The sequence below is a fragment of the Eucyclogobius newberryi genome, unplaced genomic scaffold, assembly GCF_026437365.1.
Source record: "Eucyclogobius newberryi isolate DKJ021-1_F unplaced genomic scaffold, fEucNew1.0.hap1 SCAF_6, whole genome shotgun sequence".
NCBI classification, from domain to species: domain Eukaryota; kingdom Metazoa; phylum Chordata; class Actinopteri; order Gobiiformes; family Gobiidae; genus Eucyclogobius; species Eucyclogobius newberryi.
The window spans coordinates 9,933,627-9,984,132 of record NW_027316278.1 but is presented as its reverse complement, the minus strand read 5'-3'; the positions used below and the strand labels follow the sequence as shown (position 1 = coordinate 9,984,132).

The following is a 50,506-nucleotide window of genomic DNA, read 5'->3' as shown; positions in this document are numbered from 1 at the left end:
CTTGATATCTCGTGCTCCTCTCAAGTCATTTAGAGAGCAGTTGGGATAAAAGTATGAGATCTGCAACATGTCGTACCCTGAGGACGGAGGATGACCACAGCCCTTTAAATATCACATGCAGCGCTTCATAGTCCGATCATCTTCCATTTCTCATTTGTGACTCTGGAGCCGCACCAGGTGAGGTCAGTTCTCTCGTGTGACTCGGCCGAACGTTTGGCCCGGGACCGGTTTGTCCTCACAGTTTCAGAACTTAAGAAGACCCACCTCTGCTGAAGCCCTCAACGTGTGCCCTCCAGGTCAGCAGGCTGTCCAAACACACTCTCAGACACTTGTACGAGACGACCTGAGTGACCGCTCGGTTCTAATAGATCTCAGTCCGGTTTTACGTAAAGAACTTAAGAGAAAACCCGTCTGGAGACACTTATACTGGGCTTAAAAACATCCAACATGTCCGACTCTCCCTTCGTTTCGCAGGCCGGTATGGGACAAAGAGCTGTGAATCCTGAAGTGCCTGGCCGTGTAGCACATAATGAAAGACAAACAGTGGAAAGATATCAAGCGCAGTCGTTGTGGAGCGGGGGCTTTAGGCGGGCGGCCCACCTGGCTAAATGAACAGGCGCTGTTGTCGGGGGGTTTAGAGGAGTCAGTCGGCTGTGAACCGGCAGCGCACATAATACCGAGCCTGTCAGCGCTCCACTCTCAGACACACACACCTCTAATCTCCCCCCCCCACCACCCACCACCCAGCACCCACCACCCAGCACCCAGCACCTCCCTCTGCGTCTCTTCTCCCCCTCAACCACCAAAAATGACACCGCGCACAAATATTAAACATCTTCCAAAGCCTATCTCTACATCTTCTTTTTTGGCTTGCACTGTTTGGCCCTCCTCCTCCTCCTCCTCCTCATCCTCCTCTCTCCTCTCCTCTTCCTCCCCCCCACACTTTCTCGGGCCTCCTCGCACGCCTCGCCTCGCGCATCCCCTTCCCTCCGCCGTCTTGTCTTGTCCTTGTCTCCTCAGAAGCCCTGGCAGCCGGATCATCTCCGTCTCTTAGTGTCAATTAAAAGTGAAATATCTGCATTTGTCAACATATCATTTGCGCGGGGCCCTTCCGTGACGCACCGCTGATTTGTCGGGGGCCCCCGCGCCTGACACGGAGGAGGGAATGGCGCGGCAGCTAGTCTCCCTCATTAGACCTGGAGTTGGCGCGCTGACGGCTGACACGGCAGACACCGCACTAACCCGGAGAACAGGGCTCGTCTGTCAGCGCTGTCACCGGAGCCAGCCATCCAGGGCCGAGGAGGGAGGTGTGTGCGGCGGGGCCCGTGTGCGGCGGGGGGGGGGGGCATACAGGGGTGTTAGGGTGTTGGGGGGGTGCTCATAAAAGTTTATTGTGTCAATGCGTGTCAGTGTGTCGCGGGGACGCCCGGACTGTGGCTGATGTTTTAATGTAGTGATGGAAAACTAGAAATTTCTCTAATAAGGGTTTAGGAGGAGCTGGTGGGGGCGGGGCATTCCTGTGGGGGGTGGGGGGGTGGGGGGGTGGTACTGCACGCCTCACCGGACCTGAAGTGCGTTGCCCAAGGACTCGTATGCTTTGTCGGTCGTGAGGATTGAACCGTCACCCATCGGGATAAAGGAGTCTATAAACTGAACACTGCTGATTTTCTTCCATACATTATTGAAGATTACAATAATTAGTGCCACTTTATAATAACTGCACCTTAATTAGCCTTAACAAAGCAAGAGTTAATTCATAATGAACGTATAGTTTATTAAGCATGAGTCAGGCTTAGTAACTGCTTGATTAGGTTTGGAATAAGAGTCACTGTAGAAGACAGGCACAGTCGGCCGCTCTGCTGGACCTCGGGAAACCAAGGCACCTGATTGGTTAGTTATTATCGTTCATAAGTTTAAAGAAAGATCATGTAAAGCTGTTTAATACAAAGCTTTTAAGACCAGAATGACAAATAATGTGAGTGTAAAACATTGTATAAACAGTCACATGTGTATATCATGTTCTCTCTCCCTGACATTAGACAAATTAATTGCCTTTTGACTTTTAAGAAGCGTTTGAAAACATGTCTATTTAAAAAAGAAAAGAAAAATGCGTCTAACAATAGTTTGTCCATCTGATTTTTCTAACCTGTGTTGTGTGCAGCGCTTTGGAACTTGTTCAGAAAAGCACTGTACAAATAAAGATGTGTTGTTGTTGTTGTCGTGGTCAGTGTTGTTGTTGTTGTTGTTGTTGTTGTTGTTGTTGTTGACATACCAGTGTGCGCAGACACTGGGGGTGAGGGAGGTTAAGTGGGCCAGTGGATCTGAGCGCTCAACCAATGATGTTTTATGCCTGGAGCGGGATTCGAACCACCAACCAAAGGACGAACACTCGGCTGAACGACTGTGTCCACTCTGTGATGTGCACTGTGTGAAGAGACTCAGCTACACTCAAAGAACATAAGAAAATAAAAAAAAATACTTCATGAATGTAAATAAATTGTAGTTAAATTTGAAGCTTTATACATAGACAAATGTTCCACGATGTCAATACTTAAAAATAAACCTATATCAATTTACAATCAAATAATGTCCAAATAATTTAATTCCATCTGTGTGACAGTGTCACAGACAGAAAAGTACCGTATTTTCCGGACTATAAGTTGCACCAGCCAAAAAAGGAAAACACATATATAAGTCTCACTGGAGTATAAGTCACATTTTTGGGGGAAAATGTATTTCTTAAAATCCAAGACCAAGAACAAATATCTACACACAGCTACATGACGTATGCTAACGCTAACACCTTCAGCTACATGACGTATCCTAACGCTAACACCTTCAGCTACATGACGTATGCTAACGCTAACACTTTCAGCTACATGACGTATGCTAACGCTAACACCTTCAGCTACATGACGTATGCTAACGCTAACATCTTCAGCTACATGACGTATGCTAACGCTAACACCTTCAGCTACATGACGTATGCTAACGCTAACACCTTCAGCTACATGACGTATGCTAACGCTAACACCTTCAGCTACATGACGTATGCTAACGCTAACACCTTCAGCTACATGAGGCACAGACAGAACTGTGGTAAGTGTCTGGTATGTTAACGTAACATATGAACAGTTATTCAGATATAACTATAGCATAAAGAACATGCTAACAAGTTTACCAAAGCATCAGTTTTACCCCAAATCACTAAATCCACTGAATTCTTCTTCCTCTGTGTCACTTCTAAACAACTCTACAAACTCCAGAGGAAGAGGAAGTGCAGATTCTTCTTCTGCGTCGCTTAGAGCCTAGAGCGCCCTCTTGTGGTTGTCAGTGTGAAAATAGCGGATGATATCACATACTCCAGAACGACTTATATTGTAAGTCGTTCTGGAGTACAAGTCGCACCTCGGCCAAAACTATGAAAAAAATATGCGAAAATACGGTAGATTTAAGAAAGAGATAAATGTTGACTTTTTGAGTAAAAGTAGAAATGAAAAGAAACACACCTGGACTTACCTCATTTTTAACAGTTTCCCCATGGTCCAGTTTTTTATCATCTCATACTTTTTTTTAGAAATAATTCATAACATTTTTGCTGAAACAGTAATGACAATAACAACGAGTACTTTGTCCGGCTTTTTTATTGTTTTATGAAAACAAATCCAGTGACGCTCAAAACCTGCTAAAACTATTTACAAAACATACAGAGAATTTACAACCTTCAAAAACCTCAGAAATACTTTTTACAGGAACCAAAAGTAAATAAAAAAACAACACTTGCAAACTAAAAAAACGCACTAATCTAAGTAAAGCGAGCTCTGAGCTGTGCACGGCACAGCTGAATAAACCACTCCAGTGTCACGTCGCTACCCGTCTGCGCACAGCTTTATCTGTGCACAAAAACAACAGTCATAAATTACAAGAACAGGGAAACGGCAAAAGCACATTCGAAAGGCACAGGAACAATTCAGTGGAAGCATTTTTTTACAGGGACGATTCAACATTTCTGAAAGCACTTCCTTATATATAATCCAAATATCACAATTATACATGACATTTTCACACGTGCAGTTTGCAGTGATTGTTGCTCCAGCTGTGAGTCACATGAAGAGGCTTCGACATTAGTTTAAATCTAAATATAACTTACAACGCCAAATTGCACACACTTTTTTTTTTAAATGTTGACCTGAACTTATACGTTTATTCAACATAGAAAACGATAGCATAATGTACTGTATTTATGTATTTAAGTATTTAACATTCCATTTTTGCAGTTGTCATGAGCATCAATTTAGATTTTCAGTACAATTTAGTAGCAAAATAATGATATAATAATTTTTTGTTGTTGTATTTATTAAAAGAAAAGCAATTATTCAATTTTTTGGGGCTATTGCGTATTCAGCTATAACAAATGTATAGATTATTACTGCGCATTTTATTCACTGTTTGTTCACTTTCTGCACTATTTCTGACCATCTGTAAATTTGTCTGTAAATGTTTGTGTGCATACTGAGACTGAATTTATTTCACTTTATTTTATTAGACAATTCTGAATTCATGCATGCCATATTTGATTTTATATACGTTGCTATTAATATTTATTTTATTAATCATTATTTTATGTTGCACCTTAACGCCGAAACAAGTTCCTATTTTTGCAAACTTTGTTCAATAACCATAAACCTTTTTCTGATTCGGTAAAGCACAATATCCATCTAAAATGGCTTAAATATTAGAAATAGAATAAAAACATGAACTGAGAAGCTCCGCCCCTTCATGATCACATTACACCGAAGCTCGCTGCAGATTTGTACATTTACGTGACAATTTTGAACTTGACAAATCTGAACCGGAGTTTTTTTTTGTTTTTTTTCCCCTTTTTTAAAATATATATATATATAAAAAAGTAATTACAGCATTATTGGGGGCGGAGAGAACATACATTCGGAGCAGGACTGTACAGGATTTACTCAAACATGCCAGAAATAATGAAAATACGATGACATAGACGTTGATTTTACACGATTCTGTTGGTGTTAAAATGGCTTAACTGCGATGCATTTTCTGTTTTAAGGGTTTAAACAAGACCACAGCCAAAGCACCAGTGGAAAAAGTGAAAGTACTTCACGTTGGCGGCTGCGTGTCTTAAGCACAGATGACACAAAATGGCGACCGTCAGTAGCACCTTTAAGTCCAGTGGCATTCGTGAGATAGAGTTAAATACTACTTCATAAAGAGGGACAATGTAAAAAAACAACAACAACAAAAAACATGTAAAGCCTTCAAATAAATAGATAAGAAATGAGAAAATACAGTAACTTCAACTTTGTACTGAAAGTATTTACATGTCTTTAGTATTACTTCATAATACAAGTGTTCAGTGAGTTCCAGTGTAAACTCGAGAGATCGTCGGCCTCTTCCTTTAGTTTTCCTTTAGTTTTCTTCAGTTTGTACATGTTTTATGTACATGTGTATCTGTCCCATTGATGACTCGCGTCGTCCGGCGTTCCGTGTTCAGAGCCTCGAGCGTACCTCCTCTTGTTTGTCCCACTGAGGCTGCCGTAGTTGAGTTTCTGTGTTCAATACGCAGCAGCGTGAGTCCAGAGTCGCACGGTACGTTTGAAATAATGCGGTCCACCATGTTAAAGTCCTGGTTTGGACCTGGTTTAGTCCTGGTTTGAACCCTTTTTATACTTGGACTTTATTTTGTGCCGGTTCAGTCCTCCCTTAAGACTTAGTTTAGTCCTAGTTTCATCCTTTTTAAACTTAAGACTTGGTTTAGTCCTGGTTTGAACCCTTTTTTAGACTTAAGACTTAGTTTAGTCCTGGTTTAGATCCAGTTTAGTCCATCTCAAGCTTGCTCTGATTGTTGAAGTCCTGTTTTGTGCTGGTTCAGTCCTAACTTAAGACTTGGTTCAGTCCTGGTTTAGATCCTTTTTAGACTTAAGACTTGGTTTAGTCCTGGTTTGAACCCTTTTTTAGACTTAAGACTTGGTTTAGTCCTGGTTTAGATCCGGTTTAGTCCATTTCAAACTGGCTCTGATTGTTGAAGTCCTGTTTTGTGCCAGGTTTAGTCCTCACATGGACCTTCTGAACTCCAGGCCGACAGACGCCCGCGCTCGGGTCCTTTTCTTGTCCCGGGACACATCCCGCACAGGCGAGCCGGTGTGGGGTTATATCAGCCGCTCTTCGGGGGGGACCTTGAGCACGCTGCCCATCTCGAGTCGGGCCCCGGCCACCTCCTGGGAGCTGGGGCTGTAGGTGCCCTCGGATTGGCGCTTCTTCCGGGCCGTCATCACCAGGAAGAAGGCGGCTAAAATGGCCAGGAGCGCGCAGAGGGTGGTGAGCGGGATGGTCACCGCCAGCCACGGGATCCGCTCCTTCTGCTCCTCTTTCTGTCACACAGGAAACGGTTCAAGTTAAAACGATTAAAAAGTAAGAAACCAAAGCAGAAAAGAACTCATTTACCCATCTCGACCTAAAGATAAAGCTCAGAAAAGACGAACTGACCCTAAACATCGACTGTTCGATGAGTTAGAGCCACTTCCCTCGGACTGTTTAGTCTGTTTACTCTTTTGTTTCTTCTTTTTTCATAGTTTTACCCGTTTGGATGTCGTTCACATTGTGTTTCACCCTCTTGTGTTTCCTCATGAGGACTTTAAATGACCTTCAACTGAAATGAAGCACGACGTACGGCCAAAGAAGAAGAAAACTGAATTCTGTCGACGGGACGAAGGTTTTAAGAGGAGACCAAGTTGACCAGGTTTAAAAGGTGATTTTTCTGCTATAAAGTGAATTTAATTGCAAAAAACAGTGCATACAGCGTCTTTATAAACCACTCTGGACAACTTAAACCAGAGGTATTTACTGTAGTATAAATTAAGGACACATTTCATGCATTATTTATACTTTTACTGAACTTTAAACATGCTCTGCTTTGATTTCTCATGCTTTAGAACTAAGAATAATTATAGTTTTTGCTGGATTTGCCAACAGCGGGGATTAACAAGCGGAAAAAAGCTAGCCATTTAGCAACGTGCCCTGGCAATACGAGCAGTTGTAATATTGATTCGTGATGATTTATGGACTCTACCTTTGACATAAGAATCAGTGGAAAAGTGAGGCTCAGTGAAAGAGAACCTCATAAACAGGATGAATGAGACAAACATGAATGAAGAGAATTAAACCTCAGGTAAGTTTTTGCTGTTCGGGTTTTAAATCTCTTTCTTGCAAAGTGAATATATTTGTCTTATTTCTCCACACACTCTGCAGAGGTAAAAGAACCAAATTTGAACCCCATAACGTGCTTCTCGTAGAATAAGACAAAGCTTTTAGCAAAATTGTGCCATTAAAAGGAAACAATCTATCTTTTGATCCACATCTTTCATTTGCTACGACATAAAATTACCGTTTGTTTTAATCGTGGACGAAACAAGCTGACGAAACGGCCCGGTTTGGAGTGACCGTGAGGATAAGGTTGATGGATGCCACAGACAAAAATAATCTGTTTTAGTTGGCATCCTTCCTTTACTGCGGCTTTGAAGCGCTGCCAGTGCGTGAGGGGGAAAAATGTCAGTTTGACAGAAAAGCAGGTCTGCTCTGCTCTCCTTCTCTGTGTCTGACTCAAAGTTTAGGATTCGTAGTTGAAATATATCGTCATCTGTTTACTCGGGACGTACGACTTTAAAGCAGAAGTAATAGACGCAGCGCAGAGTCGTCGGATATAGGTTTTATGTTCATTTTTATTTGCAGAGGACAGAGAGACGCACCAGATGTAACCAAAAAGCTGTTTTCTAAGTTTTCATTGGTTAAACTTTAGTGCCGTTACTTTTCAGAGTTTCATAGACGCAGCGTTTTCAATCAAGCAAGTCTACAATAATAATAATAATGATAATAATGATGAAACGGAAGTCTGGTATTTATTTCTATAACTATATAACCTTGGTCAAAAATCGTTACTGTTGGAAAGAAGACACGATACTGAGCTTCAAAATATATGATTCCATCGATCGAATATTGAACAAAGTCGAGTTATTTGGGCCGAAAACACATAAAATAACAAAGAGCTGCTCCTAAAAGTTATGAATGTCAAATGTGAAGGTATCTGGGTTTCAATATGACATCAAACAACCTCATGACCAATAATAATATTTAAGTAGTTTAGTCGATTAATCTGTCGGTCAACCACATGTTGTATTAGTCGACTGCTTATCTCAATTAGATTAAACGATGTGGATGGACAACCGCCAAAAAAAGAGTTGAGTTAGCTGAAGATTTTGCAGTGAATCATGAGTTTAATCTAGTTTAATCTAGTTGAATCTAGTTGAATCTAGTTGCTTTAGAATGGATGCATTGTGAATATGTCTATGTGAAATGCTATTGTCTGATTACTGAGGACTCATGGCAATAGCTGTCTGCTGTAATGGGAAAGATTGATTTCAAGAAAAATGTAAAAACAATGCAAGAAGTGTGGTGTAGTTTTTAATCCCGTAATAAATGGAAATCATGTTAGCGTAAAACCAGCGACTCTTCAAATGCGTAAACAGGAGGAGTTCTGTGCTTTGCAGCGGTGAACGAGTCTAACTAGCTTTATGCTCACACTTGCACAAACACCACATTCAAATTGAGACTAAAATAGGACCGAACCCGGGACTAAACATGGACACAGCCGGGACTAAACCAGCATTAAAACACTGGTCTTCACCCAGATTAAAATGGGCAGGACCAAAGTACAAGTGCGAATAACCGGAAGTCATTGTTCAAGCAAAGAAACAAAAGATATGTTTAAAAATGACGCGTGTTTGGTAAGGAAACTGCCCGTAATCCGGCTGCTCTGATTGGCTGTTGAAAGCGGTCAGCAGCATGGCACACTTGTCCTGATTTAAGACGGTTTAACACAGGTTCACACACACATACATATGCATTTTACACTACTGTAGCCAGAGCGTTCTACTCCAGCTTCAGACTAAAACGTTTCCTCCGTAAGAATAAGAACCAGGAACAGTCCCACGTGTCCGGGCTTATTATTCCCTGACAAAAGGCACGCGTAGGAACCGATAAAGGCCTAAAGCAGGCATGTCCAAACTAGGGCCCGGGGGCCAAATGCGGCCCTCAGACCAATTTTTGTTGGCCCTCCAGCTTCCTGCTATGTTGGCCCAAACAACAACAACTAGTACTTTTTACTGTGAAATTGGGAAAATTCAGGCATATTGATGTTATACCAACCTAATATTAATGTTCTAGGTATAATTAAAGGTGTGGACGCTCATCGCAATGACATCAAATGCAAAATTTTGAATGATTCACTTTGTCATCCAACAAATTCAACATTGTCAAGTTGTTTGTGGCCCTCTGCCCCGTTTAAGTTTCAAAATGCAGCCCTTGGTGAAAAAAGTTGGGACACCCCTGGCCTAAAGGGAGCACGATATGTCCACTTAAACGGTGACCACGCGGCTGGTAAAGAGGAAAAACCACTCACGGTGCTGTCACAGAGCTTGCCGCTGAAGCCCGGGGCGCAGAGGCACTGGAAGCGGCCCAGTCGGTCCAGACAGGTGGCGCTGTTCAGACACGGGCTCGACGCACACTCGTCTATTTCTGTCTCGCACCTGCAACACAAACCGCAAAAACCGTCACTCCCGGCTGACAGGAAGTGCTCGCCGTGACCTCTGACCTCTGCTCACAGGTCGCAGACAGTTCACACCGGAGGGAGAGACGAAATGTTGAAAACTGTAAGATGCAGTAAATTGTATTGGTATAAAGGAAATAGGTGCCACTTTATAATAGCTACACCTTAAGTAGCCTCAACGTAGCATGAACTAAGTAATTCATAAATAACAAATAGTTTATTAAACATGGTTCAGGCTTGGAAAATACTTATCATATTTTATTTTATTTTATTTTTTCATAGTTTTGGCCGGGGTGCAACTTATACTTATACTTGTACTCCGGAGCGACTTATATGTGATATCAATTGTTATTTTCACACTTGCAACTGCATTTCATACTCCAGTGCGACTTATATATGTTTTTTTCTTCTCTATTTTGCATTATTTGGCTGGTGCCACTTATACTCCGGTGCGACTTATAGTCCAGAAAATACGATAATTACACCAGAGCCTTGTTTGAGATTGTTACCGCTATTGGGTTGCGCCGAAATTAGCATAGATGTTAAAGGTGGTATGGACAATTTTTTTTTCAGCAAATTTTTTATCATATTTCCTCGTGGCGTGGATAAATCATTTGTCCCGCCATGTATCAATTATAAAACGCACCTACCGCTCACCTGCAGCCGCGTCAGGCTCATCCCCACGTTTCCGCGTGCCTAAGCGCATGGATCTATCATAATATAGTTCCCTCAGTGTACGGGGCAAAATGAAGACGGAGAAAGACAGTTCGAGCTGACTCAGAAGTGGACAGAAATCTACGGGAGACGAGAGATGCGATGCGCTCCGTTGCGCTAATAAACAAACACACGTGTGTGTTGTATCAGTCCACACGGGGGAGTGCGCATGCGCACTTCCACCTGCGTTCTCTAATCGCCGAAAAATCGTCCATACCGCCTTTAACAAACAATACGAGTGTTTTGTTTACTTACCATTAGTATTAGTATTATTTAGTCTTATGCTAGCTATTTTTACTTTACTTTATTTTATTGTTATTATTTTATTTTTGTTTTACTTTATTTTTATCTTTATCTTTTTATTTTATTATTATTATTTTTTCCCTCCATTCCCTATTAAGATATGAGAGGAGTTTTGTTAATAAAAGTTTTTTTGTTTTATTTATAAGAGTTCTTCTATTAAGAGTGTTTTTTTGAAACTTCCTATAAGTTATCTGTCCTTCCCCCTGTATCTACTCCGTTGTAACAACGAAATTTCCCCATGTGTGGACAATAAAGAAATATCTTATTTTAACAACCTCATAATAACGTTATTCTGAACAATAATGAACTTTAGAAACTAGAGGTGGAAGTTGGATATTGACAGTTTTCACTCAAATGTAACAACATGTGAAGATTCTATACGGAGCAAACACAGTGGAATAAGTCATTGTGCTGCCCGAGGACACGACGGCATCATGCTCATGTCCTAGTCGGGTTTTTAACGTCATGACTTCTCAAGGGTTAGTTCATGTCGCACTTAGTTTGCATTTTGTGTCGTGTGGAAAGCACAGTCCAAACATGGCCTCCTCTCCGTAACTCTAAACTGAACTATTCCTTCTCCCACGTCATCTACTTCCTCTTTTCTTCACACGCGTTTACAGTCATGTATCAATCTGATTACCGTATGTTCCGGACTATAAGGCACACCATTTTTCATAGTTTTGGACGACTTATACTTATATTTATACTTATACTTATACTCCGGAGCGACTTATATGTGATATTATTTGTTATTTTCACACTTGCGACCGCATTTCATACTCCAGTGCGACTTATATATGTTTTTTTCTTCTTTATTATGCATTTTTTGGCTGGTGCGACTTATAGTCCGGAAAAAACTGTATTTATTTATTCATTTATTTTCACCCAAATGTGACCTAGATCTGCCCTTTTTTTCATGACCGTGTGAACATCCCCGATCTGATTTTTTTTCACCTTTGTGGTGCAAAATCCTGACTCAAATCTAATCGTTTACATAGGTCACGTCTATCTTGACTTCTGATATCGGAAAAGATGGGAATTAAACGGATATAAAGTTGACTATAGGCTGACTAAATGGTGCTTCCTCATGATGTGACAACGTGAACCGTCTTAGACCTGCGGCGTGAGCGTCCAGCCTCGTCCTCACCTGGAGCCAGCGTAGCCAGGTTTACAGGTGCAGTTCCCTCCGGCGTCCTCCCCGACACACACCCCGCCGTTCTCACAAGGGGTGTTTACGTCGCACGAGACCGGAGGAAAGCGCCACCTAATGGAGGCAAGCAAGCAGTGTTCAAACATTTGGCATTTGGTTTAGAATTCACAGTGTTCACAGTAAAGGTTAAGGGTCAATTCTTGTATTTATAGGCGGCGTATTGGAGTATTTTGTTACTGGTTTTCTGCCTATTCCACATTCAAATTCAATGTTAATTTCAAGGGATTCTAAATTGACAAGTTGGTATTGAAACTGAGAATAATCTGCCAGACTGTATTATTGTCTGTAGATAATTTTTGGGTTTTTGGCCCAGTCAGGATTTATCAATTGTAGAAGTATCAAGACTAATTTCAGTTCTACCAGATCGATTAAATTAAACTGAAATGCAATAAACACTCAGTTAACAAAATTTTGGGTTGAGCGCAAATTATTATTGTGTTTGGGATGAGAAAAGTTTGGGAATGTATTCTGTCAGCCCTTTCCAAACGATTGTAATCATTTTATACAGATAATCTTAAAATCTGAATTATTTGCCTTGGATCAACATGAAATAAAATAAAAAATGCAAAGTAAATAAGTAAGTTTATTTTTATTTGAGTACCTCCTTATTTGTATGCATATCTTATTCTATCATAGTTTATATTTAGCATTTTTTTCATGTTCATGCAAGTTCCTAGTTTGTTGAATTTCCCAGACAAAAGCAATAAACCGCATCTGTTTCTGATTCTTCCGTACCACGCCAGTTACGTCAGATCGTTCGGCTTCAAATTCAAAACCACGTCCCTCAGGAGTGCAAAGTCCCATCACTCACTGGCAGCGTTTCCCGACGTAGCCCTGTGGACACGAGCAGGTGTGCGTCCCCACCGTCTCCACACACGTCCCTCCGTTCACGCACTCGTACGCCGCGCAGTCGTCCACTTCTTCTTCACAGCTCTTGCCCGTGTAGCCGGGCTCACAATCGCACCGGAAGTCCGCCATCAGGTCCGCGCACGTCCCATAGAGGCAGGGCTCGTACTCGCACTCGTTTATCTCCCTTTCGCACAGGACGCCCTCCCACCCTGGACTGCAACTGCAATTGAACTCGTTGAATTGATCCTGGCAAACTCCAGCGTTCAAACAAGGCTGGGAGTCGCAGATGGGCGAGCCTTTGCACCCCACGTCCGGCTCGTGTCCGCCTAAACGCACAAAACGACTCGCCTGAGGGACCTCGGCGACTTTTGTCAGCGGCAGATAGACTCCGCCCACTCTGACGTCTCCCAGGCAACCCGTGTACTTCTCCGCCAACCAGATTTGAGTGTCGTTCAGGAAGTCGAGGTTGCCGGCGTTTCCGAAGCTGGTGCCGGCTCGGTTTCCGTCCACCGTGAGGCGCCAGCGGGACACGGGCATTTCCGGGTCGGCCATGGCGAGCTGGACGTTGTGCCAGGCGCCGTCCGAAACGACTCGCTCGCTGGTGAAGGCTAAAAGCTCGGACCCAGCGCCACTGTCCATTTTGACTAGCAGGGTGGAGTTGAGCAGACCCACGCAGAAGACTTGGGTTTTGCCGTTGGCGCGGAGTAAGACGCCGTTTTCGTCCCGCGTTCGTAGGTTGAGGGTGATGCTGGTGATGGGGCCGAGCAGAGAGGCGTTGGCCGCGTACTGGAGAGAGTTGTCCTGGAAGATGGCGTCAGTCAAACCTGTGACATAAATACGTGTTACCGTCATTGCAGAAGTCATAATTGTAGTGTTACCTTGTTCCATAATCAGTCATATTCATTCTTTTGTACGCCTGACTGTTAGATTTGCGTTGTATTCACATTTGAATTACACTGTGTGCTACTTTTTCAACCTTCTTTATCATACTTTGGCCAAGTTCACACTGCAGGGTATGAGGCCCAATTTGGATTTTTTAGTTTGAGTCGAAAAAAAATGTGTACGTGGTCGTTGACATTACAAAAAAATGTGACTGCTGTTTGTGTCTGGTGTGAACAGAATATATCTAGATGTGGCTCGCATGCAAAAGCACATGACGTCTCATGCAGTGCACTTTACCCGTCCGCTCCTTTTATTCAGTCTGTTAGTTTCTTTTTTCAGCCAGGAGCACTTAATTCCTTGGCCAACTCCTTTGTGATCTCCTCAAATACCGCCTGATTACAGTACGGAGCCTCTATTTTTGCCTGAATTGATTTGTCACCACGTGTATTGATCAGTTCACAAACGTCTTTCTTCTTCCACAGTTTTCGGCTGCGGTTTCTCTCCACTTTGACTCAGAATTGTGACGTTTATCATGGAAATGTTGCCTATTGATGACGTTCAGGGGACGTAAGCGTTCAGACTGCAGTTGCATTCTAAAAGTGCATATCAGATTCATTTCCACATATGAAAGTGGCCTGGATCAGATTTGAACAAATCCGATGTAGGTCACATATGGGCAAAAAAAAATCTGAATTTTACTGCAGTGTGAACGTTTCCTTTGGGCATTCTGGATTTCGCTACAGGGTAGAAATACAATAATGATTTCCTGATTTTTCTTGCTCAATTGCAAATTTGAGATTGCATAATAACTACTTCAATAAGCCTCAATAAAGCATGAACAAACGCTTAATTTGTAATGAACAAAGTTTATTAAGAAGGTGTCACCCTTAGTATGTTGTTGGGTTTGGATGTTAGGGTTTCTAAGCCTGAATTATTCTTGACAAACTATTTGTTATTTCTGAATTAAGTATTGTGCATGCTTTATTAAGGCCTTAAAAAAAAAAAAGTTATTAAACAATGTTAGAAATGTTTGCTATTCACTAACTAACTGCCTTGGGCTGGTGTATTGTCCCTGCCACTGGCCGTGTTGTGCTCTAGAGGCTCATAGATTGCATAACAAGAGGCCATAGCCACAGAGTGATCTTCCACTGGGCAACTGTGGCTTTAGAAAACCATAATAACCACAAAGTGTGACTAACAACCACAAAGTGTGACTGAAGAGCAGGATGAGCACTGTTAGCATGCTAATGTTGGTTCGATTTTCCATGGCGGTAAAGCTCACTGGCCTCAAGAGTTGTGAAAAGCACTTCTAAACTCCTCGTGGGGATCATTTCGGATGCTCAGAATGCATTAGGTAAGTGAGCATTACATTTGGACTGCTGCGGAGTCTGTCGATGTGTCCAGGAGCAAGACATCTTACCTCCACTGATATGCTGTGTGTTTGACGGGTTCTTTGACGTAAACCACCTTGTACTGGAGAAAGCACTTTATAAATATGACCTGCTTTTCAAGTTCACCTCACATGTTGCACTAAATATCTCTCCCGGGGCTAATATTGGCATGTGGGCTTACCTCAGGAAGCCTGCATTAAACGTGTTTGTCTGCGGCGCTAATTAAAAGCCGTCCAAACAAACTCGCGCCTTCACCTGACAAGACTTGACCCCTCCATGGAGTGCACTCTGGATTACAACTGCACTCACACTCATATCCGTCCTGCAGGTCCACGCAGCGCCCTCCTTCCACGCAGGGGTTGTCCATGCACCACAGGCGGGTCTGGCAGACGCGCCCCGAGAAGTTACTGGGACACTTGCATCTGAAGTCGTTCCAGGTGACCTCGCAGTGTCCACCGTTGAGGCAGGGTGCATCCTGGACGCACGGGAAACACAGATGGGCGTGGATTAGGCTCATGTAGCGATCGCTTGTGACGGTCCGATGCTAGCGCGGTGGTTAGCTGCCGAGAGGATTGAGCGCTAACTCAGAGATCAAAGGATTCACCGCCGGATCAATGGTAATGGGTTTTAGGCAATGCAGACGCCGGCATGATTTCACAGCAGCAAGACATATTTGACATTGATTTTAACTTTTCATTTGAAAGAAGAAGAAAGGAAGACTTAATTTCCTTGCGTGCTGCGAATAAGCCAGGTTTTTTGATCCGATCTTTGATTGATTGATGGCGGCATGTGGCAGGTGTACATTCTGTCCACTCTGTTGGCCGTAATCCCATTTGGGAGAATCTTAACCGTGAACTTGAACTTTACAACTGTTACAGAAAAAAACGGCCTGCTACTGTTTCTACTACTAACACCTTTAATACAGTTTTATTTCTAAACCCCATGTTTATTTCAATTTGTGAATCATCTGTGGTGTGTTATGAATCCATTACACCATGACTTATTGTCTATTGCTGCGTGGCCTGCAGTTTGGAATGAACCCAGAGGAATTAAATAGCTTTTGAAATGCTAAAATGAAAAGAAGACATAATCCAAAAGCAATTAATGATGAATGTTTTTAGTTGTCTTAAGCCATGGATAAATGTTTATTTTCACTGTTAAACCACCTGACTTTAAAGTGCATTATTTACGTATATATGAACACACTATGAACCATGGACCCACACAAAAGCCCATTAACCCTGTCTTTTGAACCTTTAGAAACATTGACTTTTCTCACAAATGTTAAATTGTCTGGACATCTTTAAAATGTGCACAGAGAACTGAATCTACTCCTTTTTTACAGTTAGCAAATTAAGTAGCAATTTATACATTTTTTTCCCAAAATGGTTGAGCCGCCTAAGATATTGTATTGCTGTCTGTAGACCGCTGAAATACAACTGACCTTTTGCAGTAATTACGTCAGAAGACCATCTATGAAGAAATACTTGTCCTGAGGGCGGTTACTCTCCTCAAACTGCCCTGACACACTATCTGCTGACCTTACCTGTCAAATGCTCCTGTTAAACTACTCACGCAGGAAGAATGACCATCTAGAATAAGATAATAATGTTTAAAATAAGTAGTAATTGAATTGTTTTGAGTGTATTTTGACTACGTTAAAGAACAAGCCAATGGAACAAGCGTTGAAATGAGAAAAAAATGCAACTACAATCGAAGTAGCAACAGAACATACTTGTTCTATTGGCAAACTAATTTTAAAACACAATAAAAACGACTTAAATCATTCATTTTTCCATTCACTGTGACAGGAAAGCGCAGTGAAAAGGTTTCTGCTGCTGTGCTTCGAGATCAATAAACCCATAATCCATCCATCCATTACCTTGCACGTGTCATCGCTGTGGCATCCCTTCAGCACGTTCTCTCTGAGCTGAACCTGGTAGTCGTCCTCGTCCTCCGAACCCTCCGCGGTGGTGAAGTGCTTGTCGTCGATCCTCACGTCTTGCAGACACCCTTTGAAATGTCCTCCCCAGGGCTTCATGTTCTTCTCGGGCGGCAGACCTCCGAGATACGCCACGTCCCCGGCCTCCACCGTCACGTTCCCCAAGGCGCGATGGTTCCCCGCCATCGGAAACACCACGTGACCGTATTGCACCTTCAACGTCACAAGAGTGTTGTTGCCGTCGGTGACAAATTTGGCTTCGGAGAGTAAGGTGGTGTGCGGGCTGTAGATGGCCACGGTCCCGTCTTTGAGATAGATGGTCAGGTAAGGCTTCTCCTGGCGCCGGAGTTGGAGCAGGAGGCCGTTGTGTTTGAGCGAGCGCATGAGGAACGACACGGTGAAGTTTTCCCCGTGGCTCTCGGCGACGGCGAAGGCGGCGTAGCTGGTGGAGTTCTCCTGACCAAATGTCCAAGATGGGTATTCTGCAAAAAAAAGGAGACGCACACAGATAAATTCCAATGCGATTTTGTGAGCAGGAATCCAAAACTGAATTGTTTCATTGTTTCGTCAAAGAAATAGCAACCAGTGTTTACATAGTTACCATGTGTGTTTCTGAAGGGTAGTTGGAGCGAGCATTCCAGATAGCGAGTGCTTTTTTTTGCCAACTTTTAAGAATATATTTCTTTCTCTTAAAGGAAAAGAACGAAATGTTTGACGAAAAAGTAAAACCATGCAACATCTGAGTAAGGGATGAAGATCAGATGTCAATATTTTGTGGATCTTAGCAATTTTATAGTGTTTTTTAAAGTAATTACTGATACAAATGGGTAACTGCCCAGACCGTGTATACGTGTAAGACTTGGAAAAAGGAGGAAAGCAATTTCACAAGCAAAACACTAAGCAGACACGGCGACGTGAACTTTGCTTTAACTGAATCACAGCTAAACCTGCTCCCACGTCCTCAGGGTTTGCAAAGGTCAATGTGTGGGAGCGGTCGACTCGGCCGGCTGAAGTCATGCTACCGATCTGATAGAATGTGTCCAAATGTTACTCAGAACAATAGTCTAGAACAATTATAAAAACATATACTGAGTAACAACATTTTACCCCAATAACACTGAATATAATAGCATTAAATGAACATGTTATGGTAAAAACATGGTGAATTTCATTAATGGAGTACTGATGTGTTTTTGAATGCAACTTTTTAGTGTTTTTTTGTTTTTTTGTGTTCATTTTGATAGTTTTATTGCAGAAAAAAATTATAAAAATGCTGCACTTACTGTAAGTGGCCTTGCATTGCCACAACATTGACTCCGACACCTGCTTGTTTGTATGAAATTGATGTTCCTTTAGCTATCATATTCCACAGTATGGCATAAAGTGTATCCATCTGCATGTTCCAAAGTATAGTTTTAACTTTCTATTTCCTATTTAACATTGAATCGTGCAGGCGACTTTCCACCTCCTGCAAATACTTTAGCTTAAAACACGTATCGCGCCTGTTCTTACCTTGCTGACATCCCTCTCCGTGGTAGGGCCGTTGGCACTGGCAGCTGGCCCTCACCCACAGGTCCACGCACTCCCCTCTCCCCTCGCACGGGTCCTCCCCACACCACTCCTGCTTGGCGCACCCCAGCTCCATACCCCTGCTCTCCTCCCGCAGGAGATCCTGGGGCAGCAGCGGCTTGTGGTCCACCTGCAGGTCCTCCATGCACCCTATGAACCCTTTTCTGCTCGACGTCCTGGCTAAGAACTCCGGCGGGGCTCCCCCTACGTACATCTGTTTGAAAAGACCGAGCTGGAGGAACAGTAAGTGATTGTAGCCGTCGTTTTTGACTTTGCATCCTTCCAGGCAATTGGGCCCCTTCAAAGTCATGACCAGCATCTCGTCCATGGTCATCGTGACTTCTCTCCACTCCCCGTCGTTGACTGGTACGGGGTGGGACGCGTGCAGCACCTTGCCGGATTTCACTTTAGCTCGCAGCACGCCTCCCGCCACTTCCAAGTACATGTAGTTTTCCATCGTCCCTCGAAAGTACAAAACCATATCGGGCAGCGTGGACCTGAACCGGAGCTGTAGGTGCATTTCATTGCGGACGTCTGCTTGTTTAGATTTGTTGCTGAATTCCGGCATTCCCATGTGGACATAGCCTTCGGAGTTGAATGAGAACGTCGTGGATGTGTTGCAAAGCTTGCCACTCCACCCGGGTTGGCACAGGCAGGTGTAGGTGTGGCCTCCGTCGGGGGCTAAGGTGGGTGCGCAGGAGGCGTGGTGTTGGCACAGGTGGGAATGGCAGCCGGTCAGTCGCACGTCACAGTCCGGCCCTCCCCACGGATCCTGCCCCGGGGCGGCCGGAGCGGGGCAGTGGCACCTGTAGGAGTTGATGTCGTCCTCGCACGCGGCGTCGTTCTGGCAGGGGGCGCTGTCACACTCGTTTATGTCCACCTCGCAGTGAACGCCTGGAGAGGGAAGAGTGTGAGGAAGAGATTTGAAGTTAATTACATATGTTTTTTAAATACAATGTATTTCAGACCAGCGTCCCCTCTTTGTCCTTTTTGCAAAGTGAATAATACATTTAAAAAGTGCTTGTTGGCTTATTTTGCTCTGACAGAACAATTATTTATTACTTATCCAGATGTCACCTGTAAATATTATTTATTAATACTTTTTTTAAATGTTGCCAGTTGATTACAGTAAAATCCTATCAATCTCTACTAATCATTTTTCATAATTTGTTAGTATTATGGGGCTACTATAAAACAATACTTCCACTACAGCAAACACTGTTGTTTGTACTTTTTGTGCAACTGCACAAGTCAAATGTGTTGACTTGACTAAAGTAAGTAAATGTCACATTTTCAAATGTTTGATATTTTGATACATCTACTTCTACTAATACTGATGTATCTACTTAATATATATATATATATATATATATATATATATATATATATATATATATATATATATATATATATATATATATATTTATTTACTTTTTAAACATAAAAAGCACAATAGGAACACAGAACAAGACACAGAGAGACAGCATATACACAACCTAAACAGTCCTAAACCTGTAGGGTTAGGTCCGCTGTAATTGTCCCGTGTTAACAAATGTGTGATTTTTCAAATTTAGTCACATTGTAATCTTCTTAATTTTACGAATGTCAGTTATAATGTCGGTCCAGGTCTTGATTGTTGGTTGAATTTGTTTCATACATTTCTTAGTGACGGCCTTTTCCCCTGTAGTTTTTTTTTTTTTTTTTGCGGTGATAGAAACTCAGATGTAATCAAAATCTATGTCACAATAAAACCTATCAATATCCTGCAACATTACAGCCAGATGCACAAAATCCAATCACTATTCAAATCCACAGCGCGCCAAGGAACCGCATTACGCCACAAATGCAAACTAAATGTAATAAGTGTATCCTGCATTGCCTTCAGACAAATCTGCCGTTTCCTATTGTCATTTGCAGATGGGACGCTCTAGGAAACGGCCTGTCATTGCACGGAGATGAATACAATTTGTGCTCCAATGTAACATGATAAAACCGCATTCGTTTAGCGAGAAGACAGAGAAACGTTGCAGGATTTCTCGCCACAAACGTTGCGAGGAATCAACCCCATCAAGCCACGGTGCGTCTTAAATCCTGACAGCAGCAGTCAACTTGCATTAAAATACTCCCAAAGCTGCCCAGGTTTAGCCAAGTGGAAGACAACACCCTTTGGAGAATATAAACTTATATAAATTGCTGATAATACTGTACCTGCCATCCAGAAAGCTCCAGCGCACCAACAAAGCAACGACATCCACCTTCCCCCCAACATGGTGCGTATAGTCCACAGAAAAGACAACTGCACAGCTAAATTCCTTTTGCATTTGGGCTTACGAGGCAGTGGTGGTGGTGGTGGTGGTGGTGCGCTCCTCTGCACAGGAGTGATCGCACGCCGCCCGGCTCTGCCCACCTTTTTCATTTTCCCTCCCTCGCTCCCATCTCCACAGGCCCAGCCCATCCTGTCCCGTCCCGTCCCAAGCGGAGCAATAAGTAGAAGTAAGCTCTAAAGTATAAGGAGCCAGCTGGCCAAAGTCACTGTCCGAGTGAGGAATGCGCTGCAGTAAACGGCTCCACCACCGCCGCCGCCGCACCAGCCTCCACCCACGTCTGAGGCAGTGCAGGGAGGGGAGCTGCCAGTGCCAGTAGGAGGCGCAAGAGGTTTAGGTACACGGGAATGGCATGGGTTCGTTCCTCTTGCTTGGATTAACATGTTTGTCAGAAATTGCCTTCACAGCTGTGACATTGAGCTTGAAATCAACTTGAACTGTGTTAAATGCAATATCATACGACCCGTAGACAACTCTCCTGAGAAACCCTGGCTATGTTTCTTTATATTTGGCAACTTTCAATGGTTTTGTATGCGGTCACGCTCTCTTATTATGTTCTGACCATGTATTTTCACAAGGGAGCTGCAAGGGGAGCTCTACCGCCAGAGTTACTTAGTTATGCTTATGTGCTTATGACAGATTCTCGTGTTTGTCTAATTATGACTTATTTTGGTGGCATAGAACCTGTGGTGAATATTGATAGTTTACCACGGGTAGTTTTACATTGGTCAAGTTAGTAAAGAAAGTTTTTAAAAATGAAAGCTGAAAATTACAGGAAGTAGAGCTCATTTCTAAAACAGAATCTCTCCGTCTAAAGCCCCATTCCCCGTTCCCAGCTAATTACCATGTGCAGATTGCAGTCAGCTTGTGTGAATGGGGCTCTCTACAGGCCGCTGGGCATTACTGCGTGGGAAGCTTGGTTCTTCTTCTCCCACAGCTGCTCGGTCTGTGGTCGTGTTCAGAGGCCGCTCCGCTCTCTAACATGAGCTTTTAGAACCAGAGCGGAGACCAGCTTCTTTTAGAGCTCTGAGGACCAAACAGCCTCAAACCCATGGATCTAAGCTCAAACCACGCTGAATAAACCTGTGTGGGAATCAAGGATGTTTGCAGGTGTTTGTCTAACTGAGCATGTGCAGAGAAGATGCAACAGCAGCGCCAAGTTTCAGCAAACAGACTTAAAAACTCTTTATCTTTGTCCCTAAAAAATCTTTTAGCGACAAGTCTGTTTGTAGCTCAGGCTCTGTCCATGTTTCCAATGATAATGACATCACAGGAGGATTCTGTTTTAGAACTTGGCTCTACTTCCAGTGATTTTAAACTTGTATTCGTCAAACTTTCTTCTCAAACTTCAAGTTAGCAGAGGTAAAACTATGATAAATATTTACCAAAAGGTGCTATGTCTGTCTGGTTGTACCCGTAATCCCCCAAACCCTGTATTTACCTTCTATGTATAGATCAATGCAGAGGTAAACAACGGACGAGACAGTGGCTATGACGGGTCACTGAGTCCAAATGTGTCAGAACATTATTACTTAACAGTCTTAACATAGTGAACTATTGGCCATGTAATGTTTTCACCATAATGAGGGCTTATTTTAGCCTAACCGTAATCCCACTATGGGCTTCCTTCTATTCATAACTGTCTTTTCTCAAGTGTTTGTCACAGGTTAATGACTGTGGCCGAAATGATGTCACTGTAAAGACGTTTGAGCCACATACAACCAGTGCAGCAGATTTACACTTAATATAAAGTAACAACAGATAATGTACATTCTAGCAGCACTTTTAACTTATTTAGTTAAATTAAATAAGTTAAAATGTTAAAAATTGACCTGAATTAAAGTAAAACTTAAAGTGCCTATGACAGGTTGGACCACGAATTGAACTAAAATGCAGATAAATATATGTTTGAATTTTGCTAAAAAATATATCACGGAATAGCACATTTTTTTAGGTTGATAATTTCACTTCCTGTTTGTAATTGATGACATCACACTAGGAAATTACCCAGAAAAGACTGGGCCAAAACTCATCTATGTCACAATTTTTAGTTTGACAAAGAAAAATATAAATTCATGTTTAGAAAGTGTTTTTTGTGTAAATCCTGCATGAACTTTGACTGGAATGAGCGTTGCTAGTGTGATTTCACTGTTAATACTTCAATTTTCCACTGATTTTTCAATGTTTTTTTTACAAATACCCACTCAATTGGTATAAAACTAATAAATTAGTTTTATACCAATCGAGTGGGTATTTGTAAAAAAAACTTGCAACAGATACACTAAATAAAGTCAAAATTAGAAAATTGTAAAAACATGTCATATGCATTTTGAGTAAATAGAATCATCCATTTTAGTTTTTACACCGAACTATAATTATATTACACCACAACTTATTATATTACACCACATTATATTACTCCACAATTGTAAACAAAAAACAAAACGATTCCTTCCAAAATTTGACCTATATTTTCCTCATTATAGAAATTGCTTTTGTCTTTCTTTCTTTCTTTCATTGCACTTAATAAGTCTCTTAAGCAGCTTCCCCATAATCTTCGGAGACCCCTCTAATGGCGGCTGACATATGGCACCTGTTATTGGCTTTGTTGTTCTCCTCTTCTACGTTGGTCGGTGTCATATGCCCGCCCCCCTCATCATATGCCCGCCCCCCTCGTCATATGCCCGCCCCCCTCGTCATATGCCCGCCCCCCTCGTCATATGCCCGCCCCCCTCATCATATGCCCGCCCCCCTCGTAATATGCCCGCCCCCCTCGAGTGCTCACAATGCCACGCGCTGTCAGGTCGTTTGCAAATTAGCACTGACTTTCATTGAGCGAAACACGGGCGGAGAGCACGCGTCGGGAATGCACTTATCGTTATAGTAATAATTATAGCGAGACACAATTTAAACATAACACGTCAAAACAATGAGGGTGATTGTGTCTCTTTGATTCTGGCCCAAATGATTTATTAAAAAAGAAAAAGATGTAGCGTGAAATGGACAGAGAGAGAGAGAGAGAGAGAGAGAGAGAGAGCAGGTAGAGACATTCTGCAAATGTTCAAGGCCGGGAATCCAGCCCAACTTGTGCAACGCCTTAAAGTGCTTATGACAAGTTCTTACGGTTGTCTAATTTTGACTTTGTTTGGTGTATACATATAATTTATAGTTTTACACCAATCGAGTATGTATTAGTTGAGAAAACGTAAAAAAAATTTGCCAGAAAATGACAGGAAGTGACATCACACTAGGGACACTCATGCAGGTCAAAGTTTATGCGTAATTCACACAAAGAAACACATTTTTTGACGTTCTAAACATTAATTCAACGAAATAAAGTTGCTCTCATTATATTTATTTGTCAATTTTTGGTGTTTGCTGGGTAATTTCTTAGTACGATGTCATCAATTACAATCAGGAAGTGACGTTATAAACCTAAAAAATGAGCTATTCTGATGACATTTTTTAAATTTCTTGCAAAATTCTAAATATATTTATCTTAACTGCATTTTAGTTCAACGAGTCATCAGACCAGTAGGGGGCGCTTCAAACCAGTGCAGCATCAGCCAGCGCATGTTAAAGTTAATTTCCTCCCAAAGCCATTCCATATTGATTTGCAGGTACGTTCTACATTTAATTAGCCTAGTTTTAGAGGGGGAATTAACGGAGCCTAACTTCATCAGGGATTGGGTTCTGATGTCGTGACCAAACTCAGCTAATAAAGGATTAATTCATTCCGTGGACATAAGGAATAACCAGCAGGGATCAGATTAAGCAGAGATAGGCTCCTTATCACCCACTGTGACTTGCAGTGTTGATTACCATAAATTGGTGATGGGCAATACCAGGGATTTTTGTTTTGTCATCCGATACCGAGTAATACTATGGCAAAGTATCACAATATGGATCCGATACCAATCAGTCTTGTATTACCGTATTTTCCGGACTACAAGTCGCACTGGAGTATAAGTCGCACCAGCAAAAAATGCATAATAGAGAAGAAAAAAACATATATAAGTCGCACTGGAGTATAAGTCGCACCAGCCAAAAAATGCATAATAGAGAAGAAAAAAACATGTATAAGTCGCACTGGAGTATGAAATGCAGTTGCAAGTGTGAAAATAACAAATAATATCACATATAAGTCGCTCCGGAGTATAAGTATATAAGTAAAAATGTAAGTATAAGGCCAAAACTATGAAAAAAACGATACAATGGATTGGACTAGAGCAGGCATGTCCAAACTAGGGCCCGGGGGCCAAATGCGGCCCTCAGACCGATTTTTTTTGGCCCTCCAGCTTCCTACTATGTCGGCCCAAACAACAAAAAGTAGTACTTTTTACTGTGAAATTGGGAAAATTCAGGCATATTGATGTTATACCAACCTAATATTAATGTTCTAGGTCTAATTAAAGGTGTGGAGGCTCATCGCAATTATGTCAAATGCAAAATTTCAAATAATTCACTTTGTCATTCAACAAATTCAACATTGTCAAGTTGTTTGTGGCCCTCTGCCCCGTTTAAGTTTCAAAATGCGGCCCTTGGTGAAAAAAGTTTGGACACCCCTGGACTAGAGCGACCAGATGGTACTGTCTGAACTTTGGGATTTTTTGGGTGATATATCGACATTTGTTCAACTTTTCCTTGTTGGGCCATGTATTAGTCGCACTGAACGGAACAAGTTTGGTGTAAATTACTTGAGAACCACTGACTAAAGCATATAGAGGGTCTAACAGTGACCGGCCCAAAGGTGCACCGGCTCCAGACCTGTTTTTCGGGACCATTGGGACAGGATACGGGATTCGGGACAAATGCATGAATTTCAGGACAGTTCCAAATGATTAAATCATACGTCTGGTCGCCAATACTGCGTTTGAATTATTTGAGACATTTTAAGAACCTATATTTTTGCAGGATAATCAAAACGTTCGTGTCAGTATCCATACACAGATTTTTTTTTGTACGGTTTGCAGTGCGTTTTAGCGTTGCGTCCTTGGGCAATACACTCCACCCGCACGGTTTGAACATGAGCGCGTGAAGTGAGTCATTGGTGGTTGGACAGACAAAGAAACTACAACGAACAGCGAAGTGTGAGTGTCTTAAATAGTGTCACAACGCGTTACATGTCTTCTCATCGCGGTTATTAAAAGAGTTTCAAACCTGTGAATCCTCCGGGACAGACGCACTGGTAAGAGTTGATCTGATCTTCGCAGCTTCCTCCGTTCAAACACGGCCCAGACTCGCACTCGTCCACGTTCACGGAGCAATTCTCTCCTGCAGAAACACGCCGAGTTTGAAAAATAATATATACCGGGGACATTGTCTGTGACGGCTTTTTCATCCATCAAACAAAAAGGACTTGATAGTTATTTCAAAAGTATGAATGTGTGCGCTTTGCTACAATAGAGAAAGTGGAAGGAAGCCGGAGCATTTGTCGGATTAAAGAACAGCTAAACGGACTGTACTGTGAGGAGTCGAGCCTCAGAAGCTACAAAAGTGCTTCTCATAACGATGCAAAACCTTTATGAAGTTTGTGCTGGCAATTCTGTTCATTATTAGTCCGTTCATTAAGTGAGAGACAGTAGTTTGAAGTAAAAAACAATCAAAAACACTGTTGTATAAAAGCCTTTGTCATGTACAACAGGCTACAACATTAGTTCAACTTATTTTCACAGGTCTAACAGGACTAAAACATGTCTAAAACAGGTCTAAAACAGGTCTAAAACAGGTCTAAAACAAGTTTAAAGCAGGTCTAAAGCAGGTCTAAAACAGGCCTAAAACAGGTCTAAAACAGGTCTAAAACAAGTTTAAAGCAGGTCTAAAGCAGGTCTAAAACAGGCCTAAAACAGGTCTAAAACAGGTCTAAAGCAGGTCTAAAACAGGTCTAAAGCAGGTCTAAAGCAGGTCTAAAACAGGTCTAAAGCAGGTCTAAAGCAGGTCTAAAACAGGTATAAAGCAGGCCTAAAGCAGGTCTAAAGCAGGTGTAAAACAGGTATAAAGCAGGTCTAAAACAGGTCTAAAACAGGTCTAAAGCAGGTCTAAAACAGGTATAAAGCAGGTCTAAAGCAGGTCTAAAGCAGGTATAAAGCAGGTCTAAAACAGGTCTAAAGCAGGTATAAAGCAGGTCTAAAACAGGTCTAAAACAGGTCTAAAGCAGGTCTAAAACAGGTCTAAAGCAGGTCTAAAGCAGGTCTAAAACAGGTCTAAAACAGGTATAAAGCAGGTCTAAAACAGGTATAAAGCAGGTCTAAAGCAGGGCTAAAGCAGGTCTAAAGCAGGTCTAAAACAGGTCTAAAACAGGTCTAAAGCAGGTCTAAAGCAGGTCTAAAACAGGTCTAAAGCAGGTCTAAAACAGGTCTAAAACAGGTCTAAAACAGGTCTAAAGCAGGTCTAAAACAGGTCTAAAGCAGGTCTAAAGCAGGACTAAAGTAGGTCTAAAGCAGGTCTAAAACAGGTCTAAAACAGGTCTAACATCATTTAATTTGTCATTGTAAGTATTGTTTTAGAATAAAGTATAATTCTCACAAACATCTCATGATATTAGAAGATAGAATGATGAATCGGATGTCCAGATTTTGTAGCTTTAGGGCACAATCTCTTTAAAATCACACTCCTGCTACGCAAGTGTCGATAATAATGTTTAACCTGATTAGTTCTTAAAGATGTAATGTTATTTACGGCCTCATTTAATAGCAAAAATAAAGCCTGTTTCTTTCCTGCTGTAAACGGCCTTTGAACTAGAAGGATGTGTCGGTTCTTTTGGTTTACCGGTGAACCCGGGGCGGCAGTGGCAGATGAATCCCGCGGCCTGGTCGTAGCTGAAAGAGGCCGCGCTGAGTTCGGGGAGCGTCCCGTACTGCAGGACGTCCGAGCGCTGGAAACACTCTCCCCCGTTGGCACAAGGCTCCCACTGGCACTCGTCGATGTCCACCTCGCAGTTGTCTCCTTCGTAACCTGCGCGGTGAAAAACAGTGGTCGTTGGTTTGTTTGTTTGTTTGCTTGTTTGTTTGTCGGATCGTTAACGGTTCGATGTGATGTCAGTGTCAAGAGAAATGTGTTTAAACGTGTTAGTTGATGTTTTGTTATTGGACAAAATGTGAAATGTTTGTAAAATGCATCAAAAATGTGAAATTTCTGTAAAATGTATTTAAAAAAATGTGAAATGTCTGTAAAATGTATCAAAAATGTGAAATTTCTGTAAAATTTACCCAAAAATGTGAAATTTCTCTAAAATGTATACAAAATGTGAAATGTCTGTTAAATGTATCAAAAAATGTGAAACGTCTCTAAAATGTATTAAAAAAAATTGAAATGTCTGTAAAATGTATCAAAAATGTGAAATTTCTGTAAAATTTATCCAAAAATGTGAAATTTCTCTAAAATGTATACAAAATGTGAAATTTCTCTAAAATGTATACAAAATGTGAAATGTCTCTTAAATGTATTTTTTTTAAAAGTGCAGTTACAACATCGCTTTTTCATTATTTTCAATCAGCTCTTTTTGCAGCAATTTTTACTAAAAACACTCAAGTCACACTATTATCTACATTTCGATTTAATTTATCATTTTTTATCCCATTTAGGTGATCCAATCCAACTTTATTTACACAGCATATTTTCAAAACGAGACAACATAGGACAAAATAATGAATAACCCTTAAATATAGCATAACCGTAAAAAGGAAACTAAATAAAAAGTTGAAAATACAGAAGCCCAAATGTTATAATGTAGTCATTATTAAAGGCGCATTAGATGACACCTGCTTGTCTCCATGTAAATGTTATTGCTATTTCTAACCTAATCTATCTCCATGGCAACGGTTTGACACCACCAGGCCGAGTTACAGGTCAGATGTGCTCACGATAAAACTTAACCCAAACCCTTCAAGCGGGGTAAGTTTAAAGTGCGTATAACAGGTTAATATGATTTTGTGGTTTTGACTTTATTTGGTGTATTTTTACCTGTTGTGAATATAAATTATAGTTTTACACCAATCGAGTGGGTATTTGTGGAGGAAAGTTGAAACAAAAATGACAGGAAGTGACATCACACCAGGGAGCCTCATTCCATCCAGAGTTTAGGCATAATTTACACACAAAATAAACTTCTTTTTTGACCCTCTAAACATGAATTTAAATACATAAAGGCTATCTCATATATTTGTATTAAGCAAATTAAAAATTCGATGATTTTTTTCCCAGTGCTGTCCCCAATTTCCTAGTGTGATGTCATCGATTACAAACAGGAAGTGAAATTATCAACCTTAAAAAAATTGCTATTCTGGGATAAAATGTTTATAATTTTTAGTAAAATTTTAGTTCAATGAGTGGTTTAATGCCATACCGTGGAACATTCTAGTTGCAGCAATGACGTTTCCATGGAGACGAGCAGGTGGCAGACTATTCACTAGAAAGATTATGTGCCTTTAAAATGAACTACTGTGAGTTAGATTTCAGATGACCAGAAATAAACGCTGATTCTAAGTTATTTGGCACAGATTTATGTCAGATGCCCTCACAAACAAACAGTGTTCACATGTACGATGTGTTATTTTCTCTTTTACTGCACAGAATAACCAACAAAGACACACTATAAATCAAAATCAAGCTTCTGGAAACTTCGCCGTCTTTTGGGAAATATCGTTGAACGCACATATTTTGAACGCACACAACAAGAAAAACACACAAAAGACAGCGGGGGGGAAACATCACAAGCATTCTGCAGCTCTGCATCTTCTTCTTCTTCCCCTCCGGCCGTGTGCGTGTGCGTCACATTCATATTTAACCCGCCTCTGATGCTGTGCTGCCGGCTTGTAAAGAGAAGAGCTGCTATTCTCTGTAGTCTCCCAAAGGTCAAAGTCTCTGCTCCTTTGTTCAGTTGGATTTACCTGTGGGAAACCCTTGGCCTCCAGAGGTCAGCGTGGAGTCAGAGGTCACTGATATACTGCCGACTGTGTCTGTTCTGAGGCTGCACTCCACTTTTACTCAAGGCAGAGGACGACTTAGAAGTACTGCCGGTGCCAGTTTATAATAACCACAACTTAATTAGCCTTTTTAAAGCAACATCAAGTGTATTAAGGGGTTTGAAAAGCATGAATCAAAAATATTTACGATTATGTGTTTCTGAACTGTTTAATAGCTAATATTAAACAGCTAATAATAGTTAGCTTATTTTTATTTTTATTTTATTTATCTTTTTATTTTTATTTATTTATTTATATTATTTTGTATTATTTTATTTATTTATTTATGTATGTATGTATTTATTTTATTTTTTATTATTTTCTCTGTTCCCTATTAAGAATATGAGAGGTTCTGTGCATAGGAGTTTTGTTTATAAGAGTTTTTTCTATTAAGAGTGTTATCTGTTCTTTTCTTCTGTATCTACTTGCGTTGCAACACCAGAATTTCCCCATGTGTGGAGAAATAAAGGCATATCTTATCTTATTTTATCTTAATAAAGCATCATTTATGGACAAAAGATGCCTGACTATTTTATGTAAGAACAGTAGATATGTGGATTGCCCTGTTTAGAAACATTGAAAGGTGTTATTATCTCTGAGTGGTTTATTTTAGGGATGGTATATTGTGATATCGGTGTTTTCACAGTTATTGGTATAATTTAGCAGATATTTATCACAGAAAAAGTGTCCGCACTGCCCCAGAATGTATCGGTTCATAAATATCGGTTATTGGCCACAACAGTAAGATAAATACCAGCTCAAAATAATTGTACCATCCCCAGTTCATTTTGTATGATTTTGTTTTTGAATGACTGTTATGTGGAAGCATTTGTGAGGTGAGGCCGTATTATTACTAACCCTTTATTATCTTTTATTGAATGGGGAAGCATGAATTAATCAACAGCTAATGTTGTCAGTACACCAGATTTAGCTCAACGCTAGTTTCCATCTGTAATATTAACCCTCCATCTGCGAATTGTATGTAACAGTTCAATTCAAGACAATGGCTGTGGTCACATGCACACACAAAATCTGATCATTATCTGATTTCTGGAGATATCAGATCATTAAAATGTCACATAAACGTCTGAATAATCGGATTTCTGTCTGACAGTTCACACGTGTGCAGTGGTTATGGAAAAGTGTGCAAACAAAGGGGGCAAAGACAGAAATTAAAAGGAAAGTTTTACAGTTTCAAAGAGTTATTTTACATTGTCTCACAAATACTGCAAAAAAAATCCTCTCAATAACTGACACTTGACCAGGTAATTTCCTTCGTACGTCATCTCCAACATTAGGTACATTTCTTAAACTAGAGGACATCGCCAAAAAGCTTAAATGACCTCCAAGGCACTGCAAAAATGTAAAAATCTAAATTACTGCTAAATATCTAAAAGTTCAGAGTTTGTAAAATGTATCCAAAAATGTGAAATGTTTGTTATATGTCTCAAAAATGTTAAATGTCTGTAAAATGACCTCTAAGGCACTGCACAAATGTCACATAAACCAACCTGTATAATGAGTGTGTGTGTGTGTGTGTGTGTGTGTGTGTGTGTGTGTGTGTGTGTGTGTAATCTTAATCTAATCTTTGCAGTTCAGTGATTCAGTTATTCACTTTTCAACACGCACACTGAAAGATGAAAAAGCTCTGAGGGAACATTGTTTGTCTAGTAAAGAGTTATATTATGGAACAGTTGTTGCGACAAATAAAAAAATGCCACTTCTTTATTTCAGTTTAAACATATAAATAATCATCGAAAAATATTTAGCAGAATAAAAATGCATTTCTGTTGTTGTGAAACTTGGACTGCTTGTGAAGGATACTTATAAGAATATTGTCCTGCATTATGTGGTGTTGTTTTTGTTGATGAACTGTCGCTTGTGAACTATAAAATGACAAATGTCCACCAATGTTGAGAGAAAAAAAAGAATCATGTTGTTAGTGTGTTATAACTGTGTGACATCGAGTTCAGCCCGTGCCACTTGCAGCGGTAGAACCTGCGCCGTCGTCTCCCTGTCGCTGGGCACCGACTGAAGCCTGTACCTCACGCGTGGCGCTCTGACTGTGCCGTACCTGCCCAGCATCCACACTGGTACTGGTTGACCCCCTCCAAACACGTGGCTCCGTTCTGGCAGGGGTCCGAGGCGCACTCAGGTATGTCCTCCTCGCAATGCGCCCCCACGAAGCCCGTCCCGTCGCAGTCGCACTCATAACTGCGGAAAACAGGACAGCGCGTCAGCCTGCGGGCCTTTTCCAGATTAAAGCCTTTCATGCGCCGGGTTTAGACGAGTCTGAACCGGAAATCAACTCCAGACTTTGACTAGGCCTTTGGTTCGTGGCGCCATGTGTTTTTGAGTGGCCGAGCACACGGGTATATTGCTCAAATATGCTATATTGGAATTGCTTCGGGTTAAACTGGCGGCTTTGTTTGTTGTGCGTCTCGTCTGGTCCGTTCCCCTGCCGTGCACTCGCCAGGTATTGTGCACCTCCAGACGCCTCATGATTCACTCGCGTAAGCAGATTAATCCTTATCAACTTTCATGTCTGGCCCGGCATATGGCTCTATGACACACGGGGCTTAGACGCTCCAGGGCACATGCACGTGCTGCGTCAGCTCTGTGGACCGGACTGAAGGGGCAGTGGTGGGGCTGGCAAAGGCTCTCGAAAGTATGTCGCATGATCTCTACGTGTTCTGAGAAGAACAAGTAAACAGCATCGAGGGCGTGTTTTTCACCGGGGTGGTCCAAGGGTGGAACTAGGGCAATACCGGGATTCAACACTTGGAGTGGTCAATCCCAGGAAACGCCCCTGAACAGCATCTTCATAAGTGGAGAGGCAGATTCAACTGTCCTGTCTCTCCTAAAAGCCCAGCTCACTCCGTCCTCTCTGCTGTTGTGACTTTACCTGATCTTTATTCTTGTTCTGTCCATGTGCAGCGCTGTTCACAACGTAAGAGTTTTGATCTTTATTTTTTTTAATTTTCACCTGCACAGGGTGTATGATTTTAAGCCTATTTTTTGATGTGATCGGTCTTGTTTTTTATTGCGTGTGTTTATTCTCCATTGTGGGACAAATACAACATTTTGTCGACTAAAACACCACTGAATGACTAAAGAACAATGACTTAAGGCGTACAGCCCTATGCATTGAATTATTGCTTGTGATTGGGGCCACATATCCATCATTCTGCCTCACGTCGGATATGGCTGCACACATTGCTTGACTGCACTGATTATTACTCTGGAGAGTATGAAAAATGCACTCAAACTCATTTGTGAAGTTTTAGTGTGACTTAAATTTAGTTCAAACTGATTTTTTCCCAAACAAAGTTCATCTTTCGGTTTAAAACCTTATATTAATGTGTGCTCTCTCTTACCTGTTTATCCAGTCTATGCACCTGCCGTGGTTGAGACAGGGGGCGCTGTTGCACTCGTCGATGTTGACCTCACAGTCTGTGCCCTCGAAGCCGGGCACACACTGGCAACGGTACATGGCCACCAAGTCCAGGCACGTGGCTCCGTTCTGACAGGGAGCGGCTTCACACTCGTCGATCTCCACCTCACAGTTCACTCCTGAGGGCAAGGGTGGCAGAGAGGGGCCCGAGTGAGAGGGGCCGAGTGAGAGGGCAACGGTGGCAGAGGGCCCGAGTGAGAGGGCAACGGTGGAACAGAGGGGCCGAGTGAGAGGGCAACGTGGCAGAGAGGGGCCCGAGTGAGAGGGCAACGTGGCAGAGAGGGGGCAGAGTGAGAGGGCAACGTGGCAGAGAGGGGCCGAGTGAGAGGGGCCGAGTGAGAGGGGCCGAGTGAGAGGGGCCAAGTGAGAGGGGCCAAGTGAGAGGGGCCGAGTGAGAGGGGCCGAGTGAGAGGGGCCGAGTGAGAGGGGCCGAGTGAGAGGGCAAGGGTGGCAGAGAGGGGCCCGAGTGAGAGAAAAATAATCAACAGAAAAATAGTGACGATGCTTGAATGGGATTATTTATGCTGTTAAGGAATGGAAAGTGTAAATGTTTGTAGAGCTAATAAAATATGACATCAGGAAGTCATTTTCAATCTGAACCACTGGACTGGATTAGTCTTGTTAAAACCTTAAAACTTAAACCTTTATTGGTGCAAACGCCGCGAACAAGCTTCAGATTCATTGTCTACAGGCTTTTTCTCTTTATAAAGTATTGATCCCGTCAGCACTTGGTCTCGTGAGAGCAGCTTTCAAAGCCGGTGACGGTAAAAGTGCCCAGCCACGCTCCGCTCCAAGTCTGAGCCTATTGTTCCCTGTTCCTCTCCTCACAGCTGTTAAGAACCAGATAGTACCAGTGTGAAAAAGTCAGACAGTAGTGAACCTCATTTTCCAACTGTGAAAGGGGGAAGTATAAATGATTACCAGCAGCTCTTACTTATAGCGCTGACAAAACCTGCACAACTTTTAAACAGTTGTAAAGTTATACAACATTTTCTCGTGTTGAGTTCTCCAGCTTTACACATAGTTCTGAAAAAAACTCTATGCAGTGGATATTGGAACATTGGTATATTCTCTGTCCACCAGACTTTTAAATAAACACTAGGGGCTCCTAAACAGCTGACATTGCACAGAAAAGGACTATTGGTTGCATTTTTGACCAGCTTCCTCTATGTTTTTGGAATAGTGCTCTAGACATTGACCATTGAATCATTTAAAGCTCATATTCTGCTCACCTTTGAACCCCGGCGCACAGCTGCACTTATAATTATCCACCAGATCCAAACACGTCCCGTTATTTTGACACGGTCTCGACGCACACTCGTTTATGTCCAGCCCGCAGTGGGATCCCTGGAACCCGGGCACACAGAAACACTGGTACTCATTCACCAAATCTTTACATATCGCTCCGTTTTGGCACGGCTCCGACAGACACTCGTCGATGTTCTCTTCGCAATTGGCCCCACCGAACCCGGGGGGACAGTCGCATCTCCAGCCAACGTCCGGCACATCCGCGCACACGCCGCCATTTTGGCATTCTTGGCGCGAACAAGTGGTGACGTTGTCCCGGCAGTCCGTCCCGCCCAACCCGACGGGGCAATGGCACGTGTAGCCATCAACTTTATTGACGCAGAGGCTTTTGAGTCCCGTGCAGGGGTCGTCCGAGCACTCGTCGATGTCGTCCGTGCAGTTTGGCCCCGTGAAGCCGCCGGGACAGTGGCACGTGAAGTTGCCGGTCCCGAGCGCGGCGGTGCAGTTGGTGCACGGGGCGTCCGAGCAGGGGTCGTGAAGGGCTTCGCAGAGCGAGCCGGTGAACCAGACGGGCGTCCTGGGACAGAGGCACGCGTAACCGCCCATGTTCTCCAGGCAGGTGGCGCCGTTGAGGCAGGGGGAGGAGAGGCACCTGTCCGCAGCAGCTGTTGTGCATAAGAAGCCTAAAGGAAGAAGAAGAAGATGATGAAGATGCAGTGATGAGTTTATAATATGGGATTATTAGGAGTCATTTGTACCAGAGTTGAAAATTGACAAGATTCAAACTATTAAAAATACAGTTCTTTTAATCCTTCAAATTGAAATATTGAGATAAAGAACAGACATTTGCATATGAGCTGATTATTATGAAATAGCTCAGGGGTTCCCAAAGTTTACGAGGCACTAACTTTGGGTCGTGGGATGATTTGAAGATATAATTTAAAACATTTGACACTCTATCTTATCTAGTTTTAAAAAGAAAACCACGTAAAACAAAAAAATATTCTAATACAAATCATGAAAACCCATTTTCCCGGTTACATTTTGCTATCAGTGTCCCAGGTCGGTTTGATAGTTATTTTGGTCCCGGCCTCAAAACTTTGGGAACAAGTAAACAAATCAAGTCAACTGACCAACTGAACTGAATAATACTGTACATATTTAACTTATGACTATTATCCTATCTCTAATATTTTGGCTTCACTGCAAATTTTAAAATTCACTTAAAACAAAATAAGTCCTTTTTTGCGCCAATATTTAACACCTTTCTACTAAATAAACGCTAAATAAGTAAGAAAATAAGGCTTATTTCAAGATTATTTGATAATTTCCTCATTTCAAGGACATTTTTGCCTAAAACAAGTGGATTTTTCAAGTTTTAAGAAGGTTTTCAAATGTTTGTACTGATATCAGATTTATGATACCATTGGTAGTACCACTATTACTGTTAGTACCAACATTCAGCCACATTAATAGTAGTAGCAGTAGTAGTAGTAGTAGCAGCAGAAAACTTTTTTAAAATGTCTTTATTTGAAAAGGACAGTGCACAATTATCCCGCAGTGGAACAATAAAGTTGTTGAGCCGCTCTTGACTCACAATAGTAGTGTATTCATCTAAGACACAGATAGAGATGTGGCAGTAGATAACATGTATTTGAACAAAAACTCAAAATATAAAAATCAAAAGCATGAGCCCAAAGCAGAATAGCACGTCTCCCTGATACATTCATAATTGCCGACGTCTTTTGACAATCCTCTAAGATACTAAACATTACCTTATCTCACCCAAAACACCAGACAAATGAACGAGAACGCGCTTTTCCATGAACTTCCGGTGCGTTCCCGTCGCATCCGGCAGCTGAAAGCCTGAGCTGCTTTACCTGTGGCTAATTCAATGGCCTCTCTGACCTTTGGAGACGCTTAGAAACAGAAAGAAACTTCTACTCTTCACCGTTTATCTCCGGCGTGGTCTTAAGGTGAGAGTCCAGATGGCCCACCTCTGAGCCCACCTCTGAGCCCACCTCTCCCACCCGACCCTGCGCACGTGCGGCTTTGTCAGTGAACATTAAAGAGTCTTTGTCACGGTCACAAAGCCGTTAAAAGGCTTTTTGGATAAACCATTTTAATTGATTAAAAATGGTCTGAATCTTTATAATTAAATTAAATGACCTTACAGTGAACTTTGGACAGTTAATTCACTCTGTTACAGTTCAACTCAACATAATAGAGTTTGTCCTCTCGATGAATCTTGATAACGTTTTCTTTTTTTGTCTTGAATAGTGCATAAAAACAGAATACTTAAGATGCACTGCATAACTTTTCTAATGGAGATTCCGCTCGCCTGCTTCATTTCCATGGAGATGTTATTGCTTTGCCTGCAATGTTCCACTTACAGTCGCATTTGACCTATTCTGTTTTATCTGTTAATAATCAGGTCTGACCTGTAACGTGGCTTGGTGTTGTCACCTGCTTGTCTCCATAGCGATAGTGCACCTTTAAGAATTCACATACCGTAATTTCCGGACTATAAGTCGCACCAGCCAAAAAAATGCATAATAGAGAAGAAAAAAACATATATAAGTTGCACTGGAGGATGAAATGCAGTTGAAAGTGTGAAAATAACAAATAATATCACATATAAGTCGCTCCGGAGTATACAGTAAGTATAAGTATAAATATAAGTATAAGCACCCCGGCTAAAACTATGAAAAACGGTGCGACTTATAGTCTGGAAAATACGGTATGTTTTCGTATTTGTACTATTGGCAAACAAACTTGGGGACCGTAACCCAGCTGGACTCAAGAAATGTGAAAAAAAACAAAAGTGAAACAAAAAGTTTAGTTCATTTTCTAAAACCATCAACGGTGCTTTGTGGTGTTGAGTCCAGTTAACGACCTGACGCTGTTCGCTGTTGTTGTTCTGACTCTCGCAATGCATTGTGGTCTATGTTGGCCGGTTTAGTGACCAGCGCGGGACACTATTTTTCAAGGTGCGTTGTGTTGGAAATGTTTGTTTTTCACCTGCTCGACATTCGGACAGCGCTAAAGATGTCCTGAGCCGTAATAGTGTCCTCTAGAAGGAACAGAGGCCTTCAGACTCAGCCCAGGTCTACTCCTTTGCAATGTCCATGTGTTTCTTGAAAGTATAAATTACCGTATTTTCCGGACTATAAGTCGCACCAGCCAAAAAATGCATAATAGAGAAGAAAAAACATATATAAGTCGCACTGGAGGATGAAATGCAGTTGAAAGTGTGAAAATAACAAATGATATCACATATAAGTCTGAACATAACTATTAGTCGCACCCCGGCCAAAACTATGAAAAAAGGTGCCACTTATAGTCCGGAAAATACGTTAATAGCAGTGAGCATATCTGAGCATGTGTGTGTGTTAAATTATCTTTGTTATTTCACTGGATGGACAGCGGACAACATAAAAAACTGTCAATAAATATATTTTAAATAATGTGTTGACGTGTTTTAGTAAAATCTTTAAAAAGAAAATGTACTTTATTGTGTTGCGGTAGCTGGGGGAGGTCTAAATACTCATTGTTTTAAGTCTTTAGAACTAAAAATATAAGCAACAATTTGAACTGCCAGGGTAGAAATGTTAGTTAGCTTTTCTATTTTGAAGAAGAGAAAAAACATTTTACATATTCTAGCCACAAAAATGTATTTGAGCTTCACGAAAAGTGTAATTTGTCTCAAAGTAGGTTCTATATCTAAAGATGCAATTAAGAGCTATTGTGGGCTCAACAGTATGTATTTGTTAATCAAAACCAAAAAAATTCTCAAATCAATCAAGTAATGCTCTCCAACATCACACATTTGTCTGAGTGGTTTAACATAATGTGATATTTTTCTGTTAATCCCAGTTTTTCTATTGAAATCACATTATATTTCACGTTTTCCTCCATTTCGCAAATTTAGAATGGATGTGTTTACAATCTTTTAAAGTTTCTATAGACAGAATGAAATATTTTGAAAAGTAATCGACAATAATCATGAATCAATTTGCATTTTTGTATTTATATATGTTATAATATGTTTATTATTGGCATTTTATTAGTTGCGAGTAACTTTATTTAACACCTCCTCGGCACGTTTCTCTTCACTAACACCTCATTTCCCCGCGACACTGTCAGTTCCTCGGTCTCGTGTTATCACATCCTTTATCTGCTCCGACACGAGACCACCCCCACCCCCACCCCACCCCACACACACACACACACACACACACCCTTCACCTCTCCCACTGACAAACTACAGGCGTCTGCACTTCCTCCGTCTTCACTCGCTTCCATATCAAAGATCCTTCACCCTTGTTTACTTTGCTGTTTACATGGTTTATACAAGTCAAGAAGGCTTTTTGTCTCGATGGCCGTCGCCGTGGAGATCTGTCACAGGCGTCGGTTAAAGAAGAAAGTGCATTTTCTGACATTGAACGTTAAACTAAAACATTTCATTATACGTCTTGTCCAGTGTAAGCAGCCATTTTGATCTAAAACTACTTAGATTTCGCCGATTTTCAGTTACCCGTGTTTTCTGGACTATAAGTCACACCTTTTTTCATAATTTTGGCCGGGGTGCGACTTATACTTGTACTTATACTAATATACTTATACTCCGGAGCGATATTATTTGTTATTTTCACACTTGCAACCGCATTTCATTCTCCAGGGAAACTTATATATGTTTTTTTTCCTTCTCTATTATGCATTTTTTGGCTGGTGCGACTTATACTCCGGAAAATACGGTACGTTTTAGAACTCAACATGGTTCGGGTGATGCAAGTGAGTGAGGACAGAGCCGTGGGCGGGGATGGGGGATTGGGGAAATCTGAAATTTTCTGAGCAATCAAGTCTAAGCGATCAATTGTGATAGAACTCTGTGTAAGTCAATGGTGAGGGAACAGTTTAAATACAAATACAAAAGTGCTACAAAATCACTCTAAGGAAAACGTTTGTTCCCAAGACAAGTATTATTATGGGAGCTCCTTCACTTCCTTGGACTTAATGTGCTTTATCCCTTTGTTTCTTTGGATGCCACCCCCTTATTTATTGTCATTATTATTCTTCACTTGTCGTGTGTTCTCTCTGGTTCGTTTTGTTCTTCTTTTAAGTTTGTTTTTGGCTTTGCATTTGGACATACCGTATTTTCCGGACTATAAGTTGCACCAGCCAAAAAATGCACAATAGAGAAGAAAAAAAAACATATATAAGTCGCACTGGAGTATGAAATGTGGCTGCAAGTGTGAAAATGAAAAAATAATATCACATATAAGTCGCTCCGGTGTATAAGTATATAAGTATAAATATATAATTATAAGTCGCAACCCCGGCCAAAACTATGAAAAAAGGTGCGACTTATAGTCCAGAAAACTAAAAATAACTGAAAATCTGCAAAATCTAAGTAGTTTTAGATCAAAATGGCTGCTTACACTGGACAAAATGTATAATGAAATGTTTTAGTTTAACGTTCAATGCCAGAAAATGCTCTTTCTTCTTTAACCGTCGCTCCGGAGTATAAGTATATAAGTATAAATATAAGTATAAGTCGCACCCCGGCCAAAACTATGAAAAAAGGTGCAACTTATAGTCCAGAAAATACGGTAATCACCATTCATTGGTATTAATGGGACAAATATACCATGATTATGATGTGATTTGTACCTACATAGTTTTATCGTTTTGTTACCCTCTCTGTGTGTTGTTTTTGGTGTATATTTCCTCCAATAAGATCATGTCAACGTTTTCAGCCCCGCCCACGCCGTACCTACTTTCAGTCACATAAATACACTCCACCTCGTACCTCCCTTCGACCAGTCTCTCTAACTAATGACGCTCTTTGCATTTTTGACTCAACATACCAGCACCGTGGACCCCTGTCGTTCCACCCCAAACTCACGCTGCATTTCTGGGGCACTGATAAGAACCCATCCCCCCCAAAAAAACATATATCGTCATGAATCAAGACGGGATCCAGCGCCCTGCCCGGACCCGCCGCTCCCTGGTGCAGACTGGTACCAGGCTCTCCGGCCGATATTAACGCTGAGCAGACGCGCTCCCCCGCACGCCCCGACAGATAAGAGCGGGGCCGTTAACACGCTCTAAACTCTTTCTACGCTGATGTTTATGTGGGCGAAGGAGGATTCCATTCGATGTGAATCACGGCAGATGTGCGTTTGGGATGTGTTCGAATGTAATCTCGTATTTGACATTTTATTTTAGGCGGGTTTATTTGTAGAGCGCAAGTCGCACACGGAGTAGTTCCAAGTGCTTTAAGATTTAGAAGGGAAAATGGCAGTACATTTCATTAAAGTTGGTGTTTTGCATTTCTTTTAACATAGTATATATAGTATTTCTGACACAGCCTTTTCCGCGTGCATGAAGAAACAAAATAACGCTCAGTTAGTCTTTCACCTTCTTAATTATTATACGCATCAGTTTAAACAAATATAGAATGGCACAACGGTATTTTGTAACATCGTGTCAAAGTGCATCAATTCCCATTCCTATGTTCACATTATTGGGCTGAGATTAGTAAAGTGTTTCCATGATTATCTTTTTCTACATTACATTGCACTTGAGTTGAAAAATACAGTATGTATCCGGGTCTTCAAACACGTGCCATGGAAACAGTAGATGGATACTTTTGGACAGCACCTTTGTCTTGATAAGGCACTGCAGACTCTTCAAAACAGTGGAAACGATAGATGGATACCTGTGGAGTTTGGAGTGTAGCGAAAGAAGAAGAAGAAGAAGAAGAAGAAGAAGAAGAAGAAGAAGAAGAAGAAGAAGAAGAAGAAGAAGAAGAAGAAGAAGAAGAAGAAGAAGAAGAAGAAGAAGAAGAAGAAGAAGAAGAAGAAGAAGAAGAAGAAGAAGAAGAAGAAGAAAATGGATGATGGGGACAGAGCCGACCATCAAGGACTGGACTGAAATACCGTATTTTCCGAAGTATAAGTCGCACCAGCCAAAAATGCATAATAGAGAAGAAATGTTTTTGTTATTTTCACACTTGCAACCGCATTTCATACTCCATAGCAACTTATATGTATCACATATAAGTCGCTCTGGAGTATAAGTATATAAGTATCATCCACGGCCAAAACTATGAAAAAATGTGCGACTTATAGTCTGGAAAATACGGTAATATTGGGCTTTTCCAAAAATGTAACTTTAACGCTGAGTTAAAAACTTGTATGAGACTCCCTGGTCTTGTTCTGTATTTTACTTTTTCTTTTTATATACGGTATATATAATGTAAAACAAAAGAAGAAAGAAAGTTCAAGAAAATAAAAGTACCTTCAGCTGCAAAAGTACAAAAAATGTATGATACACAATGAACCAACTGTTGGACTGGTCTCAAATAACAATGTGCAAATGTTTAAAGCTAATTGAAATACTTTAGCAGAAGGTGTTCAAAAATACTTCAAACTTTGAGAAAAAGAAATATAATTTAAGAGATGATTATAAATCCAGAAATGGGCTTGAACAAAGATGTTATTTCTCTTGGGGCTCAGTTGTGGAACAATGTATGTAAAGAAATGAAAGCGTGTCATTCTTTATTTATATTTAAAAGAAATGGTCACAGTCTATTCTAGAAGATTATTCTGATCAATAAATAAGTCTTCGTATAAAGGTTAAAGTAGTAATAATCTTTCTTTATGACAAAAAAGTAACTTGTATAATATAAATGATAGACATATTGGGCACAAAACTTATGTGTGATGGAACATGATTTGACTGAAACTAAATAAAACGGATCTGAACAAGAATGTACAAATGTTATAGAGGAAAATAAATAAATGAATAAGACAAAATTACATTCACAGTTATTTAAAAATGTACATATTTAGTGGGACAAATACGCCAAGAAAAGAAAAAAAACACATTTTCTAGATTTTCCACATTGGTTTTGTGTTATTTTCTGTTGATATTTGTTCTTTTATTGTTGAAAAAGAAACACAAATGTGGAAAATTATACATACACAGTCACAAGTACTCTTCTGGTACTTTTACCCATTTGGCGTCCCACCCTCCAGCTCTTAGCATCAGATCTCTCCTTCAGAGAGCGCTGGAGTTTGCCAGGGGCGTCCCTCCTCCGTGAGCCTCGTGAATCAGAGCTCTTCCCCGCAGCGACCCTGTCTACTCACTTTGTTTATTTTCTGTTGCCGCGAGTAACAGTCGACAGCTTACCCACAAGCTCCCTCTGCGCACCTGCTGCCGGCGCCGCTGCATCACTCGCCCGGGTTTATGGGATATTTGCGCAGGTGAATTTCACTTTATCGCAAGGATTGACAACAATGCAGACGGCCTGGTCCCGCGTTATTCGCAGCGGGGGGTAAAGAGGGGCTAAAGAGGGGGTAAAGAGGGGGTAAAGGGGGGTAAAGAGGGTAAGGAGGGGGTAAAGGGGGGGTAAAGAGGGGGTAAAGGGCAGAGGAATGTGAGAGGAGCTGGAGGTGGAGAAAAAGCTGCCTGAGTCATCACACTTCACAGTATTTTTAAATTCATTCATCTTCGTCTGGGGCTTTTGGGTGGTTTTGAGGCCGGCAAAAAACATGACTAAACTGGGACGAAATCTGGAACTGAACCAGGAATAGACCAGGACGACCGTAACCATAGGCTGTAGTTGAATTAACCAGGGTCTATGTAACAATTCAACTTTTTGATTTGCTGAAGAGGCCATTACGGCTCAAACTGGGATCAAACTGCGGAAATGAATAGAAATTAGCCTGAAATTTTGAGTTTTTGGAGTTGATGTTACTGTTTAGTTGATTCTGAAGCTTTGTAAATCCTGTAAAATGCTCTGTTTTTTTCTGGTGCGCAAAAATAATCTATCATCTCTGAAAGAAAAAACGATTACCGTATTTTCCCGAGTATAAGTCGCACCCAAGTATAAGTCGCACCAGCCAAAAAATGCATAATAGAGAAGAAAAAAACATATATAAGTCACACTGGAGTATGAAATGCAGTTGCAAGTGTGAAAATAACAAATAATATCACATATAAGTTGCTCCGGAGTATAAGTATACAAGTATAAATATAAGTATAAGTCGCGCCCCGGCCAAATAGTCCGGAAAATACGGTTTGCATAATTGACTTTTAGGATTGTTTCCCTTATCATTAAACCACTGGAAGTTATATTAAGAGTGATTCATGCTTGTTTGTGTAATCTTTATTCTCCTGCGACAGTTTCAGCGCGCCCCACATTCCACAATGAAACTTTGCTTAATTTGTTTTGCTACTTCATTTTCTCAAACTGTGACACACTTGGGCCATTTTTGCACATTTTTGTACTTAAATCCACTGCTCGCCACCGTGAAGTGCAGCTCTCCAAAGGGCAAGATCAATATTGAAATTTAAAATGTCCAAAACGTTACAAATGATCCACGGGTGTTACAGACAAAAGCACAACAAGTCATCCACCAGGCCAAGTTACATCTGTGGAGAGGCAAGCCCGCTCACAACAAGGATGCAAAAAACTGTTAAATAAATGCTTATTTCTGTGTGAAAAGTTACACAGTGGAGCTTGAACAGAACTGGAGAGACTAAGAGAGCTAATGTAAACCACTATTAAGATCATAATTTTTCACACAATATAATCATAAGAACTAAAAATATATATAATCCTGACCATTTTAGAAGCAAAGTTAAGTCATTTCAATTTATAAAAGCTGTTTGTGTCACATTAAGTTTATTTTCTCTTTCAGGAAGTTTGATTTCATGAAACTGGTCACATAATAATCTATTGTGAATGAGAGGAAATCAAGTGTTTTACTGAATAATCATTCAATTAGGACGACTCTTTGAACTAAAACGCAGTTAAGATAAATTTATGAAGATACATTTCCTAAAAAATATTCAAATGTTAGCGCAGAATAGCACATTTTTTAGGTTTATAATTTCACTTCCTGTTTGTGATTGCTGACATCACAGCAGGAAATTACCAAGAAACTCATCTAATGTCATTTCTTTTTTAATTTGACAAATAAAATATAAGAGACTTTATTTTGTTGAATTAATGTTTAGAGAGTCCAAAAAGTTGTTTCTTTGTGTAAATGATGCATAAACTGTGTGAACGTAGCGTGACGTCACTTCCTGTCATTTCCTACAGCTTTTTCAGCGTTTTCTGCACAAATACCTGCTCGATTGGTGTAAAACTATCATTTAAATGTACAAGAGGTCTGAATACACCAAATAAAGTCAAAATTAGAACATCGCAAAAACCCGTCATAAGCGATTAAACGTCAAAACGCGACGGATTCTAAGTCGAATGTTTGCAAACAGTGTCTCGACGCTCCGGCGCGCTCGTCAAATCTCGGTTTAGGCTTTCCGATGACCTCTCGCCACCTGTCGCAAAGATTAGCTCCATTTCTTCTCTCGACTGCGAGCTGCCAAACGTGTTGATGAGCAAAGTTCTGCCGGCAGAACTGACCGCGTTCGGGTCAGCGCTCCTCGGCTCTCTTAAGAACAAATTAGTCACGCTTTTATTGTGAAAGGGTGAGATGTGCTCGTCTCCTGTGGAATTGAAAGTCCAATTGCAAACGGGATAATTGGCTTTGTACAAACATTATGAATGGAGTTGATGGCAAAGTAACTACCGTATTTTCCGGAGTATAAGTTGCACCGGAGTATAAGTCGCACCGGGCAAAAAATGCATAATAGAGAAGAAAAAAAGCATATATAAGTCGCACTGGAGTATGAAATGCGGTTGCAAGTGTGAAAATAACAAATAATATCACATATAAGTCGCTCCGGAGTATAAGTATATAAGTATAAATATAAGTATGAGTCGCACCCCGGCCAAAACTTTGAAAAAAGGAAAATACGGTATATTATCGCATTATCTTGAATTTTCTCTTCAGTATACCATTGTTTTTCTCTCCTTTTATTTCATGTAATGGTTTGGTTTCCGTGTGTTCATATGTGGTTCATATATTCCTCTGCAACAGTCACAACTTTACATTCGGAGTAAAAAGTAACAGTATCTCGCACAGATTGTTTGTGACTATTAAAGCGTGAAATTGTGTCTAGAATTTGTTTTTTAATTCAATCAATTTCTCAGTGTTTCTCAAATTATGTGTCTGTTTCTGTTTGCTCAAAGTCAGCATTTGAATGGTTAAAAAAAATTTAGTTAACGTCTTTATTTTGTTGAATTCATGTTTAGGGAGTTAAAAAAAAGTTGTTTCTTTGTGTAAATTATGCATAAACTTTGAGTATGGAACGAGTGTCCCTAGTGTGATGTCACTTCCTGTCATTTTATACAGATTCGTCAACGTTTTACACACAAATACCGACTTGATTTGATGTAAAACTATAAATTATATGTACAACAGGTATAAGTACACCATTTTATAGTCAACAATGGAACAAACATGATACAGTTCAAAAGAAAACGTAAGTAATGCTCAACAGGTATGACGAACGTGACAAATCCACCTACTGTATTATATTACACGGTGTAATATATTGAGTAATGACTAGATGACTGTGAATATCACTTTTTATTATTACATTGTTATTACTCGAGGGTCGGTTCATATATGTTTTAATTCTACCTTTCTCCCTTTCGAACATGCGCCGTATATATCTGTACGTATATATACTTTTTTTACTGGATCTATGACTAATTTTAAGTGCATCTATAAAATAAATAAAATAAATAAAATAAATAAAATAAATAAAATAAATAAAATAAATAAAATAAATAAAATAAAGTAATATAAGTAACATACATTAAATTCAATTAAATAAAAAGTCAGTATCTCGCTGAGGAAAAGTCCACTGCTCATATTTGTCTCACTGTCCATTGCTTTTCCCTTAATCCGACTATTTGTTTTAGGCACATATGTATATTTTTGCCAACGCATCGCATATATCACAAACGTTTAATCGTTGTGGTAACCATGGTTCCAAAAACAAAGAGGTGACACTTGAATGTTTTGAATGGGTTCTCCAACAGTAAAAAGACAAAAGCCCAAAAGCGTCTGATGTGATTTGCAAAAAGTAACTTAAAGGTTGAGCCATTGCTTTTAAAGTGTAAACTGTACTCAACGGCAACTTTCTGTGTCAAAACCAGTGCCCGTTTCTTTTAACACAGACTTTATTTAGTCCAACTTATTCCAATTCAATTCATGAGTTTCTGGCAGCGCTCACAACCACTTCAACCTCTTTATTCCACAACAACGCAACAGTGCAACAGCCTCAAATCTTTCCGTCTTCAAAACTTGCAGTGCCAGGACACTCTTAAAACCCTCCCTCTCCCCGCTCCCTTCCCTCTCTCCTCCATTCAAATCCCCCCCAAAAAAACAAAACCCCACAGCGCAGTGAAGCGGCCCGCACACCCCGTTACCATGGCGAACCTTAACAATGTCAGCCGGCCAATCGGGGCGCAGGATTTGTCATTTTTAAACGAGCCTCCGTCGCCCCCCGCACACAAGCGAAGGTCGCGGGAACAAAAACGGGTCAGCGGGGGTTTCTTAAGGCAGGACCCCCGCCTCCCGTCCGACCAATAAGATCCACTTTATGACTCATGCGGTCCGTTTAATAATGTCACGTTTACTGCGCGAGTAACGGGCATGAAAGGTGCCTCGAGGACGCCCATATTGTACTTCTTATTCGAGAAGTATTAGTACATTTTCTATTTTGTGACTAAATGTTTTACTTTGGTAGTTGTGAGTTAAGTGTGTGACCACGTTTGGTTGATGTACGGACGGTTTATTGTGGAAAAAAACCACACAATTCAGTCTGTTTTTTCCTCATTTTGGAGTAATCTATAAAAACACTTGAAATTTTTTTGAAAAATTGTGAAAATTGTTTTGTTTTCTTGAGAGAGCTGTTTTTATGACGTAATATTTTGTGTGGGTTTTTTGTACTGCGTCGATAAAGAAAGAACGAAAGAAAATAAAACGTTACTTTGTTTTAAAAACACTACGGATATTGTACACTTACTTACTTGCAAATACTTTACAATAACTACACAACTTTAAGCATTAATAAAGGACAAATAAAGACTGAACACATTAAGTATTTTCTAAGCCCAAAACCGTCTTAATAAAGTATTCGTTCATCACGTATTGAGTTTCTTCATGCTTTATCAATGCTAGTTGTTGTTAACTGCAGTTTTAATCGATTAGCGTTTTGATGGTTTGTTTTTCTTTACCTTTTTTTGGACTAACAATACTTCTCAAGATATGACCAAGTCTAAAAATCTGCAAAAATAAGGTGAAATCCTGAAGACTCGTTTACGCGCTTGTAAAATGTGACAGTAAAACTCTCACCGTTTCTCTAAGTCGCCTTTAAAACAAGCTCTGGCTGATTTATATGCAGCGACTTGTGGCTGGGGATTCTCCGACAAATTCCTCAACAGACACTGGGCAAAGCTGAACAAAACTTGGAAACAAAACTAAAAACTAAAATCCAAACTAAAAAGAGTCAATATAACTTAAAGGTGCCTTGCAGTTGTTTCTGTTGGGTCGGGATCCAGATTCAATAGTGCGATAAATTGTCAATATTCAGCTGATTTGAAAGGTAAATTTAAACTGAAGGGAAATTCAATAATAGTAGATATTATTTAACGGTGGAAAATAGAAATAGAGTAGTGTTTTGTCATTTTCAACATCAACTTTTCAACGTTTCCTCGTGTTGTTGTCGAACAGAGACGTTTCACCTGTAGTTTTCTGGCTGAATATGATTAATGTTTTGAAAAACGTTAAAATTAGTAGCTTTTTTGGTTTGTCTGGCTATTGAAATAGTTTAATTTGCATAAACTGTGCTTAGAAATGTTTAATTCCACGCACGGAAATACAACAATCTCAGTTCTCAGAGCGCAACAATGACATTAATTTAACTGCAACCTCAAATATGTAACTATAACAGCCACTTCTACTACTACTACTACTACTACTACTACTACTACACCCATCTCGACCCTTCATAGGTGTCAGATCTGAAGTTCCTGACTCACCCAGCTTGAACATCATCATGGTCAGCAGTAACGTGCGCTGGTATCGGCCCCAAACTCTGGATAACTCCATGTCTCCTGATGCCAGAGCTCTGTCCCGCTCATAGATCCAAAACCAGCCGTCCTCCCAGCGCCCAAAGTCCATTCAAAACGACCGTCTGCTCCATCACTTCCACGGTTTAAAGTGCAACAGGCAGTAGAGGCATATAGTCCCGTCGCAGTACCAAAAAGCAGAATCTGTTGGAGTAGGAGATGGGGCGGCTGGGGGGGGGACCTGTCTGAGCGCTCCTCTGTTTTGAACTGCACTGAGGATATCCCAGGGGGCCGAGAAGAGTGGAGTAATCACCCCAAGCAGAGGGGAAGGGAGGCGGAAAACACGGCACGGACCGGGATCAGGAGCTGGAGTAAGAGAGGGATGAGACAGGCATTTCCTCAGCCACATAGATCAGTCCCATAGGTCTGGATCAGTCCCATGGGTCTGGATCAGTCCCATAGGTCTGGATCAGTCCCATAGGTCTGGATCAGTCCCATGGGTCTGGATCAGTCCCATAGGTCTGGATCAGTCCCATAGGTCTGGATCAGTCCCATAGGTCTGGATCAGTCCCATAGGTCTGGATCAGTCCCATAGGTCTGGATCAGTCCAGACCCATGGGTCTGGATCAGTCCCATAGGTCTGGATCAGTCCCATGGGTCTGGATCAGTCCCATAGGTCTGGATCATAGAGTTAAAGGAGACGTTTTACGCTAAATCAACTTAATGAGCTTTAATGGAGTGCTCATCATTAGCTGATACCGCTTTATAATAACTACACCTTAATTTGTTAATTTACTAAGCATGATTCAGGCTTAGTATCTACTTAATTGGGTTAGAGTTAGGGCTTTGTTCAAAATATCGATACGGCGATATATCGTCACGGCCTCAATACTGAGTCACAGTTTATTTTTTTGTGGCCCGTAGGCTTTAAACGAGGTGGAATAGTCCTTTTGATCTGCTGTTTGTGCCGCGCTCCTCTCGGTCGAGGTGAGAAGGAGCTGTGAACCTGAGCAGAAGCTGAAGCAGAAGATGCTGCTGCAGCAGGTTCAGACCATGAAACATGCAATACTTTACTAGAATGTGTTCCTTATATTTCTATTTGGATCAGTTGGTTGGATGTATGAAGTTATTAGAGGAGAATGGTTTCATAAATAAGTGCTTTGTGGATAAACATGAAATTTCATACATTTTCTTATTCAGAGTAAAAACATTATTAAGACTCTTTTTTCAAAAATGTATCTGGATACGTATCATGATGAGGGAATTGTATCGGAATATACAAGTATCGGGATACGTATTGTATCGTGAGGGTCTTGGCAATACTCAGCCCTAGTTAGAGTGTTAGTTAAGTGATGACTAAGACTCAATATTAACAAACTATTGGTTCATTATTAATCATTTACACGTCTTTGTTCATGCTTCACTGAGGCAGGAATAATAAAGTGTTATCCATTTGTTTACTCAAAGTTGTCATTTTAATTGATTCCTGCCTGTTTGAGTTCATCTCGTATTGTCCTGCAACTGAGGCTCAAGTGCTCAGAACATTTCGGTTTTCACCTACCCCCTATCCCCGCCCACAGCTCGGTAATTAGTTGTGATTAATTGAAAAACGAAGGCTACAAGTGATGCATTTGGTGATCTAAAATGTCACATAGCGGTGGGACTTATCACTATGAAGAGGCGGGACTTATCACTATGAAGAGGCGGGGCTTATCACTATGGAGAGGCGGGGCTTATCACTATGAAGAGGCGGGGCTTATCACTATGGAGAGGCGGGGCTTATCACTATGGAGAGGCGGGGCTTATCACTATGGAGAGGCGGGGCTTATCACTATGGAGAGGCGGGGCTTATCACTATGGAGAGGCGGGGCTTATTACTATCAATGGACCTGTTTCTATAACTACACTATGTTAGAACAATGTTGCCGTTTACAATGAACAAAATGTAAAATCATCATCTATTTATGTCATAATTCAATACTAAGCACCTGAAAAATGAATTGTTTTCTTTTTTTTTTACTTTTTGCCAG

The 50,506-nt window shown here is 41.0% G+C and overlaps 1 protein-coding gene across 1 annotated transcript; it reads right to left on the bottom strand.

Moving 5' to 3' along the window:
- Positions 1-6,146: 6,146 nt before the first annotated feature.
- On the bottom strand, positions 6,147-48,626 carry crb2b (crumbs cell polarity complex component 2b). Its single transcript, XM_072433519.1, has 13 exons — positions 48,447-48,626; positions 34,462-35,160; positions 33,153-33,348; positions 31,850-31,989; positions 27,581-27,766; positions 25,973-26,086; positions 18,432-19,382; positions 16,860-17,401; positions 15,287-15,452; positions 12,667-13,528; positions 11,793-11,909; positions 9,482-9,608; positions 6,147-6,398 (listed from the first exon to the last, which is right to left on the bottom strand). Exons 1-13 carry the CDS (start codon positions 48,586-48,588, stop codon positions 6,177-6,179), a joined length of 4,464 nt encoding a protein of 1,487 aa, XP_072289620.1. The 5' UTR covers positions 48,589-48,626; the 3' UTR covers positions 6,147-6,176.
- Between the last annotated feature and the right edge of the window lie 1,880 nt (positions 48,627-50,506).

What these genes read in the sequence shown, in the direction of transcription:
- crb2b (XM_072433519.1), bottom strand. Translation starts at nt 48,588, where the DNA reads ATGGACTTTGGGCGCTGGGAGGACGGCTGGTTTTGGATCTATGAGCGG. An exon ending in CTGTGCGCCGGGGTTCAAAG is followed by an intron (nt 33,349 to 34,461) that starts GTGAGCAGAATA and finishes CCTTGCCCTCAG; the next exon opens with GAGTGAACTGTGAGGTGGAG. An exon ending in TGCATAGACTGGATAAACAG is followed by an intron (nt 31,990 to 33,152) that starts GTAAGAGAGAGC and finishes TGTTTTCCGCAG; the next exon opens with TTATGAGTGCGACTGCGACG.